This window comes from Somniosus microcephalus, unplaced genomic scaffold (genome assembly GCF_052327205.1).
Source record: "Somniosus microcephalus isolate GS21.2 unplaced genomic scaffold, FLI_Smic_1.0 scaffold13, whole genome shotgun sequence".
In the NCBI taxonomy this organism is placed as follows: Eukaryota; Metazoa; Chordata; class Chondrichthyes; order Squaliformes; family Somniosidae; genus Somniosus; species Somniosus microcephalus.
The window spans coordinates 1,391,264-1,463,352 of record NW_028225200.1 but is presented as its reverse complement, the minus strand read 5'-3'; the positions used below and the strand labels follow the sequence as shown (position 1 = coordinate 1,463,352).

The window sequence follows — 72,089 nt, the reverse complement described above, 5'->3', positions numbered from 1 at the left end:
GGTGGATGCTGGGAGAATGTTTCCCTTGGCTGGGGAGTCTAGAACCAGGGGCCACAGCCTCAGGATAAAAGGTAGGCCATTCAGGACTGAGATGGGAAGAAATTTCTTCACACAGAGGGTGGTGAATCTTTGGAATTCTCTACCCCAGAGGGCTGTGGAGGCTCAGTCATTGGGTATATTCAAAACAGAAGTCGATAGATTTCTGACTAGTAAGGGCATCAAGGGATATGGCGATAGGGCCGGTGAATGGAGTTGAGGCAGAAGATCAGCCATGATCTCATTGAATGGCGGAGCAGGCTCGAAGGGCTGAATGGCCGACTCCTGCTCCTATTTCTTATGTTCTTATAAATACAAGTCTTTCTTTCTTTCTTATTGTGTCCAATTCTGGGCACCGCACTTTAGGAAGAATGTGAAGGCCTTAGAGAGGCTGCAGAAAAGATTTACCAGAATGGTTCCAGGAATGAGGTACTTCAGTTATGTGGAGAGACTGGAGAAGCTGGGGTTGTTCTCCTTAGAGCAGAGAAGGTTAAGGGGAGATTGACCAGAATGGTACCAGGAATGAGGGACTTCAGTTATCTCATTGAATGGTGGAGCAGGCTCGAGGGGCCGAATGGCCTACTCCTGCTCCTATCTTCTATGTTATGTGGAGAGACTGGAGAAGCTGGGGTTGTTCTCCTTGGAGCAGAGAAGGTTGAGAGGAGATTTGATGGAGGTGTTCAAAATCGTGACGGGGTCTGGACAGAGCAGATAGAGGGAAACTGTTCCCATTGGCGGAAGGCTCGAGAACCAGAGGACACAGATTTAAGGTGATTGTCAGAAGGTCCAAAGGCTCCTCACAGCTTACTGTCCCACCTAGCTTTGTATCATCAGCAAACTTGGATACATTACACTCGGTCCCTTCATCTAGGTCATTAATATAGATTGTAAATAGCTGAGGGCCCAACACTGATCCACGCGGCACCCCACTAGATACAGCCTGCCAACCTGAAAAAGATCTGTTTATCCCTACTCTCTGTTTTCAGTCCATTAACCAATCCTCTATCCATGCTACTATATTACCCCCAACCCCATGAGTCCTAATCTTGTGTAATAACCTTTTATGTGGCACCTTATCGAATGCCTTTTGGAAATCCAAATATACGACATCCACTGGTTCTCCTCTATCTACGCTGATAGTTACATCCTCAAAAAACTCTAATAAATTTGTCAAACACGATTTCCTTTTCATAAAACCATGTTGACTCTGCCTAATCATGTTATGATTTTCTAAGTGACTTGATACCACTTCCTTAACAATGGATTCCAGCATTTTCCCGATGACTGATGTAGCTTTCAAAAGCTCTTATAATAATGTGTCCGTGACTACACAAACCACTCTGGGTCCAGGTATATTGTGTATCAGTAAAACAGTCCGTGACTACACAAACCACTCTGGGTCCAGGTATATTGTGTATCAGTAAAACAGTCCGTGACTACACAAACCACTCTGGGGCCACGTATATTGTGTATCAGTAAAACAGTCCGTGACTACACAAACCACTCTGGGTACAGGTATATTGTGTATCAGTAAAACAGTCCGTGACTACACAAACCACTCTGGGTCCAGGTATATTGTGTATCAGTAAAACAGTCCGTGACTACACAAACCACTCTGGGTACAGGTATATTGTGTATCAGTAAAACAGTCCGTGACTGCACAAACCACTCTGGGTCCAGGTATATTGTGTATCAGTAAAACAGTCCGTGACGACACAAACCACTCTGGGTACAGGTATATTGTGTATCGGTAAAACAGTCCGTGACTACACAAACCACTCTGGGTCCAGGTATATTGTGTATCAGTAAAACAGTCCGTGACTACACAAACCACTCTGGGTACAGGTATATTGTGTATCAGTAAAACAGTCCGTGACTACACAAACCACTCTGGGTACAGGTATATTGTGTATCAGTAAAACAGTCCGTGACTACACAAACCACTCTGGGTACAGGTATATTGTGTATCAGTAAAACAGTCCGTGACTACACAAACCACTCTGGGTACAGGTATATTGTGTATCGGTAAAACAGTCCGTGACTACACAAACCACTCTGGGTACAGATATATTGTGTATCGGTAAAACAGTCCGTGACTACACAAACCACTCTGGGTCCAGGTATATTGTGTATCGGTAAAACAGTCCGTGACTACACAAACCACTCTGGGTCCAGGTATATTGTGTATCAGTAAAACAGTCCGTGACTACACAAACCACTCTGGGTACAGGTATATTGTGTATCAGTAAAACAGTCCGTGACTACACAAACCACTCTGGGTACAGGTATATTGTGTATCAGTAAAACAGTCCGTGACTACACAAACCACTCTGGGTACAGGTATATTGTGTATCAGTAAAACAGTCCGTGACTACACAAACCACTCTGGGTACAGGTATATTGTGTATCAGTAAAACAGTCCGTGACTACACAAACCACTCTGGGTACAGGTATATTGTGTAGCAGTAAAACAGTCCGTGACTACACAAACCACTCTGGGTCCAGGTATATTGTGTATCAGTAAAACAGTCCGTGACTACACAAACCACTCTGGGTCCAGGTATATTGTGTATCAGTAAAACAGTCCGTGACTACACAAACCACTCTGGGTACAGATATATTGTGTATCAGTAAAACAGTCCGTGACTACACAAACCACTCTGGGTACAGGTATATTGTGTATCAGTAAAACAGTCCGTGACTACACAAACCACTCTGGGTCCAGGTATATTGTGTATCAGTAAAACAGTCCGTGACTACACAAACCACTCTGGGTACAGGTATATTGTGTATCAATAAAACAGTCCGTGACTACACAAACCACTCTGGGTACAGGTATATTGTGTATCAGTAAAACAGTCCGTGACTACACAAACCACTCTGGGTCCAGGTATATTGTGTATCAGTAAAACAGTCCGTGACTACACAAACCACTCTGGGTACAGGTATATTGTGTATCAGTAAAACAGGTTTATTAAGCATCAAACATCCGGTACAAAGAAGTAGTACTTAACAAGAAGATAGTCACGGTCTGTTCGTTCAAACCCCGGCGTTCCTTCCGAGTGTCCGCGGCGCAAGTCTCCTGATGTACCTTGCTGTGTTTCGTTGACCCATGCGCGCTTCCTTGGGATCTTGCTGTGTTCTGTTGACCGAAGCTCCTATCAATCTCTGGTTACATGGTGCGCTGCTTTCGATGTTCAAAACCTGTATCTTTATACCCCTTTTCCCCCTCGTTTTGCCTACGTGGCAATAATTAACCCTCTAACACCTGGTAAAAAGTCTTGCTCGTTCGTTACCCATCTTATGACCTTGTTTGATCCTTCTGACTTTTTCTCCATGCATTACAAAGTACCCTTATCTCAGATCTTCACTTTTCACAGGACACTTCCTAGAATGTTGACAAAACAGTCTGTCCATCCGATAGCTGGACCAATGAAGGACGTCTCCAACTCTTATCTATCTCTCTAGTTTTTATCTCTTTAAGCATAATATTGCTGAATTCCTCGTCTCCATAAACTTAGCACAACATTCCATTACTTCAGTAATTTTAAACAGAGATTTTTAGTCAGGTTGGCATAATCCCATCCTGCTTTGCTCTCAGCCATTCTCCATTTTATACAGGCTTTTAGGATCTTAACATACAATTTCACATATTATAGTTATATTAGAATGGTTATCAAATCTTAATAATGTTTACTAAATCCTACAGGTACACCCTATCCTACATATCCCTACCCTGAGGGCGAGGCATTTGCCGACCCCTCAAAACTAAAATCTTACGTATGGATTATTTTTCTTCCGTTTATGTAACTCTAACATGTTCTGGGCTGTGATCATATTTAAATGTGATTGGACATTGGACTTTAGGTGTTTCAGGTAGCAGGTGTAGAATAGTAAGCACATCATTACTACAAGTTGGGATATGACCAGTACATGGGAAATTATCCCAATCCAATGAGGAATTTCCATGTTTGTCCCTATGTTGTCTTATTAGTCCTAACAATTTTTGACTCCCTACCTTGTGACATTTGTGTTTAACTGGGTAGATCTTAAACAAACTTCTGATCTTACATAGTTCAAAGTTTTACTACATGGGTTACATATCTCAAATACAAAATCATTACAAGTTGGAGAACAACCAGAGCGTGTGAAATAATACGAGCCTAAGGGCATGCTGATGTATTAAGCCCAATATCCCACCAGTGTGTGTTGTCCCTTCTGCTTTCAATTTCAATATCTATTCTCCAGTTGTCTTGCTCCAAAACATAAAAAATGCTTTAGGGAGGAGTTCAGTCGCATCATGAGCTCACTGAAACCCTCAAACAATAGGGGAATGTCGGGTCTGAATTGTGCCACATAACTGTGCAGCTCGTACTTAAAAACGTGTTGGTTGATGGGACAGGTCCTGTTAGACCCGTAAAGCATGGTAGTTGTGGTGGTAGTGACACAGGAGGCACCACAAAATCACCTCATACTGGATTCGTACTGGTTTTTCCCCACGCTCTGTTACCTACAAAACACAATTATTACAGTCACAGTTAAATTCAGTCTTACAATCATTTCAAGCGACATTACAGTTTCACATCTACTTCCTGATCTTCCAAGTCGAGATCCTTTCGCCCTACCGTTTTTCAAAATAGCGGCCACGGGATCTTTTACACCCACCTGAGAGGGCAGACGGGGCAGTGGTTTAACGTCACATCCGAAAGATGGCACCTCTGACAGGGCAGCTCTCCCTCAGTACTGCCCTGGAGTGTCAGCCAAGATTACGTGCTCAAGTCTCCAGAGTGGGACTCAAACCCACGACCTTCTGACTCGAGAGGTGGGAGTGTCACCCACTGAGCCGAGGCTGACCCCTCTTAAACTCCAGCCTAGTTACTGGGGTTATTATCAGCGTTTTCAAACCGCCCCCCCCCCCCCGACAACCCCGTAATTGCCATTATTAACACAGAACAGTCCTTCATGTGATTGACAGCAGAATGGGACCAGTGCGCTCAGGTGTGAACTCGCTGGTGTCTCAGCAGGTGAGTTGAAGTGGTGAATCCCTTTTCACACACTGAGCAGGGGAACGGCCTCTCCCCAGTGTGAGTGCGCTGGTGTATCCGAAGAGTGGATGAGTGCGTAAACCTCTTCCCGCAGTGAGAGCAGCTGAATGGCCTCTCCCCAGTGTGAGTGCGCTGGTGTGTCAGCAGGTGAGATGGACTGGTGAATCCCTTTTCACACACTGAGCAGGGGAACGGACTCTTCCCGGTGTGCGTGAACTGGTGTTTCCGAAGACTGGATGAGTGCGTAAACCTCTTCCCGCAGTGAGAGCAGCTGAACGGCCTCTCCCCGGTGTGGATGCGTCGATGCTTCTCCAGGATCTTGGAGCATTTGAAACTCTTGTCGCATTCGGAACATTTAAACGGCCTCTCATCAGTGTGAACCAGCTGGTGTTCCCGCAGAGTGGAGGGATGAGTGAATCCTTTCCCACACACGGAGCAGGTGAACGGCCATTTCACAGAGTGACTGCGTTGATGAGTCTCCAGCTTGGAGAGGCAACTGAATCCCTTCCCGCATTCCCGACATTTGCACAGATTCTCCTCGCTTTGGTTACACTTGTGCCTCCCCAGGCTGCACCTTTGGTTGAATCCACGTCCACACACAAGACACGTGTGCAGTTTGTCCGCACTCTGCTGCTTTCCGCTTCCATATGTCGATGATATTCAGGTCCTGATGAATCGAGTGACTCTGTCAGATCTTCGTGTGAAGTTTGCGTTAAGCTGCCCGTCTGCAATTCCTCCCCTTGCAAGAGACAGTAAAACAGGTTTATATAAATAATTAATGTAAATACAGCAGAGAAAATAAAGACTTCCAAAAGGCATTTGACAAGGTGCCACAGAAAAGATTACTGCACAAGATAAAAAACCACGGGATTGGGGGTAATATACTGGCATGGGTGGAAGATTGGCTATCTAACAGAAAACAGAGAGCTGGGATAAACGGTTCATTCTCGGGTTGGCAATCAGTAACTAGTGGTGTTCGGCAGGGGTCAGTGCTGAGACCCCAACTCTTTACAATCTATATTAATGATTTGGAGGAAGGGACCGAGTGCAACATATCCAAGTTTGCCGACGATACAAAGATGGGAGGGAAAGCAGTGAGTGAGGAGGACATAAAAAACCTGCAAAAGGACATAGACAGGCTAAGTGAGTGGGCAGAGATTTGGCAGATGCAATATAATGTTGGCAAGTGTGAGGTTATGTACTTTGGCAGAAAAAATCAAAGAGCAAGTTATTATCTAAATGGAGAGAAACTGCAAAGTGCTACAGTACAAAGGGATCTGGGGGTCCTGGTGCATGAAACACAGAAGGTTAGTATGCAGGTACAGCAGGTGATCAGGAAGGCCAATGGAATCTTGGCTGTTATTGCAAGGGGGATGGAGTATAAAAGCAGGGAAGTCTTGCTTCAGTTATACAGGGTATTGGTGAGGCCACACCTGGAATATTGCGTACAGTTTTGCTTTCCATATTTAAGAAAAGATATACTTGCTCTCGAGGCGGTTCAGAGAAGGTTCACTCGGTTGATTCCAGGGATGAGGGGGTTGACGTATGAGGAAAGGTTGAGTAGGTTGGGCCTCTACTCATTGGAGTTCAGAAGAATGAGAGGCGATCTTATCGAAACATATACGATTGTGAGGGGGCTTGATCGGGTGGATGCGGGGAGGATGTTTCCACTGATGGGTGAGAGTAGAACTAGGGGGCATAATTTAAGAATAAGGGGCTGCCCTTTCAAAACTGAGATGAGGAGAAACTTCTTCACTCAGAGGGTGGTAAATCTATGGAATTTGCTACCCCAGAGAGCTGTGGAAGCTGCGACATTAAATAAATTTAAAATGGAGATAGACAGTTTCCTAGCAGATAAGGGAATTAGGGGTTACAGGGCGAGGGCAGGGAAGTGGACGTGAGTCGAGATTCAGATCAGCCATGATCTTATTGAATGGCAGAGCAGGCCCGAGGGGCCGTATGGCCTACTCCTGCTCCTACTTCTTATGTTCTTATGAAAGACTGGCCTTTATACAGCGTCTTTCACGACCAACGGTTTTACAGCCAATGAATTACTTTTTGAAGAGTAGTCGCTGTTGTAATGTGGGAAACACTGCAGCCAATTTGCATGATAAATAATGGCCAGGACACCGGGGATAACTCTCCTGCCCTTCTTCGAAATAATGGGATCTTTTATGTCCACCTGAACGTCTCTTCCGAAAGACGGCCCTCCGACAGTGCGGCGCTCCCTCAGTACTGCCCCTCCGACAGTGCGGGGCTCCCTCAGTACTGCCCCTCCGACAGTGCGGGGCTCCCTCAGTACTGCCCCTCCGACAGTGCGGGGCTCCCTCAGTACTGCCCCTCTGACAGTGCGGCACTCCCTCAGTACTGCCCTTCCGACAGGGCGGCGCTCCTTCGGCACTGCCCCGGAGCGTCAGCCTAGGTTTATGTGCTCGAGTCCCTGGAGTGGGGACCTTCAACCCACAACTTTCTGACTGAGAGATGAGGGTGCTCTCAACTGAGCCACTAGCTGGCTCTCAAGGTCTTTCACATCCTTGCTAAAGTGCGGTGGTGGGGGGAATTGTCACAGACCCTTTAATCAGAAGAACACACGAGAGGGGGGAGGGAGTCCCTTTAAATATGGAGGGGGTGGGTGACCCTGTAAATGTGGAGGGGGTTGGTGTCCCTTTAAATGTGGAGGGGGTGGGTGTCCCTTTAAATGTGGAGAGGGTGGGTGTCCCTTTAAATGTTGAGGGGGTGGGTGTCCCTTTAAATGTGGAGAGGCGGGGCCGCGCATGCTCATTCGGGCCCACCACAAAACCAGACTGCCAGTGCGCCTGCGCGGGGCCTCCGGGGAGCAGACGGAAGGCCGGGCCCGGGGAAGAGGCGGAATCAGCGGTCGGGGTAAAGTCAAGAAACGATAGCAAAATACTGCAAATGTTGGAAATCCGAAATAACAACAGAAAATGCTGGAAAAACTCAGCAGGTCAGGCAACATCCGTGGAGAGAAATTTGAGTTGACGCTTTAAATCGAGGTGAGGTGAGGGAGCGGAGCGCGAGATTATAAAGTAAAATACGAGAAAAACCAAACCTGAGAGTCGGGCGGGCGGGACCTCCGCGGACGCCGAACGGAGCGGATTGAACCGCAGCAATGTGATTTTGACTGACTGGAGCGCTGACCAATAGGAAGAGAGCTGAACTGGGCGGCCTGGTCCTCCAACCAATGGCGGCGTGGCTAGGGGGCGGGACCTTCCCTCCCTCCCCGGCGATGGTGGGCGGGGGCCCGATTCTGACGTCCTCAACGGAAGAGGCCAATTCAGGTGGATGTAGGCCGGCCCGGGCCTCTGACTGACAGGAGCTCTGACCAATAGGAAGAGGGCTGAGGTGGGAGGACTGAACTGGGCGGCCTGGTCCTCCAACCAATGGCGGCGCGGCAAGGGGGCGGAGCCTCCTCTCCAGCTCAGGTGCGCTGGGGCCGATTGTGACGCGCTGTCCCCAGGTGAGAGCAGCTCAGTCAGCACAGAGCTGGGGCTGGAATCTGGGAGAGGGGCCGCAGGCAGCGGGCCTGGCAAAGGGGCACAAGCTTCACAATACAAGCTGCTTTCAAATGTACAATTGTTTCCTGCAGACAGCCTTGGTCACTCTGCAAAATAAAACTGTTTAACAATTCATCATAACGCCCCTGCTTTAGGAGAGGCGTAGAGTGCAAAAGCAAGAAAGTTATGATGAAACTGTGTAAAAGACTGGAGTCAGCTGTGGCTCAGTGGATAGCAGAGTCAGAAGGTTGTGGGTTCAAGATAGACTTGCACTTATAAGAACATAAGAAATAGGAGCAGGAGTAGGCCATTCGGCCCCTCGAGCCTGCTCCGCCATTCAATGAGATCATGGCTGATCATCCAAATTCAGTACCCTGTCCCTGCCTTCTCCCCATATCCCTTGATCCCTTTAGCCTTAAGAAATATATCCAACTCTTTCCTGAATATATTTAATGAATTGGCCTCAACTGCCCAGTGTGGCAGAGAATTCCACAGGTTCACCACTCTCTGGGTGAAGTAATTCCTCCTCATCTCTGTCCTAAATGGCTTACCCCTTATCCTTAGACAGTGACCCCTGGTTCTGGACTCCCCGACCATCGGGAACATCCTTCCTGCATCTAGTCTGTCCAGTCCTGTTAGAATTTTATAAGTTTCAATGAGATCCCCTCTCATTCTTCTAAACTCCAGCGAGTATAAGCCCAATCGACCCAATCGAAGTGTGAGGTGATGCATTTTGGCAGAAGGAACAGGGAGAGGCAATATACACTGAATGGCACAGTTTTAAACAGTGTGCAGGGACAGAGGGACCTGGGAGTTAATGGGCATCGGTCACATACGAATTAGGAGCAGGAGTCGGCCACTCGGCCCCTCGAGCCTGCTCCACCATTCAATAAGATCATGGCTGATCTGATTACTCCACATTCCCACCTACCCCCGATAACCTTTCACCTCCTTGCTTACCAAGAATCTATCTACCTCTGCCTTAAAAATATTCAAAGACTCTGCTTCCACCGCCCTCTGAGGAAGAGAGTTCTAAAGACTCACGACCCTGTGTGAGAAAAAAATTCTCATCTCTGTCTTAAATGGGCGACCCCTTATTTTTAAACAGTGACCCCTAGTTCTAGATTCTCCCACAAGAGGAAACATCCTCTCCACATCCACCCTGTCCAGACCCCTCAGGATCTTATATGTTTCAATCAAGTCACCTCTTACTCTTCTAAACTCCAGCGGATACAAGCCTAGCCTGTCCAACCTTTCCTCATAAGACAACCCGCCCTCTGAAATGGCCGAGCAAGCCACTCAGTTGTAAACAACCGCTACGAAAAACAATAAGAATTAAACCAGACAGACCAACCGGCATCGACCTCGGAACCGGAAACGACAACGGCAAACCCAGCCCTGTCGACCCTGCAAAGTCCTCCTTACCAACATCTGGGGGCTTGTGCCAGAATTGGGAGAGCTGTCCCACAGACTAGTCAAGCAACAGCCTGACATCGTCATAATTACCGAATCATACCTTACAACCAATGTCCCAGACACCACCATCACCATCCCTGGGTATGTCCTGTCCCACCGGCAGGACAGACCCACCAGAGGTGGTGGCACCGTGGTATACAGTCGGGAGGGAGTAGCCCTGGGAGTCCTCAACATTGACTCAGGACCCCATGAGGTCTCATGGCATCAAATTAAACATGGGCAAGGAAACCTCCTACTAATTACCACCTCCCTCAGCTGATGGATCAGTACTCCTTCATGTTGAACACCAATTGGAAGAAGCACTGAGAGTAGCAAGGGCACAAAATGTCCTCTGGGTGGAGGACTTCAATGTCCATCACCAAGAGTGGCTCGGTAGCACCACAACTGACCGAGCTGGCCGAGTCCTAAAGGACATAGCTGCCAGACTGGGTCTGCGACAGGTGGTGAGGGAACCAACAAGAGGGAAAAACCTACTTGATCTCGTCCTCACCAATCTACCTGTTGCAGATGCATCTGTCCATGACAGCATTGGTGGAAGTGACCACCGCACAGTCCTTGTGGAGACGAAGTCCCGTCTTCATGTTGAGGATACCCTCCACCATGTTGTGTGGCACTACCACCGTGCTAAATGGGACAGATTTTGAACAGATCTGGCAACTCAAAACTGGGCATCCATGAGGCGCTGTGGGCCATCAGCAGCAGCAGAATTGTATTCAACCACAATCTGTAACCTCATGGCCCGGCATATCCCTCACTTTACCATTACCATCAAGCTGGGAGATCAACCCTGGTTTAACGAAGAGTGCAGGAGAGTATGCCGGGAACAGCACCAGGCATACCGAAAAATGAGGTGTCAACCTGGTGAGGCTACAACACAGGACTACTTGCATGCCAAACAACGGAAGCAACATGCGATAGACAGAGCTAAGCGATCTCACAACCATCGGATCAAATCAAAGCTCTGCAGTCCTGCTACATCCAGTCGTGAGTGGTGGTGGACAATTAAACAGTTAACAGGAGGAGGAGGCTCCAAAAATATCCCCATCCTCAATGGTGGTGGAGCCCAGCACGTGAGTGCAAAAGACAAGGCTGAAGCATTTGCAACTATCTTCAGCCAGAAGTGCCGAGTGGATGATCCATCTCGGCCTCCTCCTGAGGTCCCCAGCATCACAGATGCCAGTCTTCAGCCCATTCAATTCACTCCACGTGATGTCAAGAAACGGCTGAAGACACTGGATACTGCAAAGGCTATGGGCCCTGACAACATTCCGGCAATAGTACTGAAGACTTGTGCTCCAGAACTAGCTGCGCCCCTAGCCAAGCTGTTCCAGTACAGCTACAACACTGGCATCTACCCGGCAATGTGGAAAATTGCCCAAGTATGCCCTGTCTACAAAAAGCAGGACAAGTCCGACCCAGACAATTACCGTCCCATCAGTCTACTCTCAATCATCAGCAAAGTGATGGAAGGTGTCGTCGACAGTGCTATCAAGCGGCACTTACTCAGCAATAACCTGCTAACTGACGCCCAGTTTGGGTTCCGCCAGGGCCACTCAGCTCCTGACCTCATTACAGCCTTGGTCCAAACATGGACAAAAGAGCTGAACTCAAGAGGTGAGGTGAGAGTGACTGCCCTTGACATCAAGGCAGCATTTGATCGAGTGTGGCATCAAGGAGCCCTAGCAAAACTGAAGTCAATGGGAATCCAGGGGAAAACTCTCCATTGGTTGGAATCATACCTAGCACAAAGGAAGTTGGCTGTGGTTGTTGGAGGTCATTCATCTCAATCACATGACATCACTGCAGGAGTTCCTCAGGGCAGTGTCCTAGGCCCAACCATCTTCAGCTGTTTCATCAATGACCTTCCCTCCATCATAAGGTCAGAAGTGGGGATGTTCGCTGATGATTGCACACTGTTCAGCACCATTCGAGACTCGTCAGATACTGACGCAGTCCGTGTCCATATGCAGCAAGACCTGGACAACATTCAGACTTGGGCTGACAAGTGGCAAGTAACATTCGCACCACACAAGTGCCAGGCAATGACCATCTCCAACAAGCGAGACTCTAACCATCTCCCCTTGACATTCAATGGCATTACCATCGCTGAATCCCCCACTATCAACATCCTGGGGGTTACCATTGATCAGAAACTGAACTGGACCAGCCATATAAATACTGTGGCTACAAGAGCAGGCCAGAGGCTGGGAATTCTGCGGCGAGTGTCTCACCTCCTGACTCCCCAAAGCCTTTCCACCATCTACAAGGCACAAGTCAGGAGTGTGATGGAATACTCTCCACTTGCCTGGATGAGTGCAGCTCCAACAACACTCAAGAAGCTCGACACCATTCAGGATAAAGCAGCCCGCTTGATTGGCACTCCATCCACCTTCAACATTCACTCCCTCCACCACCAGCGCACTGTGGCTGCAGTGTGTACCATCTACAAGATGCACTGCAGCAACTCGCCAAAGCTCCTTCAACAGCACCTTCCAAACTCGTAACATCTACCACTTAGAAGGACAAGGGCAGCAGACACATGGGAACATCACCACCTACAAGTTCCCCTCCAAGCCACACACCATCCTGACTTGGACCTGTATCGCCGTTCCTTCACTGTCGCTGGGCCAAAATCCTGGAACTCCCTTCCTAACAGCATTGTGGGTGTACCTACATCATATGGACTGCAGCGGTTCAAGAAGGCGGCTCACCACCACCTTCTCTAGGGCAATTAGGGATGGGCACTAAATGCAGGCCTAGCCAGCGATGCCCACATCCCATCAATGAATAAAAAAAAAGTTATGGAAAGGGACAAAATAAAATCAACGGTGAAAATACCCAGCTGGAAGAGAGACAGTTTCAGTGATTTGAGAAGGGATCGAGCACAGGTGGACTGGAAACAAAGATTGTCCAGGAAAACAGTGAATAACCAATGGCAGGCCTTCAAGGCTGAGATAGTTCTGGTACAAACCAAGCATATTCCCATAAGGAGGAAAGATGGGCCATCCAAAGCAAGAGCTCCCGATGACAAAGGATATAGAGGTTAGAATAAAACAGAAAAAGGAGGTTTACGACAAATGTCAGGTACAGAATACAGTCAAAAACCAGGCAGAATACAGAGAGTGCGGGGGAAATTGAAACAGGATATAAGAAGGGCAAAGAGAATATGAGAAAAAATTAGGGGGTAATATAAAAGGGTACCCAAAAATTTTCAATAAACATATGAAAAGTAAAAGGATAGTTAAAGGAATGGTGGGACCGATTAGCGACCAAATAGGGGCTCATCATAAGAACATAAGAAATAGGAGCAGGAGTCGGCCATTTGGCCCCTCGAGTCTGCTCCGCCATTTAATGAGATCATGGCTGATCTGATCTTGGGCTCAGCTCCATTTCCCTGCCCACTTCCCATAACCCTTCACTCCCTTATCGTTCAAATATCTGTCGATCTCCACCTTAAATGTATTCAATGACCCAGCCTCCACAGCTCTCTGGGGCAGAGAATCCCACAGATTTACGACCCTCGGAGAGAAGAAATTCCTCCTCATCTCAGTTCTAAAAGGGCGACCCTTTATTCTGAGACTGTGCCCCCGAGTTCTAGATTTCCCCACGAGGGGAAACATCCTCTCTGCATCCACCCTGTCGAGCCCCCTCAGTATCTTATATGTTTCAATAAGATCACCTCTCAGTCTTCTAAACTCCAGTGAGTATCGGCCCAGCCTGCTCAACCTTTCCTCATAAGACAACCCCCTCATCTCAGGAATTAATCTCGTGAACCGTCTCTGAACTGCCTCCAATGCAAGTATATCCTTCCTTAAATAAGGAGACCAAAACTGTACGCAGTACTCCAGGTGTGGTCTCACCAATACCCTGTACAGTTGTAGCAGGATTTCCCTGCTTTTATACTCCAGCCCCCTTGCAATAAAGACCAACATTTCATTTGCCTTCCTGATTACTTGCTGTACCTGCATGCTAACTTTTTCTGTTTCATGAACAAGGACCCCCAGGTCACTCTCTACTGCAGAATTTTGTAATCTCCATTTAAATAATAATTTGCTTTTTTACTTTTCTTACAGTTTGCCAACCTGAAAATACATAGAAACATAGAAGATAGGAGCAGGAGTAGGCCATTCGGCCCCTCGAGCCTGTTCTGCCATTCAATGAGATCATGGCTGATCATCCAAATTCAGTACCCTGTCCCTGCCTTCTCCCCATATCCCTTGATCCCTTTAGCCTTAAGAAATATATCCAACTCCTTCTTGAATATATTTAATGAATTGGCCTCCACTGCCTTCTGTGGTAGAGAATTCCACAGGTTCACCACTCTCTGGGTGAAGATATTCCTCCTCATCTCTGTCCCAAATGGCTTACCCCCTATCCTTAGACTATGACCCCTGGTTCTGGACTCCCCCGCCATCGGGAACATCCGTCCTGCATTTGACCCATTTATCCTGACTCTCTGTTTTCTGTTAGTTAGCCAATCCTCTATCCATGCTAATATATTACCCTCAACCCCATGAGCTCTTATCGTGTGCAGTAACCTTTTATGTGGCACCTTATCGAATGCCCTCTGGAAATCCAAATGCACCACATCTGCTGGTTCCCCTTTATCTACCCTGCTCGTTACATCCTCAAAGAACTCCAGCAAATTTGTCAACATGATTTCCGTTTCATAAAACCATGCTGACTGTGCTTGACTGTATTATGATCATACGGAGGCCTGCTCCACCATTCAATAAGATCATGGCTGATCTGATCCTAACCTCAAATCTTCTATCACTCTGCATCCACCCGAACCCATGTGATCTCCCAGGAGAGGCGAAAAACCAGATAAAGACCCAATGGCCAATTAGGGAGAAAAAAATCTGGGAAATTCCTCTCCGACCCATCTAGGCGATCGAAATTCTTCCAGGAGATCACTCTGTCCCTATATTTTCTACAGTACTTACCTTCTGTAAAGGCGATCTCCACCCCAGCCAGGGGCAGGAATAAAACCATCTCCTGAAATCTAACACAGAATTAGAACACAGTAGGAGCAGAACCAGGCTACGCGGCCCCTGGGCCCACTCCACTACCCACAGGGCCATGACCATTCCGAACCTAGACTCATGTCCAATTTCCTGCCCGCTCCCCGTAACCCTTAATTCCCTTTACTTCTAGGAAACTAACTATTTCTGTTTTAAATTTATTTAATGATGTAGCTTCCACAGCTTTCTGGGGCAGAAAATTCCACAAACCTACCACCCTCTGAGTGAAGAAGTTTCTCCTCATCTCAGTTTTGAAAGAGCAGCCCCTTATTTTAAGATTATGCCCCCTAGTTCTAGTTTCACCCTTCGTTGGGAACATCCTCACTGCAACCACCCGATCAAGCCCCTTCACAATCTTATATGTTTCAATAAGATCGCCTCTCATTCTTCTGAACTCCAATGAGTGGAGTCCCAATCTACTCAACCTCTCCTCATATGACCATCCCCTCATCCCCGGGATTAACCGAGTGAACCTTCTTTGTACTGACTTGAGAGCAAGTATGTCTTTTCTTAAGTATGGACACCAAAACTGTATGCAGTATTCCAGGTGCGGTCTCACCAATACCTTGTACAACTGCAGCAATACCTGCTTGTTTTTATATTCCATCCCCCTAGCAATAAAAGCCAACATTCCATTGGCCTTCTTGATCACTTGCTGCACCTGCATACTAACTTTTTGAGTTTCGTGCACCAGGACCCCCAGATCCCTTTGTACTAAAGTACTTTCCAGTTTCTTGCCATTAAGATAATAACTTGCTCTATGATTTTTCCTGCCAAAGTGCATAACCTCACACTTTCCAGTATTGTATTCCATCTGCCAAATCTCTGCCCACTTACTTAGTCTGTCTATGTTCCTTTGCAGGTTTTTTATGTCCTCCTCACTCACTACTTTCCGTCCCATCTTTGTATCATCTGCAAACTTTGATATGTTACACTCGGTCCCCTCCTCCAAATCGTTAATATAGATTGTAAAGAGTTGGGGACCCAGCACTGACCCCTGCGGAACACCACTAGTTACTGGTTGCCAATCTGAGAATGAACCATTTATCCCAACTCTCTGCTTTCTGTTAGAGAGCCAATCCTCCACCCACGCCAGAATATTACCCCCAATCCCGTGATTTTTTGTCTTGAGCAATAATCTTTTGTGTGGCACCTTGTCAAATGCCTTTTGGAAGTCTAAATACACTACGTCCACTGGTTCCCCTTTATCCACCCTGTATGTTACTTCCTCAAAAAACTCAAGCAAATTTGTCAAACATGACTTCCCCTTCATGAAACCATGCTGAGTTTGTCCTATTAAATTATGTTTATCCAAATGTCCCGTTACTGTCTCCTTAATAATGGACTCTAACATTTTACCAACCACAGATGTTAGGCTAACAGGTCTATAGTTTCCAGCCTTCTGCCTACTACCCTTTTTAAATAAGGGTGTTACATTAGCAGTTTTCCAATCTGCCGGGACCTTTGCTGAGTCCAGTGAGTTTTGGAAAATTATTACCAATGCATCCACAATCCCTACCGCCACTTCCCTCAAGACCCTAGGATGCAAGCCATCGGGTCCAGGGGATTTATCCGCCTTGAGTCCCATTATTTTACCAAGTGATGAAGGTAGTGCAGTAGATGTTATACATATGGACTTTCAAAAGACATTTGATAAAGTACCACATAAAAGACTTATATGGAGAATAGAAGCACATGGTATTAAAGGGCTGATGGTAATTTGGGTATATAATTGGCTGAGGGATAGGAGACAGTGAGCAGCGCTGAGGGATGTTTTTCTGACTGGAGGGAAGTATGCAGTGGGTTCCCCAGGGGTCGGGATTAGGACCATTGCTTTTCTTGTTATATATAACTGACCTGGACTTGGGTATAGGTGAACAAGTTTGAAGTTAGATGATACAAAACTTGGCAACGTAGTAAATAGTGAGCATAGTAGTAGCAGACTTCAGGAGGACAGAGACAGACTGTGAAATGAGCAGACACAAGGCAGATGAAATTAAATGAGGATAAGTGTGAAGTGATGCACTTTGGGAGAAACAACAGGGAGAGGCCGTATAATCTAAATGGGACTATTTTGAGGGGGTGCAAGAGCAGAGGGACCTGGGGGTCCATATTCACAAGTCTTTGAAAGTGCCGCGGCAAGTTGGTGAGGCGGTTCAGAAAGTGTGTGGGATACTTGGCTTTGTAAATAGTGCCATTGAATACAAAAACAAGGAAGTTTCACTAAACCTTTACAAATCACTAGTGAGAAACATAGGACAGGAGGAGGCCATTCAGCCCCTCGAGCCTGTTCTGCCATTCAATGAGATCATGGCTGATCTGCGATCTAACTCCATACACCCGCCTTTGGCCCATATCCCTTAATACCTTTGGGTAACAAAAACCTATCAATCTCAGATTTAAAATTAACAATTGATCGAGCATCAATTTCCATTTGCGGAAGGGAGTTCCAAACTTCTACCACCCTTTGTGTGTAGAAGTGTTTCCTAATTTCATTCCTGAAAGGTCTGGCTCTAATTTTTAGACTATGCCCCCAGTCCTAGAATCCCCAACCAGCGGAAACAGTTTCTCTCTATCTACCCTATCTGTTCCCCTTAATATCCTGAAAACTTCGATCAGATGACCCCTTAACTTTCTAAATTCTAGGGACCACAACTCTAATTTGTACAATCTCTCCTTGTAACTTAACCCTTGGAGTCCGGGTATCATTCTGGTAAACCTACGCTGCACTCCCTCCAAGGCCAATATATCCTTCCTAAGGTGTGATGCCCAGAACTGCTCACAGTGCTCCAGGTGTGGTCTAACCAGGGTTTTGTACAGCTGCAGGGTTTTGGCCTCAGCTGGAGTCTTGTGTACAGTTCTGGGCACCACACTTTAGGAAGGATGTCAAGGCCTTGGAGAGGGTGCAGAGGCGGTTGACCAGGATGGTACCAGGGATGAGGGACTTCAGTTATGTGGAGAGATTGGAGAAGCTGGGATTGTTCCCCTTAGAGCAGAGAAGGTTAAGAGGAGACCTAATAGAGGTGTTCAAAATAATGAGGGGCTTTTGATCGAGCAAGTAGGGAGAAACTGTTCACTCTGGCAAGTGGGTCGGTAACCAAAGGTCACAGATTTAAAATAGTTGCTAAAAGAACTAGAGGGAAATGAGGAGAATTGTTTTCACACAGAGGGTTGTTAAGATCTGGGACGCACCATCTGAAAGGATGCTGGAATCAGGTTCCACAGGAACTTTCAAACAGTAATTGGACATGTACTTGAAGAGGACTAGTTTGCAGAGTTCTGGGGATAAAGCTGGGGTTTGGGACTAAATTGGACAGCTCTTTCAAAGAGCCGGCACAGACAGGATGGGCCGAATCACCACCTCCTGTGCTGTTAGATTTGATGATCAGTGTGAACACGCTGGTGTCCCTTAAGGCTCTTAGAGCTTTTAAAGCTCTTCCCACAGTCAGAACATTTAAAGGGTCACTCGTCAGTGTGAACAAGCTGGTGTGCTAAGAGGGTGGAGGACCGAGTGAATCCCTTCCCACATTCAGAGCAGGTGGTTTCTCTCCAGTGTGTAGGTGTTGGTGTCTCTTCAGCTCCCTGGAGCTTTTAAAGATCTTCCCAGTCAGAACATTTAAAGGGTCTCTCTCCAGTGTGAACAAGCTGGTGTGCCAGCAGGTGGGATGACTCAGTGAATCCCTTCTCACACACGAAGCAGGTGAAAGGCCTCTCACCAGTGTGAACTCGCTGGTGTTTCTTCAGATCCCTGGATCTTTTAAAGCTCTTCCCACAGTCAGAACATTTAAATGGCCTCTCATCAGTGTGAGCTCGCTGGTGTTGCTTCAGATGCTGGGGGCTTTTAAAGCTCTTCCCACAGTTAGGACACTGAAATGGTCTCTCATCTTTGTGAACAAACTGGTGTTCCTTCAGTTCCCTGGCGCTTTTAAAGCTCTTCCCACAGTCAGAGCATTGAAATGGTCTCTCATCAGTGTGAACAAGCTGGTGTCGCTTCAGATCCCCAGTGCTTTTAAAGCTCTTCCCACAGTCAGAACACTGAAATGGTCTCTCCCCAGTGTGAACTCGCTGGTGTGTTTGCAGGGGGGATGAACAAACAAATCCCTTTCCACACACGGAGCAGGTGAACGGACTGTCCCTGGTGTGACTGCGCCGTTGAACTTCCAACGTAGACGGGGAACTGAATCCCTTCCCACCGTCCCCACCTTTACCCGGTTTCTCCCCGGTGTGATGGTGTATGTGTCGCGCCAGGTCAGGCGATCGGCTGAATCCGCGTCCACACACCGAACACATGTGCGGTTTGTCATCGCTGCGATCGCTGCTTTCTCCTTCCATGTGCAAAGGCCGATGATATTCAGGTCCTGATGAATCCAGCGACTCTGTCAGATGTTGACGTAATGTTTGGTCTGAGCTTCCCGCCTGTAACTGCTCCACTTCTATAACCCTGTAAATTGAGATCAGAAAAGGATCAGAGGCAAACTGTTGTTTAATTTTCCCCTTTCCGAGCCTAGGGGCAGTGAAGCTGATTTTCAGGCTCCAGCTGCTGCACAGGTTGGTTGAAAGGATCAGCAGTGATGGTGGCTGTAATACCCACAAGCCCCCACGCTCCAGAAAACACTCTGTTGACTCCGAGTCCCGCGCATGTGCTCATGGCCCCCACGCTCTCCCTCCTGCTCCACAATCGCCCGTCCCGATCGGTCCACAACGCGCATGCTCAGCGCACAAAACCCCGCGGTTGGAACATCGGGCGCACATGCGGAGCCGCAACATCTGGTACGCGTGAGCGGCTCAGGTGGGGGCGAGTCGGTGTTTCGCCTCAGCCGCCAAGGAGGTGCGCATGTGCAGGACGACCCAACATTCCTCCTGTCAGCAATCACTCCCTCGTTTCTTTAATAAAAACAGAAAATGCTGGAAATACTCAGCAGGTCAGGCAGCATCTGTGGAGAGAGAAACAGAGTTAACGTTTCAGGTCAATGACCTTTCGTCAGAACTGCTTGTTCTTTAGTGTCAGCCAGTGACTCAGTGGGTAGCACTCTCGCCTCTGAGGCACAAAGTTGTGGGTTCAAGTCCCACTCCAGAAACTTGAACATTGAATGGCGGAGCAGGCTCGAGGGGCCAAATGGCCTACTCCTGCTCCTATCTTCTATGTTTCTATGTAAGTTTAGGGACCCTCCATGTTGACTTTGTCCGATCCTGTCACTGTTTTCCAAGTGCTCTGCTATTACATCCTTTAAAATGGACTCTAGCATTTTCCCCACTACCGATGTCAGGCTTACCGGTCTGTAATTCCCCATTTTCTCTCTCCCACCCTTTTTGAACAGTGGGGTAACATTAGCTACCCTCCAATCCATGGGTACTGTTCCAGAGTCTATCGAATTTTGGAAGAGGACCAGCAATGCATCTACTATTTCTAGGGCCACTTCCTTAAGTACCCTAGGATGTAGATTATCAGGCCCTGGGGATTTATCAGCCTTCAATCCCATCAATTTTCCTAACACCATTTCCCTACAGATACTGACTTCATTCAGTTCCTCCCTTTCATTAGACCCTATGTTCCCCCGACATCTCTGGGATGTTATTTGTGTCCTCCTTTGTGAAGACAGAACTAAAGTATGTATTTAGGACCAGGACCAGTACAAGATAGATTAAGGCGATACTTAGTACAACTAAATCAGGAGGTACAAGCACTAAATAAAGAAGTGAGGAACCAACAACAGATTAAAGATCTAGAAAGGCAGAATGCTGGACTTAAACCAGACGAGTTGCCCAGAATAGGTCAACAAGTAATGACGCAAGTTATCGGAAGAAAGGGAATGGGGCCCGTTGGATTGTGAAGCTTGTGCCCCTTTGCCAGGCCCGCTGCCTGCGGCCCCTCTCCCAGATTCCAGCCCCAGCTCTGTGCTGACTGAGCTGCTCTCACCTGGGGACAGCGCGTCACAATCGGCCCCAGCGCACCTGAGCTGGAGAGGAGGCCCCGCCCCCTAGCCGCGCTGCCATTGGTCGGAGGACCAGGCCGCCCAGTTCAGTCCTCCCACCTCCGCCCTCGTCCTATTGGTCAGAGCTCCCGTCAGTCAGAATCACATTGCTCCGGCTCACTCCGCCACCCCGCGCGGAACAATCCGCTCCGTTCGGCGTCCGCGGAGGTCCCGCCCGCCTCTCAGGTTTGGGTTTTCTCGTATTTTACTTTATAATCTCGCTCTCCGCTCCCCCCTCACCTCGATTTAAATCGATTCCCCAACAGATGACTTTACCCCGGCCGCTGATTCCGTCTGCTCCCCGGAGGCCCCGCGCAGGCGCACTGGCAGCCTCGCACCGTTGAGAAGCTTTTCAAAAATGTTTTTTTCCGAAACAAATTGAAAACACTCATTAATTCCCCCAACCTCCTCCCCTCTAAAGTGTGATTATTATTATTCTTGTTTTTCCTCATTTGTGTGGGGTGTCTTTTTTTTACCTTGCGGTGGCGTGCGCCGATCCAACCGACCCCTGGGCGTTGCGTGCTGGCGTCAACGCGTAATCGGAGGGGGTGTGATTGACGCGAGGCGCCCGCCAATCAGGAGCGCGGAAAACGCTGGGAGGACCGGGCGGGCTGACGGTCCTCCAACCAATGGCGGCGCGGGAGGGAGAAGGGCGGGACCTCGGTGGGCTGCAGGCCGCTTTCCTGCTTTCATTGTCTGCAGGAGCTGTTAAAGGGAAGGGGAGGAGGGGGTGGAAAAAACCTAGCTTGTGAGTGTTTATTCCTTTGCATTACCTTTACTGCAAGGCTGTTCATCAACTGCATTCATTTAAAAATAAGTGAACCTTTTCTCTCTTTGACTTTTATCCAGAACAAAGAGCCCTGGTGCTGTGAACATTTTGGTGGGCAGCCACTTTTAAAGGGACAAAGACCAGCATTCTTCCTCCTCTCTCTCTCTCTCTCTCTTGTGAGTATTTGTGGTGGGTGAGAGGGTGGGGGCTGAGTCAAAGGAGACTGCGGCCCTTTTCAACAAAAACAATTGCTTGGCCATTTAAAGGGGAATGGGTGCCCCCCAGGTATTTAAAGGGGCAGTGCCTCTCTCTGTATCATGTAAGAGCAGGGAGGTTCTGCTTGAACTGTACAAAACACCAGTTAGGCCACCGGCTAGAGTGCAGTTCTGCTCGCCCCATTGCAGGAAAGATGTGACTGCTCGAGACGTGAGATTTACGAGGATGTTGCTAGGACTAGAGAATTTCAGCTACAAGGAAAGATTGAATACATAGAAACATAGAAGATAATCTACATCCTAGGGTACTTAAGGAAGTGGCCCTAGAAATAGTAGATGCATTGCTGGTCATCTTCCAAAATTCGATAGACTCTGGAACAGTACCCATGGATTGGCGGGTAGCTAATGTTACCCCACTGTTCACAAAAGCTGGTAGAGAGTGGGGAAAATGCTCGAGTCCATTATAAAAGACGTAATAGCAGAGCACTTGGAAAAAAGTGACCGGATCGGACAAAGTCAACATGGATTTACAAAAGGTAAATCGTGCTTGACTAATCTACTGAAACTTTTTGAGGATGTAACTGGTAAAATAGATAAGGGAGAACCAGTGGATGTAGTGTATTTGGACTTTCAAAAGGCTTTTGATAAGGTCCCGCATAAGAGATAGAAACATAGAAACATAGAAGATAGGAGCAGGAGTAGGCCATTCAGCCCCTCGAGCCTGCTCCGCCATTCAATGCGATCATGGCTGATCATCCAAGTTCAGTACTCGGTCCGTGCTTTCTCCCCATACCCCTTGATCCCTTTAGCCTTAAGAAATATATCCAACTCCTTCTTGAATATATTTAATGAATTGGCCTCTACTGCCTTCTGTGGTAGAGAATTCCACAGGTTCACCACTCTCTGGGTGAAGAAATTCCTCCTCATTTCTGTCCTAAAAGGCCTCCCCCTTATCCTTAGACTGTGACCCCTGGTTCTGGATTCCCCGACCACCGGGAACATCCTCCCTGCATCTAGTGTGTCCAGTCCTGCCAGAATTTTATAAGTTTCAATGAGATCCCCTCTCATTCTTCTAAACTCCAGCGAGAACAAGTCAAATCGACCCAATCTCTCCTCATACGTCATTTCTGCCATCCCAGGTATCAGCCTGGTGAATCTTCGCTGGACACCTTCCATGGCAAGAACATCCTTCCTCAGATAAGGCGACCAAAACTGCACACAATACTCAAGGTGTGGTCTCACCAAGACCCTGTATAACTGCAGCAAGACATCCTTGTTCCTGTACTCAAACCCTCTCACTACGAAGGCCAACATACCATTTGCCTTCTTAACCGCCTGCTGCACCTGCATGCTTACCTTCAGTGACTGGTGCACAAGGACACCCAGGTCTCGTTGCACTTCCCCTTCGCCCAATCTATTGCCATTCAGATAATAATCTGCCTTCCTGTTTTTGACACCAAAGTGAATAACCTCACATTTATCCACATTGGGCAGAAGCATGGCAGATGCAATATAATCACCCAACCTGTCCAAATCATCCTGGAGTTTCTCAGCATCCTCCTCACAGCACACACACCCACCCAGCTTTGTGTCGTCTGCAAATTTGGAGATATTACATCTAGTTCCCTTGTCTAGATCATTAATATATATTGTGAATAAATGTAAGAAGTCGCACAACACCAGGTTATAGTCCAACAGCTTTATTTGAAATCACAAGCTTTCGGAGCGCTGCTCCTTCATCAGGTGAAGTGAAGAGATGCATAACGACACAGCTTATATAGTCAGAGAATAATGTCAGATGTTTACAGGTAATCTTTCTAACTGCCATTTATCACACCTCGGCAGAGAGATAATCACAGCAATCAAAGGTGTGAATGGTGTCCAAACAGGTCAGTCAGGAAAACCTTACATCAAAGAACAATGAGGTGGGGTCACAAGGGGTCAAATGTTGCAGATGCTGGGGTCTGTGAGAAAAACAAAAAAACAGACAAAAAACATTTTTTTTGCTGGAAATCACAGCAGGTCCGGCCGCATCTGTGTAGAGAGAACAAGCCAACGACGACTCAAGTCTGGATGACCCTACGTCAGGTGGGGTTACATGTAGCATGACATGAACCCAAGATCCCGGTTCAGGCCGTCCGCATGGGTGCGGAACTTGGCTATCAGTTTCTGCTCGATGATTTTGCGTTGTCGTGTATCTCGAAGGCCGCCTTGGAGAATGCTTACCCGAAGATCGGAGGCTGAATGTCCTTGACTGCTGAAGTGTTCCCCGACTGGGAGGGAACACTCCTGCCTGGCGATTGTTGCACGGTGTCCTTTCATCCGTTGTCGCAGTGTCTGCATGGTCTCGCCGATGTACCATGCTCCGGGGCATCCTTTCCTGCAACGTATGAGGTAGACAACGTTGGCCGAGTCACATGAGTATGTACCATGTACCTGGTGGGTGGTGTCCTCACGTGTGATGATGGTATCTGTTGATGATCTGGCATGTCTTGCAGAGGTTGCTGTGGCAGGGTTGTGTGGTGTCGTGGTCGCTGTTCTCCTGAAAGCTGGGTAATTTGCTGCGAACGATGGTCTGTTTGAGGTTAGGCGGCTGTTTGAACGCGAGTAGTGGCGGCGTGGGGATGGCCTTAGTGAGGTGTTCGTCGTCATCGATGACATGTTGAAGGCTGCGAAGAACATGGCGTAGTTTCTCTGCTCCGGGGAAGTAGTGGACGACGAAGGGTACTCTGTTGGTTGTGTCCCGTGTTTGTCTTCTGAGGAGGTCTATACGATTAGAAAGTTAGAAAGATTACCTGTAAACATCTGACATTATTCTCTGACTATATAAGCTGTGTCTTTATGCATCTCTCCACTTCACCTGACGAAGGAGCAGCGCTCCGAAAGCTTGTGACTTCAAATAAAGCTGTTGGACTATAACCTGGTGTTGTGTGACTTCTTATATTTGTCCACCCCAGTCCAACTCCGGCATCTCCATACCATATATTGTGAACAGCTGGGGTCCAAGGACCGATCCCTGCGGTACCCCACTAGTCACTGCCTGCCACTCGGAAAAAGACCCGTTTATTCCAACTCTTTGCTTTCTATCTGCCAACCAGTTCTCTATCCAAGTCAATACCTTACCCCCCAATCCCATGTTGCTTAACTTTACATGCTAATCTCTTATGTGGGACCTTATTGAAAGCCTTCTGAAAGTCCAAATACACCACATCCACTGGTTCGCCCTTATCTATTTTACTAGTTACATCCTCAAAAAATTACAGTAGATTAGTCAAGCACGATATACCTTTTGTAAATCCATGTTGACTTTGTCCGATCCTGTCACTGTTTTCCAAGTGCTCTGCTATTACATCTTTTATAATGGACTCTAGCATTTTCCCCACTACCGATGTCAGGCTTACCGGTCTATAATTTCCCATTTTCTCTCTACCACCTTTTTTGAATAATGGGGTAACATTAGCTACCCTCCAATCCATGGGTACTGTTCCAGATTCCATCAAAAACCCAGCAGCTTCTCCTCCATCTCCACTCCAGCTCCAACTGCTGCAACAAAAAGACCTACACAGGCGACCAGGGACCGACTTCCGTCACCTGCAATAAAACTCTTACCGACAACCGCTGACTAATGGCGGCCGCAGCACCCACAATTCCCCGCGCCCCAGAAACCGCTCTATCTAACCACCTGATTTCCCCGCTGAGAGTGCGCATGCTGCCCAGGGCCGCGGGCCATTCTGGGAGCCTGGCTCCTGTCCTTTGTCCCGAGTCGGACTCGGTGGAGCCAGCTGAAGAAACTGGGAAGCGGCGGCTCGGATGGGGGAGGCACTGCACCCTGGGTTTCCTGGTGCCGGGGCTCTGGCCGCACGTCCGCTGGGCCTGGCCCCTCTGATTCTGATTGAGCTTTTTGATGAGGTAACAGAGAGGGTTGATGAGGGCAATGCGGTTAACGTGGTGTACATGGATTTCCAAAAGGCATTCGACAGCGTGTAAAGTTAAGGCACATGGGATTGGGGGCAAGCTATTGACTTGGATAGAGAACTGGTTGGCAGACAGAAAGCCAAGAGTTGGAATAAACGGGTCTTTTTCCGAGTGGCAGGCAGTGACTAGTGGGGTACCGCAGGGATCGGTCCTTGGACCCCAGCTATTCACAATATATATTAATGATCTGGACGAGGGAACTAAATGTAATATCTCCAAGTTTGCAGACGACACAAAGCTGGGTGGGCGTGTGTGCTGTGAGGAGGATGCCGAGAAACTCCAGTATGATTTGGACAGGTTGGGTGATTGGGCAGAAGTATGGCAGATGCAATATAACGTGGATAAATGCGAGGTTATCCACTTTGGTGTCAAAAACAGGAAGGCAGATTATTATCTGAATGGCAATAGATTGGGAGATGGGGAAGTGCAACGAAACCTGGGTGTCCTTGTGCACCAGTCGCTGAAGGTAAGCATGCAGGTGCAGCAGGCGGTTCAGAAGGCAAATGGTATGTTGGCCTTCGTTGCGAGAGGGTTTGAGTACAGGAACAAGGATGTTTTGCTGCAGTTGTACAGGGCCTTGGTGAGACCACATCTTGAGTATTGTGTGCAGTTTTGGTCGCCTTATCTGAGGAAGGATGTTCTTGCCATGAAAGGAGTGCAGCGATGATTCACCAGGCTGATACCTGGGATGGCAGGAATGATGTATGAGGAGAGATTGGGTCGATTTGGCTTGTACTTGCTGGAGTTTAGAAGAATGAGAGGGGATCTCACTGAAACTTATAAAATTCTGACAGGACTGGACAGACTAGATGCAGGAAGGATGTTCCCGATGGCCGGGGAGTCCAGAACCAGGGGTCACAGTCTAAGGATAAGGGGTAAGCCATTTAGGACAGAGATGAGGAGGAATTTCTTCACCGAGAGAGTGGTGAACCTGTGGAATTCTCTACCACAGAGGGCAGTGGAGGCCAATTCATTAAATATATTCAAGAAGGAGTTAGATATATTTCTTAAGGTTAAAGGGATCAAGGGATATGGGGAGAAGGCAGGGACAGGGTACTGAATTTGGATGATCAGCCATGATCTCATTGAATGGCGGAGCAGGCTCGAGGGGCCGAATGCTCCTATCTTCTATGTTTCTATGTTCAGCCTCAGACAAATGTTAGGGAGAGGGATGGAGTCAGTGGCTAGGGAACAGAGTTTGTGGGGTGTCTGTCCCTTTAACTACAATTCATAGAATTATAGAAATTTATACAGCACAGGAGGAGGCCATTCGGCCCATCTTGTCCGTGCCGGCCGACAAAGAGCTCTCCTCCCTAATCCCACTTTCCAGCACTTGGTCCGTAGCCTTGTAGGTTACGGCATTTCAAGCGCATATCCAAGTACTTTTTAAATGTGATGAGAGTTTCTGCCTCTACCACCCTTTCAGGCAGTGAGTTCCAGACCCCCACCACCCTCTGGGTGAAAGAATTTCTCCTCAAATCCCCTCTAAACCTCCGACCAATTACTTTAAATCTGTGCCCCCTGGTTATTGATCTGTCTGCTGAGGGAAATAGGTCCTCCCTATCCACTCTCTCTCTGCCCCTCATAATGTTATACACCTCAATCAGGTCTCCCCTCAGCCTCCTCTGTTCCAAAGAAAACAACCCCAGCCTCTCCAATCTTTCCTTGTAGCTAAAATTCCCCAGTCCTGGCAACATACTCGTAAATCTCCCGTCTCGAGCAGTCACATCTTTCCTGCAATGGGGTGACCAGAACTGCACGCAGCACTCTAGCGGTGACCTAACTGGTGTTTTGTACAGTTCAAGCAGGGGGGCACGGTGGCATAGTGGTTAGCACTGTTGCCTCACAGCGCCAGGGACCCGGGTTCAAATCTGGCCTCGGGCGACTGTCTGTGTGGAGTTTGCACATTCGCCCTGTGTCTGCGTGGGTTTCCTCCGGGTGCTCCGGTTTCCTCCCACAGTCCAAAGATGTGCAGGTTAGGTTGATTGGCTATGATAAATTGACCCTTAGTGTTAGGGGATTAAATACGTGGGGTTACGGGGATAGGGTGGGATATGTGTCGGTGCAGGCTCGATGGGCCGAAATGGACTCTATCTGCACTGTAGATTCTGTGATTCTGTGAACCTCCCTGCTCTTACACGATACAGAAATAGAGAGGCACTGACGTATGAGGAGAGATTGGGTCGATTGGCCTTATACTCGCTGGAGTTCAGAAGAATGAGAGGGGATCTCATTGAAACTTATAAAATTCTAACAGGACTAGACAGACGAGATGCAGGAAGGATGTTCCCGATGGCCTGGGAGTCCAGAACCAGGGGTCACAGTCTAAGGATAAGGGGTAAGCCATTTAGGACAGAGATGAGGAGGAATTTCTTCACCCAGAGAGTGGTGAACCTGTGGAATTCTCTACCACAGAAGGCAGTAGAGGCCAATTCATTAAATATATTCAAGAAGGAGTTGGATATATTTCTTAAGGCTAAAGGGATATGGGGAGAAAGCAGGGACAGGTTACTGAATTTGGATGATCAGCCATGATCGCATTGAATGGCGGAGCAGGCTCGAGGGGCCGAATGACCTACTCCTGCTCCTATCTTCTATGTTTCCCTCACTGATCGTGGCTCTTCACCAACACCGACTTTACAAAGAAAGCCCCGTGCGGCAGCCTGGAGCTCGGGCCCAGCGCGCAGGCACGGGGGAGGATGATTGACAGGGGCCCAGGGTGTGTGCTGAGGATGCGCAGAGCGGGCCGGGCGCCTGTGGAGCAGGAGAGGGTGGGGCCATGGGGCGCTGCGTGGTGTCAGCCACAACTCAGCGCGGCGGCTGGAGCGTAGGGATTGCAGCCGCCATTACTGTTGATACTTTCAACCAACCTGTGCAGCAGCTGGGGCCTGAAAATCAGCTTCACTGCCCCAAGGCTGGGAAAGGGGGACATGAGACAACATTCTCCCTCTTACCACTTTCTAAACTCCTTTTACAGGGTTTTAGAAATGGAGCATTTACAGACAGGAAGCTCAGACCAAACATCACGTCAGGATCTGACAGAGTCGCTCAATTCATCAGGACCTGAATATCATCGGCCTTTGCACATGGAAGGAGAGAGCAGCGATCGCAGCGCAGACAAACCGCACACGTGTTCCATGTGTGGACTCGGATTCAGCCGATCGCCTGACCTGGTGAGACACGTGCACCGTCACACCGGGGAGAAACCGGGTAAAGGTGGGGACAGCGGGAAGGGATTCAGTTCCCCGTCTACATCAGAAGTTCATCCGCACAGTCACCCTGGGGACAGTCCGTTCACCTGCTCCGTGTGTGGGAAGGGATTCACTTGCACATCCCACCTGCTGAGACACCAGAGAGTTCACACTGATGAGAGACCGTTTCAATGTTCCGAGTGTGGGAAGAGCTTCAAATTCTCCAGGGATCTGCAGGAACACCAGCTTGTCCACACTGATGAAAGACCGTTTACATGTTCCAACTGTGGGAAGAGTTTTAAAAGCTCCAGGGTTCTGACCAGTCACCAGCGAGTTCACACCGGGGAGAGGCCATTTCCCTGCTCTGTGTGTGGGAAGGGATTCGCTAATTCATCTACCCTGCTGACACACCAGCTGGTTCACACTGATGAGAAACCATTTACATGTTCTGACTGTGGGAAGAGCTTTAAAAGCTCCAGGGTTCTGACCAGTCACCAGCGAGTTCACACTGGGGAGAGGCCATTTCCCTGCTCTGTGTGTGGGAAGGGATTCACTGATTCATCTAACTTGCTGACACACCAGCTTGTTCACACTGATGAGAGGCCGTTTACATGTTCTGACTATGGGAAGAGCTTTAAATACTCCCGGGACATGAAGCAACACCAGCTTGTTCACACAGATCAGAGACCGTTTACATGTTCTGACTGGTAAGAGTTTTAAAAGCTCCAGGGCTCTGACCAGACACCAGCAAGTTCACACTGGGGAGAGGCCATTTCCCTGCTCTGTGTGTGGGAAGGGATTCTTGCAGTCCACCAACCTGCTGGCACACCAGCTTGTTCACACTGATGAGAGCGTTTACATGTTCTGACTGTGGGAAGAGCTTTAAAAGCTCCAATGACCTGCTGAGACACCAGCGAGTTCACACTGTTCTGTAGTGCAGGGCCCTGTAGACAGCTGGGGTGACATGAACGTGGAATGGATGAATGTTTTATAAATTCTTGTACTATTGTTTAATCTTTCAATCTGTTGTGCTGATGATTCCCTTGATTTAACTGTTAATGTTATTTTTGTTTTTCTCCTTATCACAGGCAATTGCCTATTAAAAGTCAACCATCACAACCAATAAAACCTGTAACATAACCAAAAAAAGTTTAAAGGAAACTTAAATTAAATTAAAATTCTATTTTCGGTGGTGATGATACACACCAGTCCCTCCGGTACCCACCGGTCACGGAAGGCCTCGAGCGCGCCGGTGGACTGTTCATGTTATTACATCGAATGTACAGCACAGAAACAGGCCATTCGGCCCAACTGGTCCATGCCGGGGTTTATGCTCCACACGAGCCTCCTCCGACATATTCTCCTATGTTTATCTGGCTTCTCCTTAAATACATCTATACCATTGGCCTCAACTACTCCTTGTGGGAGTGAGTTCCACATTCTCATCACTCTCTGGGTAAAGAAGTTTCTCCTGAATTCCCTCCTGGATTTATTGGTGACTTTTATATTTATGGCCCCATAAATATGATGAGATTCTGTTAAGCTGACCAGTATGTTGTTGTACTTTGTCTTTTTCTGATGAATGAAACATTACTGAGCCCCTGTACCCATGTTATGGGATGAAGTGCCAGACAAGTGAAGGCACAACGTCTGGGTGTGAATCTGATAATAACCTCATGGACCATATAGGTGTGATAACCAGACGGCTTGTGGTCATAGTCTGGTCACAGATGGACTAAATTCCCTGAATTAGCAGGAGTTCAGGAGGCGGTCAACAGACGGGTCCAAACAATCCCATTTCCTGAGCGGTAACCAAGCTTGTGCACAAGAACAGGCCACTTAAGCCGTTGTCAGTTGGAACAGACTCGAGAAGATCGCGCGCGAATCCACTGTACTTCTATTCTCCAGATTGAGGGAATTATCACCCGATCTATGTTATGCAGCGCTCTTAATGAAGTCTGGAGAGACAGTTTGTGTTCTTGTGAGCTTGATTATCTGGTATCCGAAACCCTAGGACTCCCGATCATTAGAGTCAACCTCAGTGTGTGGAAAGGGATTCCCTGGTGTATCCCACCCGCTGACACACCAGAGTGTCCACAGTGTGACTGCGGTGGGTCGATTCCACTGTTTCCGATGCCTTTAATCACATCCAGGACTGAACCATGTTAATTCAGGCAACTGGGGCTTGTTAATGTTCAGAGCCCCCAATAACTGGGCTGGATTTAAAGATTATTCCCTGTTCTCTCAGTACTAGTGAGCAGAGTGAAGCTGATGTTATAGAATCATAGAGCACAGTAGGATGCCTTTCGGCCCATCGTGCTGGTGCTGGCTCTCTGAAAGAGCGATGCAATTAGTCCCACTGCCCTGCTCTTTCCCCACAGCCCTGCAAATTTCTGCTTTTAGTATATATCCAATTCCCTTTTGAAAGTTACTATTGAATCTGCTTCCACCTCCCATTCAGGCAGTGCATTCCAGATCATCACAATTCGCTGTGTAAAAAAAGTCTCCTCATTTCCTCTCTCGATTCTTTTGCCAATGATCTGAAATCTGTGTCCTCTCGTTACCGACCCTCCTGCCAGTGACAACAGCTTCTCCTTGTTTGCTCAATCAAATCCCCTCATAATTTTGAGCACCTCGATCACAGCTCCACTTAACCATCTCTGCTCCAAGTTATATTGCCATTGTTTTGTGAATTGTTGCTGTGATCGAGGTGCTGGATGTCCGTGCCTGGTGAATGGGACATTCTATCCTCGTGAGCACCGAGTGTCAGCATCCAGCAATCTCTGGTCAGGGACTGTCTTTTTAAACTGCCTCACCTCAGCTTTTTGACGCCCTGATTTCATTATTAAACATTTCAGAGTTTTTGCAGAGTGACCAAGGCTGAACAGATAAATGTGAGGTATTACATTTTGGTAGGAAGAATGGGGAGGTCACTTATCACTTGGAGGGTGCGAGTCTAGGTGGGGTAGAGGAGCAAAGGGATCTCGGAGTACAAATACACAAATCACTAAAAGTTGCGACACAGGTTAGCAAGGCCATAAAAAAAGCAAACCAAGCACTAGGGTTTATTTCTAGAGGGATAGAATTGAAAAGTAGTGAAGTTATGCTAAACCTGTATCGAACCTTGGTTAGACCACACTTAGAGTACTGCGTACAGTTCTGGTCGCCATATTATAAAAAGGATATAGAGGCACTGGAGAGGGTGCAGAGAAGATTTACAAGGATGATACCAGAAATGCGAGGGTATACATATCACAAAGGATGAACAGGCTGGGTCTCTTTTCTCTTGAAAACAGAAGGCTGAGGGGTGACCTAATAGAGGTCTTTAAAATTATGAAAAATGTTGATAGAGTGGATACAGAGAGAATGTTTCCACTTGTGGGGAAGAGCATAACTAGAGGCCTCAATATAAGATAGTCACCAAGAAATCCAATAGGGAATTGAGAAGAAACTTCTTTACCCAGAGAGTGGTGAGAATGTGGAACTCGCTGCCACAGGGAGTGGTTGAAGCGAATAGTATCGATGCATTTAAGGGGAGGCTAGACAAGCATATGAGGGAGAAGGGAATCGAGGGTTATGCTGATAGATTTAGATGAGGAAAGACGGGAGGAGGCTCGAGTGGAGCATAAACACCGGCATGGACTGGTTGGGCCGAATGGCCTGTTTCTGTGCCGTATATCCGATGTAATCCTATGTCAAGTATCCCAGCTGGCTTAGCTCCAGGCACTTTAGCTCAGTGGGCAGCACTCTCACCTCTGAGTCAGAAGGTCGTGGGTTCAAGTCCCAGTCCAGAGACTTGAGCATAAAAATCTAGGCTGACACTCCAGTACTGAGAGAGTGCTGCGCTGTCAGAGGTGCCGTCTTTCGGATGAGATGTTAAACCGAGGCCCCCGTCTGCTCTTTCAGGTGGATGTAAAAGATCCCATGGCACTACATTGAAGAAGAGCAGGGGAGTTCTCCCCGGTGTCCTGGGGCCAATATTTATCCCTCAATCAACATCACTGAAATAGATTATCTGGTCATTGTCACATTGCTGTTTGTGGGAGCTTGCTGTGCGCCAATTGGCTGCTGTGTTTCCTACATTACAACAGTGACTACACTTCAGAAGTACTTCATTGGCTGTAAAGCACTCTGGGATGTCCTGAGGTTGTGAAAGGCGCTATATAAATGCAAGTCTTTCTTTCTCAGCAAGAGGGTGAGTGTCAGTGGTTGGAGGGAGGAGCTCAGTGTTGTCAGTGCATGGACACAGACAGATTGAAGCTAAAAGACAGAGAATGCTGAAGTTTGGAATGAGATGAGCCGTTTGCCTCGATAAGGGAGGTGGTTGCTAAGAGACCTACAGCGCTAATAACACTGCAAACTGCTCAGGCAGCAGACTTGTTGCAACATGTGAGGTCACGAGTGAGTTGGTGGACAGACAACAGAGACTTCTGCATTCCTGAGAGACAAACTGGTTCTGTAACCGGGAGAACAGGTTGAGGGAGTCACCCTATGTGGGACGGCTCGCCTGAGGTGTTAACACAGAGTCAGCTTGGGAATGGGATGATCAATGAATCATAGAATCAAAGAAATTTACAGCACACAAGGAGGCCATTCGGCCCATCTTGTCCGTGCCGGCTGACAAAGAGCTATCCACCCTAATCCCACTTTCCAGCACTTGGCCCGTAGCCTTGTAGGTTACGGCACTTCAAGTGCATAGCCAAGTACTTTTTAAATGTGATGAGGGTCTCTGCCTCTACCACCCTTTCAGGCAGTGAGTTCCAGACCCCCACCACCCCCTGGGTGAAAACATTTCTCCTCAAATCCCCTCTAAACTTCCGACCAATTACCTTAAATCTGTGCCCCCTGGTTATTGACCCTTCTGCTAAGGGAAATAGGTCCTTCCTATCCACTCTATCTAGGCCCCACATAATTTTATACACCTTAATTAGGTCTCCCCTCAGCCTCCTCTGTTGCAAAGAAAACAACCCCAGCCTATCCAATCTTTCCTCATAGCTAAAATTCCCCAGCCTAGGCAACATCCTGCTAAATCTCCTTTGCACCCACTCTAGTGCAATCACATCCTTCCTGTAATGTGGTGACCAGAACTGCACGCAGTGTTCTAGCTGCAGCCTAACTAGTGTTTTATACAGTTCAAGCATAACCTCCCTGCTCTTATATTCTATGCCTCGGCTAATAAAGGCAAGTATCCCGTGTGCCTTCTTAACCACCTTATCTACCTGTCCTGCTACCTTCAGGGATCTGTGGACATGCACTCCAAGGTCCCTCTGATCCTCTGCACTTCTCAGTGTCCGACCATTGATAGTGTATTCCCTTGCCTAGTTAGCCCTCCCCAAATGCATTACCTCACAGTTCTCCAGATTCAATTCCATTTGCCATGGTGTGGAGATGCCGATGTTGGACTGGGGTGGACAAATGTAAGAAGTTACACAACACCAGGTTATAGTCCAACAGCTTTATTTGAAATCACAAGCTTTCGGAGCGCTGCTCCTTCGTCAGGTGAAGTGAAGAGATGCATATAGACCCAGCTTATATAGTCAGAGAATAATCCCAGATGATTACAGGTAATCTTTCTAACTGCCATTTATCACAACTCGGCAGCCATGATCTCATTGAATGGCGGAGCAGGCTCGAAGGGCCGAATGGCCTACTCCTGCTCCTATCTTCTATGAATCAAAGGTGTGAATGGTGTCCAAACAGGTCCGTCAGGAAAACATTACATCAAAGAACAATGAGGTGGGGTCACAAGGGGTCAAATGTTGCAGATGCTGGGGTCTGTATGGAAAACAAAAAACAGACAAAAAACATTTTTTTTGCTGGAAATCACATCAGGTCCAGTCGCATCTGTGTAGAGAGAACAAGCCAACGACGACTCGAGTCTGGATGACCTGCATCAGGTGGGGTTACATGTAGCGTGACATGAACCCAAGATCCCGGTTGAGGCCGTCCTCATGAGTGCGGAACTTGGCTATCAGTTTCTGCTCGATGATTTGGCGTTGTCGTGTGTCTCGAAGGCCGCCTTGGAGAATGCTTACCCGAAGATCGGAGGCTGAATGTCCTTGACTGCTGAAGTGTGCCCCGACTGGGAGGGAACACTCCTGCCTGGCGATTGTTGCGCAGTGTCCGTTCATCCGTTGTCGCAGTGTCTGCATGGTCTCGCCGATGTACCATGCTCCGGGGCATCCTTTCCTGCAACGTATGAGGTAGACAACGTTGGCCGAGTCACATGAGTATGTACCATGTACCTGGTGGGTGGTGTCCTCACGTGTGATGATGGTATCTGTGTTGATGATCTGGCATATCTTGCAGAGGTTGCCGTGGCAGGGTTGTGTGTTGTCGTGGTCGCTGTTCTCCTGAAAGCTGAGTAATTTGCTGCGAAAGATCGTCTGTTTGAGGTTAGGCGGCTGTTTGAGTGCGAGCAGTGGAGGCTTGGGGATGGCCTTAGTGAGGTGTTCATCGTCATCAATGATATGTTGAAGGCTGCGAAGAACGTGGCATAGTTTAACATCCCTGTAGCCTTAAGAAATATATCTAACTCCTTCTTGAATATATTTAATGAATTGGCCTCTACTGCCTTCTGTGGTAGAGAATTCCACAGGTTCAACACTCTCTGGGTGAAGAAATTCCTCCTCATCTGAGTCCTAAATGGCTTACCCCTTATCTTTAGACTGTGACCCCTGGTTCTGGACTCCCCCACCATCGGGAACATCCTTCCTACATCTAGTCTGTCTAGTCCTGTTAGAATTTTATAAGTTTCAGTGAGATCCCCTCTCATTCTTCTAAACTCCAGCGAATATAAGCCCAATTGACCCAATCTCTCCTCATACGTCATTCCTGCCATCCCAGGTATCAGTCTGGTGAATCTTCACTGCACTCCCTCCATGGCAAGAACATCCTTCCTCAGATAAGGTGACCAAAACTGCACACAATACTCAAGGTGTGGTCTCACCAAGGCCCTGTACAACTGCAGCAAGACGTCCTTGCTCCTGTACTCGAATCCTCTCGCTATGAAGGCCAACATACCATTTGCCTTCTTAACCGCCTGCTGCACCTGCATGCTTACCTTCAGCGACTGGTGCACAAGGACACCCAGGTCTCATTGCACTTCCCCTTTTCCCAATCTATTGTCATTCAGATAATAATCTGCCTTCCCGTCTTTGCCACCAAAGTGGATAAACTCGCATTTATCCACGTTATATTGCATCTGCCATGCATCTGCCCAATCACCCAACCTGTCCCAAATCATACTGGAGTTTCTCTGCATCCTCCTCACAGCACACACACCCACCCACCTTTGTGTCATCTGCAAACTTGGAGCTATTACATCTAGTTCCCTCGTCTAGATCATTAATATATATTGTGAATAGCTGGGGTCCTAGGACTGATCCCTGCGGTACCCCACAAGTCACTGCCTGCCACTTGGAAAAAGTCGCGTTTATAGATAGGGCATTCTGGGTAACAACCACCGCCATTGTCTCAGTCGGCTGAGTAGCGCGGAGATACATTTGGAGCAAGCAATAGGAGGAGGATGAGAAGATCAATGAAAGTTGATTCCTGTGATTTCAGATACCGGGATGAGCCACGCGGCATCCATTGGAGCAATGCTCGGATACACTCAGCGCATGGGCAACTAGCACAATTTTAGAAAGGGTTAGAAGATGAGATTAAATTGTTATAGTTTATTATTCTATTAAAAAAATTAAGTGGATGATTAGCATGGGTTAGATACAGATTAAGACTCCCTCCGCACTGTCCCATTAAAAACTCCCAGGACAGGTACAGCAGGGATGAGATACAGAATACAGCTCCCTCTACATTCATGGGATGTGGGCATCGCTGGCAAGGCCAGCATTTATTGCCCATCCCTAATTGCCCTTGAGCAGATGGTGGTGAGCCGCCTTCTTGAGCCGCTGCAGTCCTTGTGGTGAAGGTCTCCCACAGTGCTGTTAGGGAGGAAGTTCCAGGATTTTGACCCAGTGACGACGAAGGATCGGCGATATATTTCCAAGTCAGGATGGTGTGCGATTTGGAGAGGAACTTCTAGGTGGTGGTGTTCCCATGCACCTGCTGCCTTCGTCCTTCTAAGTGGTAGAGGTCGCGGGTTTGGCAGGTGCTGCCGAAGAAGTATTGGTGAGTTGCCGCAGTGCATCTTGCAGATGGAACACACTGCAGCCACAGTGCGCTGGTGGTGGAGGGATTGAATATTTAAGGTGGTGGCTGGGGTGCCAATCAAGTGGGCTACTTTGTCCTGGATGGTGTCAAGCTTCTTGAGTGCTGTTGGAGCTGCATTCATCCAGGCAAGTGGAGAGTATTCTATCACACTCCTGACTTATGCCTTGTAAATGGTAGAAAGGCTTTGGGGAGTCAGGAGGTGAGACACTTGCCACAGGATACCCAGCCTCTGACCTTTGGAATTCTCTTCCCCAGAGAGCTGTGGAGGCTGGGTCATTGAGTGTGTTTAAAGTGGAGATAGACAGATTTTTGAACGATAAGGCAGTCAAGGGTTATGGGGAGCGGGCAGGGAAGTGGAGTTGAGGCCAAGATCAGATCAGCCATCATTTTATTGAATGGCGGAGCAGGCTCGAGGGGCCAAATGACCGACTCCTGCTCCTACATCTTATGTTCTTGTGTCTCTCATCAGCTCCGGCCACCGCGCTGAGTTGTGGCTGGCCCTGCACATGCGCCCCATGGCCCCGCCCTCTCCTGCTCCACAGGTGCCCGGCCCGCACCGCGCATGCTCAGCACACACCCTGGGCCCCTGTCAATCATCCTCCCCCGTGCCTGCCTGCTGGGCCCCTGAGCTCCAGGCTGCCGCACGGGGCTTTCTTTGTAAAGTTGGTGTTGAAGAGCCGCAATCAGTGAGGGACAGTGAGTTTTGCGAGGGGGGCGGAGTGAACCGCAGCACGTGATCGCTCGGCGCAGCCTGTGACTGATGGGAGCTCTGACCAATAGGAAGAGCACGGGCAGAGCCGACTGGTGGCGGGTCCTCCAACCAATGGCAGTGCGGCAAGGGGGCGGGACCTCCTCTCCAGCTCAGGTGCACTGGGGCCGATTGTGACGCGCTGTCCCCAGGTGAGAACAGCTCAGTCAGCACAGAGCTGGGGCTGGAATCTGGGAGAGGGGCCGCAGGCAGTGGGCCTGGCAAAGGGGCAATCACTGATTGAATAATAAACAGGGGTAAGGGGACACTAACCTCACATCCTATATATACACTAATGAATACTTTACATCTGTTTTCACAAAAGAGAGGGACGATGCTGACATCACAATCAGGGAGGAGGAGTGTGAAATATTAGATGAAATAAACATAGTGAGAGAGGAAGTATTAAGGGGTTTAGCATCTTGGAAAGTCGATAAATCCCCAGGCCCGGATGAAATGTATCCCAGACTGTTAAGAGAAGAGAGGAAATAGCAGAGGCTCTGACCATCATTTTCCAATCCTCTCTGGCTACAGGGGTGGTGCCGGAGGACTGCTAACGGGGTACCGTTGATTAAAAAGGGAGAAAGGGATAGACTGAGTAATTACAGGCCAGTCAGCCTAACCTCAGTGGTGGGAAAATTATTGGGAAAGATTCTGAGGGACAGGATAAATCTTCATTTAGAAAGATGCAGATTAATCAGGGACAGTCAGCATGGATTTGTTAAGGGAAGGTCGTGTCTGACTAACTTGGTTGCATTTTTGAGGAGGTAAGAAGGAGGGTCGATGAGGGTAGTGTGTTTGATGTAGTCTATATGGATTTTAGCAAGGCTTTTGATAAGGTCCCACATGGCAGACTGGTCACGACAGTAAAAGCCCATGGGATCCAAGGCAAAGTGACAAGTTGGATCCAAAATTGGCTCAAAGGCAGGAAACAAAGGGTAAAGGTCGAAGGGTGTTTCTGTGACTGGAAGGCTGTTTCCAGTGGGGTTCCGCAGGGCTCAGTACTGGGTCTTTTGCTTTTTGTGGTATAAATCAATGATTTGGACTTGAATGTAGGAAGTATGATTAAGAAGTTTGCAGATGATGCAAAAGTTGTCCGTGTGCTTGATAATGAAGAAGAAAGCTGCAGACTGCAGGAAGATATCAATGGACTGGTCAGGTGGGCAGAACAGTGGCAAATGGAATTCAATCTGGAGAAGTGTGAGGTAATGCATTTGGGGAGGGCTAACAAGGCAAGGGAATAGACTATAAATGGTAGGACACTGAGAAGTGCAGAGGATCAGAGGGACCTTGGAGTGCATGTCCACAGATCCCTGAAGGTAGCAGGACAGGTAGATAAGGTGGTTAAGAAGGCACACGGGATACTTGCCTTTATTAGCCAAGGCATAGAATATAAGAGCAGGGAGGTTATACTTGAACTGTATAAAACACGAGTTAGGCCACAGCTAGAATACTGCGTGCAGTTCTGGTCACCACATTACAGGAAGGATGTGATTGCACTAGAGGGGGTGCAGAGGAGATTTACGAGGATGTTGCCTGGGCTGGGGAATTTTAGCTACCAGGAAAGATTGGAGAGGCTCGGATTGTTTTCTTTGGAACAGAGGAGGCTGAGGGGAGACTTAATTGAGGTGTATAAAATTATGAGGGGCCTAGATAGAGTGGATAGGAAGGACCTATTTCCCTTAGCAGAAGGGTCAATAACCAGAGGGCACAGATTTAAAGTAATTGGTCGGAAGGTTAGAGGGGATTTGAGGAGAATTTTTTTCACCCAGAGGGTGGTGAGGGTCTGGAACTCACTGCCTGAAAGGGTGGTAGAGGCAGAAACCCTCATCACATTAAAAAGTACTTGGATATGCACTTGAAGTGCCGTAACCTACAAGGCTACGGACCAAGTGCTGGAAAGTGGGATTAGGGTGGATAGCTTGTCGGCCGGCACGGACAAGATGGGCTGAATGGCCTCCTTCTGTGCTGTAAATTTCTATGATACATTGATCATCCCATTCCCAAGCTGACTCTGTGTTAACACCTCAGATGAGCCGTCCCACGTAGGGTGACTCCCTCAACCTGTTCTCCTGGTTACAGAACCAGTTTGTGTCTCTCAGGAATGCCCAAGGCTCTGTTGTCTGGGCACCAACTCACTCGTGACCTCACATGTTGCAACAAGTCTGCTGCCTGAGCAGTTTGCAGTGTTATTAGGTCTGTGGGTCTCTTAGCAACCAGCTCCCTTATCTAGGACAAAGGGCTCATCTCCTGACTTTGGGTGTTATCATTCGAAACTTCAGCATTCTCTGTCTTTTAGCTTCAATCTGTCTGTGTCCACCCAGTGACAACACTGAGCTCCTCCCTCCAACCACTGACACTCGCCCTCTTGCTGAGAAAGAAAGACTTGCATTTATATAGCGCCTTTCACATGTAGGAAACGCAGCAGCCAATTGGTGCACAGCAAGCTCCCACAAACAGCAATGTGACAATGACCAGATAATCTATTTCAGTGATGTTGATTGAGGGATAAATATTGGCCTCAGGACACCGGGGAGAAACTCCCCTGTTCTTCTTCAATGTAGTGCCATGGGATCTTTTACATCCACCTGAAAGAGCAGACGGGGCCTCGGTTTAACATCTCATCCGAAAGACAGCACCTCTGACAGCGCAGCACTCTCTCAGTACTGGAGTGTCCGCCTAGATTTTTATGCTCAAGTCTCTGGACTGGGACTTGAACCCACGACCTTCTGACTCAGAGGTGAGAGTGCTGCCCACTGAGCTAAAGTGCCTGGAGCTAAGCCAGCTGGGATACTTGACATAGGATTACATCGGATATACGGCACAGAAACAGGCCATTCGGCCCAGCCAGTCCATGCCGGTGTTTATGCTCCACTCGAGCCTCCTCCCGTCTTTCCTCATCTAAATCTATCAGCATAACCCTCGATTCCCTTCTCCCTCATATGCTTGTCTAGCCTCCCCTTAAATGCATCGATACTATTCGCTTCAACCACTCCCTGTGGCAGCGAGTTCCACATTCTCACCACTCTCTGGGTAAAGAAGTTTCTTCTGAATTCCCTATTGGATTTCTTGGTGACTATCTTATATTGAGGCCTCTAGTTATGCTCTTCCCCACAAGTGGAAACATTCTCTCTGTATCCACTCTATCAACATTTTTCATAATTTTAAAGACATCTATTAGGTCACCCCTCAGCCTTCTGTTTTCAAGAGAAAAGAGACCCAGCCTGTTCATCCTTTCCTGATATGTATACCCTCGCATTTCTGGTGTCATCCTTGTAAATCTGCTCTGCACCCTCTCCAGTGCCTCTATATCCTTTTTATAATATGGCGACCAGAACTGTACGCAGTACTCTAAGTGTGGTCTAACCAAGGTTCGATACAGGTTTAGCATAACTTCACTACTTTTCAATTCTATCCCTCGAGAAATAAACCCTAGTGCTTGGTTTGCTTTTTTTATGGCCTTGCTAACCTGTGTCGCAACTTTTAGTGATTTGTGTATTTGTACTCCGAGATCCCTTTGTTCCTCTACCCCACCTCGAGTCGCACCCTCCAAGTGATAAGTGACCTCCCCATTCTTCCTACCAAAATATAATACCTCACATTTATCTGTTCAGCCTTGGTCACTCTGCAAAAACTCTGAAATGATTAATAATGAAATCAGGGAGTTAAAAAACTCAGGTGAGGCAGTTTAAAAAGACAGTCCCTGACCAGAGATTGCTGGATGCTGACACTCGGTGCTCACGAGGATAGAATGTCCCATTCCCCAGGCACGGACATCCAGCACCTCGATCACAGCAACAATTCACAAAACAACGGCAATATAACTTGGAGCAGAGATGGTTAAATGGAGCTGTGATCGAGGTGCGCCAATTTATGAGGGGTTTTGATCGAGCAAACAAGGAGAAGCTGTTGTCACTGGCAGGAGGGTCGGTAACGAGAGGACACAGATTTCAGATCATTGGCAAAAGAATCGAGAGAGGAAATGAGGAGACTTTTTTTACACAGCGAATTGTGATGATCTGGAATGCACTGCCTGAATGGGAGGTGGAAGCAGATTCAATAGTAACTTTCAAAAGGGAATTGGATATATACTAAAGGCAGAAATTTGCAGGGCTGTGGGGAAAGAGCAGGGCAGTGGGACTAATTGCATCGCTCTTTCAGAGAGCCGGCACCAGCACGATGGGCCGAAAGGCATCCTACTGTGCTCTATGATTTTATAACATCAGCTTCTCTCTGCTCACTAGTACTGAGAGAACAGGGAATAATCTTTAAATCCAGCCCAGTTATTGGGGGCTCTTAACATTAACAAGCCCCAGTTGCCTGAATTAACACGGTTCAGTCCTGGATGTGATTAAAGGCATCGGAAACAGTGGAATCGACCCACCGCAGTCACACTGTGGACACTCTGGTGTGTCAGCGGGTGGGATACACCAGGGAATCCCTTTCCACACACTGAGGTTGACTCTAATGATCGGGAGTCCTGGGGTTTCGGATACCAGATAATCAAGCTCACAAGAACACAAATTGTCTCTCCAGACTTTATTAAGAGCGCTGCATAACACAGGTCGGGTGATAATTCCCTCAATCTGGAGAATAGAAGTACAGTGGATTCGCGCACGATCTTCTCGAGTCTGTTCCAACTGACAACGGCTTAAGTGGCCTGTTCTTATACACAAGCTTGGTTACTGCTCAGGAAATGGGATTGTTTGGACCTGTCTGTTGACCGCCTCCTGAACTCCTGCTAATTCAGGGAATTTAGTCCATCTGTGACCAGACTATAACCACAAGCCCGTCTAGTTATCACACCTATACGGTCCGTGAGGTTATTATCCGATTCACACCCAGACGTTGTGCCTTCACTTGTCTGGCACTTCATCCCGTAACACGGGTACAGGGGCTCAGTAATGTTTCATTCATCAGAAAAAGACAAAGTACAACAACATACTGGTCAGCTTAACAGAATCTCATCATATTTATGTGGCTATAAATATAAAAGTCACTAATAAATCCAGGAGGGAATTCAGGAGAAACTTCTTTACCCAGAGAATGGTGAGACTGGGGAACTCGCTACCACAGGGAGCAGTTGAGGTGAACAGCACAGATGGATTTATGGGGAAGCCACACAAGGGAGAAAGGAATGGGAGGAGATGTTGATTGGGTTAATTGAAGTAGGGTGGGTGTGGGGCATAAACACCGGCATGGACCAGTTGGGCCGAATGGACTGTTTCTGTGCTGTACATTCTATGTAACACCATCAACAGTCAATCGAAGGGAATCATCAGCACAACAGTCTTAAAGATTAAACAGCAGTACAAGAATTTATAAAACATTCATCTGTTCCATGTTCATGTCACCCCAGCTTTCTGCAGGGCTCTGCGCCACAGACCAATGTGAATTTGCTGGTGTCTCAGTAGCTGGGATGACCGAGCGAATCCCTTGCCACACACGGAGCAGGTGAACGGTCTCTTTCCTTCTCTCTCCAGCTGGTGTCTCTTCAGGCTCGTCAAACATTTAAATGTCTTCCCACAGTCAGAACATTTAAAAGGTCTCTCATCAGTGTGAACTCGCTGGTGTGTCAGTAGGCTGGATGACTGAGTGAATCCCTTCCCACACACGGAGCAGGTGAACGGCCTCTCCCCAGTGTGAACTCGCTGGTGTATCAGCAGATACCTGGATCTTTTAAAGCTCATCCCACAGTCAGAACATGTAAACGGTCTCCGATCGGAGTGAACTCGCTGGTGTACCTTCAGATCCTCAGCGCTTTTAAAGCTCATCCCACAGACAGAACATGTAAATGGTCTCTCATCAGTGTGAATTCGCTGGTGTTTCTTCAGATTCAGAGAGGTTTTAAAGCTCTTCCCACAAACAGAACATGTAAACGGTCTCTCATCGGAGTGAACTCGCTGGTGTTTCTTCTGCTCCCCAGAGGTTTTAAAGCTCATCCCACAAACAGAACATGTAATTAGTCTCTCATCAGTGTGAACTCGCTGGTGTTGCTTCAGATCCGCAGAGGTTTTAAAGCTCTTCCCACAGACAGAACATGTAAATGGTCTCTGATCGGAGTGAACTCGCTGGTGTTGCTTCAGATCCGCAGAGGTTTTAAAGCTCTTCCCACAGGCAGAACATTTAAATGGTCTCTCATCAGTGTGATATTGCTGGTGTGTCAGCAGGTGGGATGACTGACTGAATCCCTTCCCACACATGGAGCAGGTGAATGGCCTCTTTCCTGCTCTCTCCAGCTGGTGTCCCTTCAGCTCCTGGGACCTTTTAAAGCTTTTCCCACAGTCGGAATGTTTCACCGGCCTCTCCCCAGTGTGAACTCGTTGGTGTGCCAGCAGATTCGAAGACCGAGTGAATCTCTTCCCACACACGGGGCAGGTGAACAGAATCTCTCCTGCTCTCTCCAGCTGGTGTCTCTTCAGATCCTGGGACCTTTTAAATCTCTTCCCACAGTCAGAACATTTAATGTGAGCAAGCTGGTGTCTCAGGAGGGTGGCAGAATGAGAGAATCGCTTCAAAAACACGGAGCAGGTCAAAGGTCTCTCATCGGTGTGGACAAACTGGTGTCTCAGCAGCACGGATGGTGCAATTAATCCCTGCCAACACACGGAGCGGGTTAAAGGTCCCTCCCTAGTGTGAACTTGCTGTTGTATCATTGGAGCGGATGGCTGAGTGAATCCCTTCCCACACACGGGGTCCGGGTTTCCCCCAGTGTGTGGCCACTGGTGTCGCTTCAGGTATTTGTAGATTTTGAAGCTCTTTCAGAACATTTAAAAGTTTTCTCCCCAGTGTGAACTCACGGGGGTGCCAGCAGATTGGAGGAGCGACTGAATCAGGTCCTGAGGAATCATGTAACTCTCAGATCTTGAGGTGATGTTTGGCTTGAGCTTCCTGTCTGTAAATGCTCCACTTCTAAAACCCTGTAAAAGGAGAGTAGAAAGGGTAAGGCGGGGGGAGCAGGAATTTTATTTGGGCTTAGAATTTTGCCTCAAAGAACAAACAGGGTAGAGCCGGTCCAACTGGTGTCCAGCCATGCCCACAATAACCAGCGGGCCAGAAACAGCCCAATCCACCTCACTGACTTGGCCCTGAAGTCTCATCAAAGTCTCATCAAATGACATCCTTTGTGACTGTGACAAAAGTAAACTATCCCTCCTCGTCCTTCCTGACTTGGCTGCAGCCTTTGACACGGTTGACCACTCCATCCTTCTCCCAACGCCTCTCCACCGTCGTCCAGCTGGGTGGGACTGCACTCGCCTGGTTCCTTTCTTATCTATCTAATCGTAGCCACAGAATCACCTGCAACGGTTTCTCTTCCCACTCCTGCATCGTTACCTCTGGTGTCCCCCAAGGATCTATCCTTGGGCCCCTCCTATTTCTCATCTAAATGCTGCCCCTTGGTGACATCATCTGAAAACACAGCCTCAGTTTCCACATGTACGCTGACGACACCCAGCTCTACCTCACCACCACTTCTCTCGACCCCTCCACAGTGTCTAAATTCTCAGACTGCTTGTCCAACATCCAGTTCTGGATGAGCAGAAATTTTCTCCAATTAAATATCGGGAAGACCCATTGGCTCCATCTCTATCCCTAACGTCTCTCTGAGGCTGAACCACACTGTTCACAACCTCGGTGTCATATTTGACCCTGAAATGAGCTTCCGAACACATATCCGCAGCATAACTAAGACCGCCTACTTCCACCTCGGTAACATGGCCCGTCTCCGCCCCTGCCTCAGCTCATCCGCTGCTGAAACCCTCACCCAGGCCTTTGTTACCTCGAGACTCGACTATTCCGCCCACATTCTACCCTATGTAAACTTGAGGTGATCCAAAACTACCCGTGTCGTAACTCAACGCCAAGTCCCGTTCACCCATCACCCCTGTGCTCACTGACCTACATTGGCTCCTGGTTAAGCAATGCTTCGATTTCAAAATTCTCATCCTTGTTTTCAAATCCCTCCATGGCCTTGCCCCTCCCTATCTTAGTTATTCCCTTCAGCCTCACAACCACCCGCCGCCCGCGATAGAATCACAAAAAAATTATGGCACAGAAGGAGGCCTTTCGGCCCATCTTGTCCGTGCCGGCCGATTAAGTGCTATCCACACTAATCCCACTTTCCAGCACTTGGTCCGTGGCCTTGTAGGTTACGGCACTTCAAGTGCATATCCAAGTACTTTTTAAAATGTGATGAGAGTTTCTGCCTCTACCACCCTGTCAGGCAGTGAGTTCCAGACCCCCACCACGCTCTGGGTGAAAACATTTCTCCTCAACTCCCCTCTAAAGCTCCAACCAATTACTTTAAATCTACGCCCCCCTGGTTGTGCACCCCTCTGCCAAGGGAAATAGGTCCTTCCTATCTAGGCCCCTCAGAATTTTATACACCTCAATCAGGTCTCCCCTCAGCCTCCTCGGTTCCAAAGAAAACAACCTCCTCCCCCCCCGGAGATATCTGCGTTCCTCCAATTCTGCCCTCTTGAGCATCAATGATTATAATCGCTCAACCATCAGTGGCCGTGTCTTCTGTTGCCTCGGCCCTAAGCTCTGGAATTCCCTCCCTGAACCTCTCCGCCTCGCTATCCTCCTTTAAGACATAGAAACATAGAAGATAGGAGCAGGAGTAGGCCATTCGGCCCCTCGAACCTGCTCCGCCATTCAATGAGATCATGGCTGATCATCCAAACTCAGTACCCTGTCCCTACCTTCTCCCCATATCCCTTGGCCCCTTTAGCCTTAAAAATATATATCTAACTCCTTCTTGAATATATTTAATGAATTGGCCTCCACTGCCCTCTGTGGTAGAGAATTCCACAGGTTCACCACTCTCTGGGTGAAGAAATTCCTCCTCATTTCTGTCCTAAATGGCTTACCCCTTATCCTTAGACTGTGACCCCTGGTTCTGGACTCCCCCGCCATCGGGAACATCCTTCCTGCATCTAGTCTGTCTAGTCCTGTTGGAATTTTATAAGTTTCAATGAGATCCCCTCTCATTCTTCTGAATTCAAGAGAATACAGGCCTAGTTTACTCAATCTCTTCTCATGTGACAGTCCCGCCATCCCAGGAATCAATCTCGTGAACCTTCATTGCACTCCCTCTATGGCAAGTATATCCTTCCTTAGGTAAGGAGACCAAAATTGTACACAGTACTCCAGGTGTGGTCTCACCAAGGCCCTATATAATTGGAGTACATAAGAACATAAGAAGTAGGAGCAGGAGTAGGCCATACGGCCCCTCGGGCCTGCTCCGCCATTCAATAGGATGATGGCTGATCCGAATCTAGACTCACGTCCACTTCACTGCCCTCTCCCCGTAACCCCTAATTCCCTTATCTGCTAGGAAACTGTCTATCTCCATTTTAAATTTATTTAATGTCGCAGCTTCCACAGCTCTCTGGGGTAGCAAATTCCATAGATTTACTACCCTCTGAGTGAAGAAGTTTCTCCTCATCTCAGTTTTGAAACGGCAGCCCCTTATTCTTAGATTATGCCCCCTAGTTCTAGTCTCACCCATCATTGGAAACATCCTCCCTGCATCCACCCGATCAAGCCCCGTCACAATCTTATATGTTTCGATAAGATCGCCTCTCATTCTTCTGAACTCCAATGAGTAGAGTCCCAACCTACTCAACCTTTCCTCATACGTCAACCCCCTCATCTCCGGAATCAACTGAGTGAACCTTCTCTGAACCGCCTCGAGAGCAAGTATATCTTTTCTTAAATATGGAAACCAAAACTGCACGCAGTATTCCAGGTGTGGCCTCACCAATACCCTGTATAACTGCAGCAAGACTTCCCTGTTTTTATACTCCATCCCCCTTGCAATAAAAGCCAAGAATCCATTGGCCTTCCTGATCACCTGCTGCACCTGCATACTAACCTTCTGTGTTTGATGCACCAGGACCCCCAGATCCCTTTGTACCGGAGCACTTTGCAGTTTCTCTCCATTTAGATAATAACTTGCTCTTTCATTTTTTCTGCCAAAGTGCATAACCTCACACTTTCCAACATTATATTGCATCTGCCAAATCTCTGCCCACTCACTTAGCCTGTCTATGTCCTTTTGCATGTTTTTTATGTCATCCTCACTCACTGCTTTCCCTCCCATCTTTGTATCATCGGTAAACTTGGATATGTTGCACTCGGTCCCTTCCTCCAAATCGTTAATATAGATTGTAAAGAGTTGGGGTCCCAGCAATGACCCCTGCGGAACACCACTAGTTACTGATTGCCAGCCCGAGAATGAACCATTTATCCCAACTCTTTGTTTTCTGTTAGATAGCCAATCTTCCACCCATGCCAGTATATTACCCCCAATCCTGTGATTTCTTATCTTGATCAGTAATCTTTTGTGTGGCACCTTGTCAAATGCCTTTTGGAAGTCCAAATACACCACATCCACTGGTTCCCCTTTATCCACCCTATATGTTACATCCTCAAAGAATTCGAGCAAATTTGTCAAAAATGACTTCCCCTTCATAAAACCATGCTGACTCTGTCCTATTAAATTAAGTTTATCCAAATGCTCTGTTACTATTTCCTTAATAATCGACTCCAACTTCTTTACTCCTGTACTTATATATTTCTTAAGGCTAAAGGGATCAAGGGATATGGGGAGAAGGCAGGGACAGAGTACTGAATTTGGATGATCAGCCATGATCTCATTGAATGGCGGAACAGGCTTGAGGGGCCGAAATTCTCTAGTCCTGGCAACATCCTCGAAAATCTCCCGTCTTGAGCACACAGTCACATCTTTCCTGCAATGGGGACGACCAGAACTGCACGCGGTGTCCTAACTGGTGTTTTGTACAGTTCAAGCAGAACCTCCCTGCTCTTACATGATACAGAAAGAGAGAGGCACTGCCCCTTTAAATACCTGGGGGGCACCCATTCCCCTTTAAATGGCCAAGCAATTTTTTTTTGTTGAAAAGGGGCCGCAGTCCCCTTTGACTCACACCCCCCCCCCACCCCCTCTCACCCACCACAAATACTCACAAGAGAGAGAGGAGGAAGAATGCTGGTCTTTGTCCCTTTAAAAGTGGCTGCCCACCAAAATGTTCACAGCACCAGGGCTCTTTGTTCTGGATAAAAGTCAAAAAGAGAAAAGGTTCACTTATTTTTAAATGAATGCAATTGATGAATAGCCTTGTAATAAAGGTAATGCAAAGGAATAAACACTCACAAGCTGGGTTTTTTCCACCCCCTCCTCCCCTTCCCTTTAACAGCTCCTGCAGACAATGAAAGCAGGAAAGCGGCCTGCAGCCCACCGAGGTCCCGCCCCCTCGCCGCCATTGGTTGGAGGACCGCCAGCCCGGCCGGTCCTCCCAGCGTTTTCCACGCTCCTGATTGGCGGGCGCCTCGCGTCAATCAACCCCCTCTCCGATTACGCGCTGACGCCAGCACGCAACGCCAAGGGGTCGGTTGGATCGGCGCACGCCACCGCAAGGTTAAAAAAAAGACACCCCACACAAATGAGGAAACACAAGAATAATAATAATCGCACTTTAGAGGGGAGGAGGTTGGGGGAATTAATTAGTGTTTTCAATTTGTTTCGCAAAAAAAAATATTTGAAAAGCTTCTCACGGTGCGAGGCGGGCTGCGCATGCGCTCCAGCCAGCCTTTGTCTCCCCCACGTGGGCCCGGGGGCCGGACACGCCCACTTGCCTTCCCCTGCACCAATCACAACGCGGGCAGGCGCAACACGAGGCTGCCAGTGCGCCTGCGCGGGGCCTCCGGGTAGCAAACGGAAGGCCGGGCCCGGGGAAGAAGCGGAATCAGCGGCCGGGGTAAAGTGTTGGGGAATCGATTTAAATCGAGGTGAGGGGGGAGCGGAGAGCGAGATTATAAAGTAAAATACGAGAGAAACCAAACCTGAGAGTCGGGCGGGCGGGACCTCCGCGGACGCCGAACGGAGCGGATTGAACCGCGCGGGGTGGCGGAGTGAGCCGGAGCAATGTGATTCTGACTGACGGTAGCGCTGACCAATAGGACGAGGGCTGAGCTGGGAGGACTGAACTGGGCGGCCTGGTCCTCCAACCAATAGCGGCGCGGCAAGGGGGCGGGGCCTCCTCTCCAGCTCAGGTGCGCTGGGGCCGATTGTGACGCGCTGTCCCCAGGTGATAGCAGCTCAGTCAGCACAGAGCTGGGGCTGGAATCTGGGAGAGGGGCCGCAGGCAGCGGGCCTGGCAAAGGGGCACAAGCTTCACAATACAAGCTGCTTTCAAATGCACAATTGTTTCCTACACACAGCCTGCGTCACTCTGCAAAAAAAAACTGTTTAACAATTCATCATAACTCGGTGGCATAGTGGTTAGCACTGTTGCCTCACAGCGCCAGGGACCCGGGTTCGAATCTGGCCTCGGGCGACTGTCTGTGTGGAGTTTGCACATTCTCCCTGTGTCTGCGTGGGTTTCCTCCGGGTGCTCCGGTTTCCTCCCACAGTCCAAAGATGTGCGGGTTAGGATGGTTTGGCTATGATAAATTGACCCTTAGTGTTAGAGGATTAAATACGTGGGGTTACGGGGATAGGGTGGGATATCTGTCGGTGCAGGCTCGATGGGCTGAAATGGCCTCTATCTGCACTGTGGGGATTCTGTGAACTCCCCTGCTTTAGGAGAGGCGCAGAGTGCAAAAAGCAAGGAAGTTATGATGAAACTGTGTTAAAGACGAGTCAGCTGTGGCTCAGTGGATAGCAGAGTCAGAAGGTTGTGGGTTCAAATCCTGCTCCAGGGACTTGAGCACATAAAGCGAGGCTGACACTCCAGTGCTGTGCGAAGGGGAAGTCATGTTTGACAAATTTGCTTGAAATCTTTGAAGATGTAACATACAGGGTGGATAAAGAGGAACCAGTGGATGTAGTGTATTTGGACTTCCAAAAGGCATTCGACAAGGTGCCATACAAAAGATTACTGCACAAGATTAAAAAATCACGGGATTGGGGTTAATATAAATGGCATGGGTGGAAGATTGGCTATTTAACAGAAAACAAAGAGTTGGGATAAATGGTTCGTTCTCGGGCTGGCAATCAGTAACTAGTGGTGTTCCGCAGGGGTCAGTGCTGGGACCCCAACTCTTTACAATCTATATTAACGATTTGGAGGAAGGGACCGAGTGCAACATATCCAAGTTTGCCGACGATACAAAGATGGGAGGGAAAGCAGTAAGTGAGGAGGACATAAAAAACCTGCAAAAGGACATAGACAGGCTAAGTGAGTGGGCAGAGATTTGGCAGATGCAATATAATGTTGGAAAGTGTGAGGTTATGCACTTCGGCAGAAAAAATCAAACAGCAAGTTATTATCTAAATGGAGAGAAACTGCAAAGTGCTACAGTACAAAGGGATCTGGGGGTCCTGGTGCATGAAACACAAAAAGTTAGTATGCAGGTGCAGCAGGTGATCAGGAAGGCCAATGGAATCTTGGCTTTTATTGCAAGGGGGATGGAGTATAAAAACAGGGAGGTCTTGCTGCAGTTATACAGGGTATTGGTGAGGCCACACCTGGAATACTGCGTGCAGTTTTGGTTTCCATATTTAAGAAAATATATACTTGCTTTCGAGGCGGTTCAGAGAAGGTTCACTCGGTTGATTCCGGAGATGAGGGGGTTGACGTATGAGGAAAGGTTGAGTAGGTTGGGACTCAACTCATTGGAGTTCAGAAGAATGAGAGGCGATCTTATCGAAACATATAAGATTGTGAGGGGGCTTGATCGGGTGGATGCGGTGAGGATGTTTCCACTGATGGGTGAGACTAGAACTAGGGGGCATAATCTTAGAATAAGGGGCTGCCCTTTCAAAACTGAGATGAGGAGAAACTTCTTCACTCAGAGGGTGGTAAATCTATGGAATTTGCTACCTCAGATAGCTGTGGAAGCTGCGACATTAAATAAATTTAAAATTGAGATAGACAGTTTCCTAGCAGATAAGGGAATTAGAGGTTACAGGGAGAGGGCAGGGAAGTGGACATGAGTCTAGATTCGGATCAGCCATGATCCTATTGAATGGCGGAGCAGGCCCGAGAGGCTGTATGGCCTACTCCTGCTCCTACTTCTTATGTTCTTATGTGCTGAGGGAGCGCCGCACTGTCGGAGGGGCAGTACTGAGGGAGCGCCACACTGTCGGAGGGCCAGTACTGAGGGAGCGCCGCACTGTCGGTGGGGCAGTACTGAGGGACCGCCACACTGTCGGAGGGGCAGTACTGAGGGAGCGCTGCACTGTCGGTGGGGCAGTACTGAGGGACCGCCACACTGTCGGAGGGCCAGTACTGAGGGAGCGCCGCACTGTCGGTGGGGCAGTACTGAGGGACCGCCACACTGTCGGAGGGGCAGTGCTGAGGGAGCGCCGCACTGTCGGAGGGGCAGTACTGAGGGACCGCCACACTGTCGGAGGGGCAGTACTGAGGGAGCGCCGCACTGTCGGTGGGGCAGTACTGAGGGAGCACCGCACTGTCGGAGGGGCAGTACTGAGGGAGGGCCACACTGTTGGAGGGGCAGTACTGAGGGAGCGCCGCACTGTCAGAGGGGCAGTACAGAGGGAGCACCGCACTGTCGGAGGGGCACTACTGAGGGAGCACCGCACTGTCGGAGGGGCAGTACTGAGGGAGCGCCACACTGTCGGAGGGCCAGTACTGAGGGAGCGCCACACTGTTGGAGGGGCAGTACTGAGGGAGCGGCGCACTGTCGGAGGGGCAGTACTGAGGGAGTGCCGCACTGTCGGAGGGGTAGTACTGAGGGAGCACCGCACTGTCGGAGGGGCAGTACTGAGGGAGAGCCACACTGTCGGAGCGCCAGTACTGAGGGAGCGCGACACTGTTGGAGGGGCAGTACTGAGGGAGCGCCGCACTGTCAGAGGGGCAGTACTGAGGGAGCGCCGCACTGTCGGAGGGGCAGTACTGAGGTTGCGCCACACTGTTGGAGGGCCAGTACTGAGGGAGCGCCACACTGTCGGAGGGGGAATACTGAGGGAGCACTGCACTGTTGGAGGGGGAATACTGAGGGAGTGCTGCATTAAACATAGAAACATAGAAGATAGGAGTAGGCCATTCAGCCCTTCGAGCCTGCTCCGCCATTCAATGAGATCATGGCTGATCATCCAAATTCAGTACCCTGTCCCTGCTTTCTCCCCATATCCCTTGATCCCTTTAGCCTCAAGAAATATATCCAACTCTTTCTTGAATATATTTAATGAACTGGCCTCCACCGCCCTCTGTGGCAGAGAATTCCACAGATTCACCACTCTCTGGGTGAAGAAATTCCTCCTCATTTCAGTCCTAAATTGCTTACCCCTTATCCTTAGACTATGACCCCTGGTTCTGGACTCCCCGGCCATCAGAAACATCCTTCCTGCATCTAGTCTGTCCAGGCCTGACAGAATTTTATAGGTTTCGATGAGTCCCCCTCTCAATCTTCTAAACTCCAGTGAGTACAAGCCCAATCGACACAATCTCTCCTCATACGTCATTCCTGCCATCCCAGGTATCAGCCTGGTGAATCTTCGCTGCACTCCTTCCATGGCAAGAACGTCCTTCCTCAGGTAAGGCGACCAAAACTGCACACAATACTTAAGGTGCGGCCCTGTACAACTGTAGCAAGACATCCTTGTTCCTGTACTCGAACACTCTTGCTACGAAGGCCAACATACCATTTGCTGCCTTAACCGCCTGCTGCACCTGCATGCTTACCTTCAGCGACTGGTGCACATTAACACCCAGGTCTCTTTGCACTTCCCCTTCTCCCAATCTATTGCCATTCAAATAATAATCTGCCTTGCTGTTTTTGCCACCAAAGTAGATAACCTCACATTTATCCACATTATAGTGCATCTGCCATGTTTCTGCCCAATCACCCAACCTGTCCAAATCGTACTGGAGTTTCACGACATCCTCCTCACAGCATACCCTCCCACCCAGCTTTGTGTCGTCTGCAAATTTGGAGATATTACATCCAATTCCCTCGTCCAGATCATTAATATATATTGTGAACAGCTGGGGTCCTAGGACCGATCCTTGCGGTACCCCACTAGTCACTGCCTGCCACTTGGAAAACGACCTGTTTATTCCAACTCTTTGCTTTCTGTCCGCCAACCAGTTCTCTATCCAAGTCAATACCTTGCCCCCAATCCCATGCGGCTTAATTTTGCACGCTAATCTCTTATGTGGGACCTTATCGAAAGCCTTCTGAAAGTCCAAATACACCACATCCACTGGTTCTCCCTTATCTATTTTACCAGTTACATCCTCAAAAAACTCCAGTAGATTAGTCAAGCATGACTTACCTTTTGTAAATCCAGGTTGACTTTGTCCGATCCTGTCACTGCTTTCCAAGTGCTCTGCTATTACATCTTTTATAATAGACTCTAGCATTTTCCCCACTACCGATGTCAGGCTTACCGGTCTATAATTCCCCACTTTTCCTCTGCCACCTTTTTTGAATAGTGGGGTAACATTAGCTACCCTCCAATCCATGGGTACCGTTCCTGAATCTATCGAGTTCTGGAAGATGACCAGCAATGCATCTACTATCTCTAGGGCCACTTCCTTAAGTACCCTGGGATGTAGACCATCAGGCCCTGGGGATTTATCGGCCTTCAGTCCCATCAATGTTCCTAACACCATTTCCCTACAAATACTGATTTCTTTCAGTTCCTCCCTTTCATCAGACCCTATGTTCCCCGGCATCTCTGGGAGGTTATTTGTGTCCTCCTTTGTGAAGACAGAACCAAAGTATGTATTTAGTTGGTCTGCCATTTCCTTATTTTCCATTATAAATTCCCCTGATTCTGACTGCAAGGGACCTGCACTTGACTTCACCAATCTTTTTCTCTTCACATATCTATAAAAGCTTTTACAGTCAGTTTTTATGTTCCCTGCTAGCTTACTCTCATATTCTATTTTCCCTTTCTTAATTAATCCCTTTGTCCTCCTTTGTTGACTCCTAAACTGCCCCCAATCCTCAGGATTATTGCTTTTTCTAGCCAATTTATATGTCCTCTCCTCGGATCTTATGCTATCCCTAATTTCCCTTGTTAGCCATGGTTGAGTCACCTTTTTTGTTTTATTTTTATGCCAAACTGGGATGAACAAATTCTGTAGCTCATCCATTCGGTCTTTGAATGTTTGCCATTGCCTATCCACCGTCAACCCTTTGAGTGCCATTCCCCAATCAATCCTACCCAACTCACTCCTCAGACCATCGTAGTTTCCTTTATTTAAATTGAGGACCCTTGTCTCTGAGTCAACTACTTCATTCTCCATCTTAATGAAGAATTCGATCATATTATGATCGCTCCGACCCAAGGGGCCTCGTACAACAAGATTGCTAATTAATCCTTTCTCGTTACATAATACCCAGTCTAAGATGGCCAGATCTCTGGTTGGTTCCTCGACATATTGGTCCAGGAAACCATCCCGTAAACACTCCAGGAATTCCTCCTCCACAGTATTGTTACTAATTTGGTTGGCCCAATCTATATGTAGATTAAAGTCACCCATGATGACTGCTGTGCCCTTATTGCACGCTTCTTTAATTTCCCTTTTAATGCCATCCCCAACCTCCGCCTTACTGTTTGGAGGTCTATATACCACTCCCACTAATGTTTTTTTCCCCTTAGTATTTCTCAATTCTACCCATACAGATTCACATCATCAGAGCTAATATCCTTCATTACAATTGTATTTATCCCTTCTTTAACCAGTAATGCTACCCCACCTCCCTTTCCTTTTTGCCTATCTTTCCTGAATATCGAATACCCCTGGATGTTGAGTTCCCAGTCCTGGCCATCCTTGAGCCACGTTTCCGTAATCCCAACCAAATCATATTAGTTTACCTCTATTTGCGCAGCCAATTCATCCACCTTATTACAAATGCTCCTCGCATTAAGACACAAAGCCTTCAGGCTTGTTTTTTTAATGCTCTTAGACCTATTAGAATTATTATTTACTGTGGCCATGTTTGATTTAAACCGTTGATTTCTCTGACTGACACTTTTGTTTTTCTCCTTCCTATCTTTTGCTTTTATCCCTGTTTCCCTTTCCTCTGTCTCCCTGCTCAGATTCCCAACCCCCTGCCATTGTCGGAGGGTCAGTGCTCAGGGAGCGCTGCTCCATCAGGAGGGGCAGTACTGTGGAAGAGCCGCATTGTCGGAGGGGCAGTACTGCGGAAGAGCCGCACTGTCAGAGGTGCCGTCCTACGGATGAGACGTTAAACCGAGGCCCCCGTCTGCCCCCTCAGGTGGACGTAAAAGATCCCGTGGTGCTATTTCGAAGAAGTTATCCCCGGTGTTTTGAGCCCAATATTTATCCCTCAATCAACATGATGAAAAAACAGATTATCTGGTCATTATCACATTGCTGTTTGTGGGAGCTTGCTGTGCGCAAATTGGCTGCCGCGTTTCCCACATTACAACAGTGACTACACTTCAAAAGTACTTCATTGGCTGTAAAGCGCTTTGGGACGTCCAGTGGTCGTGAAAGGCAGTTAAGAAGGCAAATGGTATGCTGGTCTTCATTACAAGAGGATTTGAGTACAGGAGTAAAGAAGTCTTACTCCAATTATATCTTCTTTCTTCTTAGGCAGTCCCTCGGAACCGAGGATGACTTGCTTCCACATTAAAAATGAGTTCTCGGGTGTAAGGGTAAGCCGGGAGAGCTTCTTCTCCCCGAGACGGACCCTCTGATATATAGGGTCGACTGGATCCATGTTTATCTGTAATTTAAACAGAGGTCAGGTCGTCTTCCGAGCTCTTTCCCCTAGAGGAGAGGGTAGAATGGGGGTCTTTAGTGTTAAATGGTTTCACCTGGGTCCATTGTTTCCATCGCATACCCATCAGTTCCTGTAGACAAACACACGTATCACTTGTCATTAATACAGTACATGGCCCCATCCAACGGGCCCCATTCCCTTTCTTCCGATAACTTGCGTCATTACTTGTTGACCTATTCTGGGCAACTCGTCTGGTTTAAGTCCAGCATTCTGCCATTCTAGATCTTTAATCTGTTGTTGGTTCCTTACTACTTTATTTAGCGCTTGTACCTCCTGATTTAGTTGTACTAAGTATCGCCTTAATCTATCTTGCACTGGTCTTGGTCCTAAATACATACTTTGGTTCTGTCTTCACAAAGGAGGACACAAATAACCTCCCAAAGATGTCGGGGAACATAGGGTCTAATGAAAGGGAGGAACTGATAGAAATCAGTATTTGTAGGGAAATGGTGTTAGGGAAATTGATGGGATTGAAGGCCGATAAATCCCCAGGGCCTGATAATCTATATCCTAGGACCGATCCCTGCGGTACCCCACTAGTCACTGCCTGCCACTCGGAAAAAGAGCCGTTTATTCCAACTCTTTGCTTCCTGTCTGCCAACCAGTTCTCTATCCAAGTCAGTGCCTTGCCCCCAATCCCATGTGCCTTAACTTTACACGCTAATCTCTTATGCGGGACCTTATCGAAAGCCTTCTGAAAGTCCAAATACACCACATCCACTGGTTCTCCCTTATCTATTTTCCCAGTTGCATCCTCAAAAAATTCCAGTAGATTAGTCAAGCATAATTTACCTTTTGTAAATCCATGTTGACTTTGTCCGATCCGGTCACTTTTTTCCAAGTGCTCTGCTATTACCTCCTTTATAATGGATTCTAGCATTTTCCCCACTACCGATGTCAGGCTTACCAGTCTGCAAGTCCCCGTTTTCTCTCTACCACCTTTTTTGAATAGTGGGGTTAAATTAGCTACCCTCCAATCCATGGGTACTGTTCCAGAGTCTATCGAATTTTGGAAGATGACCAGCAATGCATCTACTATTTCTAGGGCCACTTCCTTAAGTACCCTAGGATGTAGATGATCAGGCCCTGGGGATTTATCGGCCTTCAATCCCATCAATTTCCCCAACACCATTTCCCTACAAATACTGATTTCATTCAGTTCCTCCCTCTCATTAGACCCTATGATCCCCCGACACCTTGCAGCCTCGTGTTGTGGTGGAGCCGAATGAGCATGCGCAGCCCCGCCTCTCTACATTTAAAGGGACACCCAGCCCATCCACATTTAAAGGGACACCCACCCCCTCGACATTTATAGGGACACCCGCCCCTCCACATTTAAAGGGGCACCCACCCCCTCCATATTTAAAGGGACTCCCTCCCCCGTCTCGTGTGTTCTTCTGATTAAAGGGACTGTGACAATTCCCCCAGCCACCGCACTTTAGCAAGGATGTGAAAGACCTTGAGAGCCAGCCAGTGGCTCAGTTGGGAGCACCCTCGTCTCTGAGTCAGAAAGTTGTTGGTTCAAAGTCCCCACTCCAGGGACTCGAGCACATTAACCTAGGCTGACGCTCCGGGGCAGTGCCGAAGGAGCGCCGCACTGTCGGAGGGGCAGTGCCCTGTCAGAGGGGCAGTACTGAGGGAGCACCGCACTGTGGGAGGGTCAGTACTGAGGGAGCCCTGCACTGTCGGAGGGTCAGTACTAAGGGAGCGCAGCACTGTCGGAGGAGCAGTACTGAGGGAGCGCAGCACTGTCGGAGGAGCGGTACGGAGGGAGCGCCACACTGTCGGAGGGGCAGTACCGAGGGAGCGCCGCACTGTCAGACGGGCAGTACTGAGGGAGTGCCGCACTGTCGGAGGGGCAGTACCGAGGGAGTGCCGCACTGTCGGAGGGGCAGTACTGATGGAGCGCCGCACTGTCGGAGGGCCCTCTTTCGGAAGAGACGTTCAGGTGGACATAAATGATCCCATTATTTCGAAGAAGGGCAGGAGAGTTATCCCTGGTGTCCTGGCCATTATTTATCATGCAAATTGGCTGCAGTGCTTCCCACATTACAACAGCGACTACACTTCAAAAAGTACTTCATTGGCTGTAAAACCGTTGGTCGTGAACGGCGCTGTATAAAGGCCAGTCTTTATTTTCTCTCCTGTATTTACATTAATTAATTACTTATATAAATCTCTTTTACTGTCTCTTGCAAGGGGAGGAATTGCAGACGGGCAGCTTAACGCAAACTTCACACGAAGATCTGACAGAGTCACTCGATTCATCAGGACCTGAATATCATCGACATATGGAAGCGGAAAGCAGCAACCAGAATGGAGAGAAACTGCACACGTGTCTTGTGTGTGGACGTGGATTCAACCGAAGGTGCAGCCTGGGGAGGCACAAGTGTAACCAAAGCGAGGAGAGTCTGTGCAAATGTCGGGAATGCGGGAAGGGATTCAGTTGCCGTTCCGAGCTGAAGACTCATCAACGCAGTCACTCTGTGAAATGGCCGTTCACCTGCGCCGTGTGCGGGAAGGGATTCACTCAACAATCCGACCTGCGGAGACACCAGCGAGTACACACTGGGGAGAGGCCGTTCACCTGCTCAGTGTGCGGGAAGGGATTCACTGGACAATCCCACCTGCGGATACACCAGCGAGTACACACTGGGGAGAGGCCGTTCACCTGCTCCGAGTGCGGGAAGGGATTCACTCACTCAGTCAACATGCTGACACACCAGCGAGTTCACACCGGGGAGAGGCCGTTCACCTGCTCAGTGTGCGGGAAGGGATTCACTCAACAATCCGCCCTGCTGAGACACCAGGGAGTTCACACCGGGGAGAAGCCGTTCGCCTGCTCTCACTGTGAGAAGAGGTTTAACCAGTCTTGCAACCTGTTGATACACGAGCGTGTTCACACCGATGAGAGACCTTTTCCGTGCTCCGAGTGCGGGAAAGGATTCACTCATCCCTCCACTCTGCGGGAACACCAGCTGGTTCACACTGACGAGAGGCCGTTTAAATGTTCCGACTGTGACAAGAGTTTCAAATGCTCCAAGGGCCTGAAGAAGCATCGACGCATCCACACCGGGGAGAGGCCGTTCAGCTGCTCTCACTGCGGGAAGAGGTTTACGCAGTCATCTAATCTTCGGAAGCACCAGTTCACCCACACTGGGAAGAGGCCGTTCCCCTGCTCAGTGTGTGAAAAGGGATTCACCACTTCAACTCACCTGCTGAGACACCAGCGAGTTCACACCTGAGCGCACTGGTCCCATTCTGCTGTTAATCACATGAAGGACTGTTCTGTGTTAATAATGGCAATTACGGGGTTGTCGGTGGGGGCAGTTTGAAGACGCTGATAACCCCAGTAACTAGGCTGGAGTTTAAGAGGGGTCAGCCTCGGCTCAGTGGACGACACTCTCACCTCTAGAGTCAGAAGGTCGTGGGTTTGAGTCCCACTCTGGAGACTTGAGCACGTAATCTTGGCTGACACTCCAGGGCAGTACTGAGGGAGAGCTGCTCTGTCAGAGGTGCCATCTTTCGGATGCGACGTTAAACCGCTGCCCCGTCTGCCCTCTCAGTTGGGTGTAAAAGATCCCGTGGCCGCTATTTTGAAAAACGGAAGGGAGAAAGGATCTCGACTTGGAAGATCAGGAAGTAGATGTGAAACTGTAATGTCGCTTGAAATGATTGTAAGACTGAATTTAACTGTGACTGTAATAATTGTGTTTTGTAGGTAACAGAGCGTGGGAAAAACCAGTACGAATCCAGTATGAGGTGATTTTGGTGGTGCCTCCTGTGTCACTACCACCACAACTACCATGCTTTACGGGTCTAACAGGACCTGTCCCATCAACCAACACGTTTTTAAGTACGAGCTGCACAGTTATGTGGCACAATTCAGACCCGACATTCCCCTATTGGTTGAGGGTTTCAGTGAGCTCATGATACGACTGAACTCCTCCCTAAAGCATTTTTTATGTTTTGGAGCAAGACAACTGGAGAATAGATATTGAAATTGAAAGCATAAGGGACAACACACACTGGTGGGATATTGGGCTTAATACATCAGCATGCCCTTAGGCTCGTATTATTTCACACGCTCTGGTTGTTCTCCAACTTGTAATGATTTTGTATTTGAGATATGTAACCCATGTAGTAAAACTTTGAACTATGTAAGATCAGAAGTTTGTTTAAGATCTACCCAGTTAAACACAAATGTCACAAGGTAGGGAGTCAAAAACTGTTAGGACTAATAAGACAACATAGGGACAAACATGGAAATTCCTCATTGGATTAGGATAATTTCCCATGTACTGGTCATATCCCAACTTGTAGTAATGATGTGCTTACTATTCTACACCTGCTACCTGAAACACCTAAAGTCCAATGCCCAATCACATTTAAATATGATCACAGCCCAGAACATGTTAGAGTTACATAAACGGAAGAAAAATAATCCATATGTAAGATTTTAGTTTTGAGGGGTCGGCAAATGCCTCGCCCTCAAGGTCGGGATATGTAGGATAGGGTGTACCTGTAGGATTTAGTAAACATTATTAAGATTCGATAACCAATTTTATATAACTATAATAATGTGAAATTGTATGTTAAGATCCTAAAAGCCTGTATAAAATGGAGAATGGCTGAGCGCAAAGCAGGATGGGATTATGCCAACCTGACTAAAAACCTGTTTAAAATTACTGAAGTAATGGAATGTTGTGCTAAGTTTATGGAGACGAGGAATTCAGCAATATTATGTTTAAAGAGATAAAAACTAGAGAGATAGATAAGAGTTGGAGACGTCCTTCATTGGTCCAGCTATCGGATGGACCGACTGTGTCGTCACCATTCTAGGAAGTGTTCTGTGAAAAGTGAAGATCTGAGATAAGGGTACTTTGTTATGCAGAGCGAAAAAGTCAGAAGGATCAAACAAGGTCATAAGATGGGTAACGAGGGAGCAAGACTTTTTACCAGGTGTTAGAGGGTTAATTACTGCCACGTCGGCAAAACGAGAGGGAAAAGGGTAAAAAGATACAGGATTTGAACATCGAAAGCAGCGCACCGTGTAACCAGAGATTGATAGGAGCTTCGGTCAACAGAACACAGCAAGATCCCAAGGAAGCGCGCATGGGTCAACGGAGCACAGCAAGATACATCAGGAGACTTGCGCCGCGCTCACTCGGAAGGAATGCCGGGGTTTGAACGAACAGACTGTGACTCTCTTCTTGTTAAGTACTACTTCTTTGTACCGGATTTTTAATGCTTAATAAACCTCTTTTACTGATACACAATATACCTGGACCCAGAGTGGTTTGTGTAGTCACGGACTGTTTTACTGATACACAATATACCTGGACCCAGAGTGGTTTGTGTAGTCATGGACTGTTTTACTGATATACAATATACCTGTACCCAGAGTGGTTTGTGTAGTCACGGACTGTTTTACTGATACACAATATACCTGGACCCAGAGTGGTTTGTGTAGTCACGGACTGTTTTACTGATATACAATATACCTGGACCCAGAGTGGTTTGTGTAGTCACGGACTGTTTTACTGATACACAGTATACCTGGACCCAGAGTGGTTTGTGTAGTCACAGACTGTTTTACTGATACACAATATACCTGTACCCAGAGTGGTTTGTGCAGTCACAGACTGTTTTACTGATACACAGTATACCTGTACCCAGAGTGGTTTGTGCAGTCACGGACTGTTTTACTGATACACAATATACCTGTACCCAGAGTGGTTTGTGCAGTCACGGACTGTTTTACTGATACACAATATACCTGTACCCAGAGCGGTTTGTGTAGTCACGGACTGTTTTACTGATACACAATATACCTGTACCCAGAGTGGTTTGTGTAGTCACGGACTGTTTTACTGATACACAATATACCTGGACCCAGAGTGGTTTGTGTAGTCACGGACTGTTTTACTGATGCACAATATACCTGGACCCAGAGTGGTTTGTGTAGTCACGGACTGTTTTACTGATACACAATATACCTGGACCCAGAGTGGTTTGTGTAGTCACGGACACATTATTACAAGAGCTTTTGAAAGCCACATCAGTCATCGGGAAAATGCTGGAATCCATTGTTAAGGAAGTGGTATCAAGTCACTTAGAAAATCATAACATGATTAGGCAGAGTCAACATGGTTTTATCAAAAGGAAATCGTGTTTGACAAATTTATTAGAGTTTTTTGAGGATGTAAGTAGCAGGGTAGATAGAGGGGAACCAGTGGATGTAGTATATTTGGATTTCCAAAAGGCATTCGATAAGGTGCCACATAAAAGGTTATTACACAAGATTAGGGCACATGGGGTTGGGGGTAATATAATAGCATGGATAGAGGATTGGTTAACGGACTGAAAACAGAGAGCAGGGATAAACAGATCTTTCTCAGGTTGGCAGGCGGTATCTAGTGGGGTGCCGCGTGGATCAGTGTTGGGGCCTCAGCTATTTACAATCTATATTAATGACCTAGATGAAGGGACCGAGTGTAATGTATCCAAGTTTGCTGATGATACAAAGCTAGGTGGGACAGTAAGCTGTGAGGAGCCTTTGGACCTTCTGACAATCACCTTAAATCTGTGTCCTCTGGTTCTCGAGCCTTCCGCCAATGGGAACAGTTTCCCTCTATCTACTCTGTCCAGACCCCCTCACGATTTTGAACACCTCTATCAAATCTCCTGTCAACCTTCTCTGCTCTAAGGAGAACAACCCCAGCTTCTCCAGTCTCTCCACATAACTGAAGTCCCTCATCCCTGGTACCATTCTGGTCAATCTCCCCTTAACCTTCTCTGCTCTACATAGAAACATAGAAGATAGGAGCAGGAGTAGGCCATTCGGCCCCTCGAGCCTGCTCCGCCATTCAATGAGATCATGGCTGATCATCCAAATTCAGTACCCTGTCCCTGCCTTCTCCCCATATCCCTTGATCCCTTTAGCCTTAACAAATATATCCAACTCTTTCTTGAATATATTTAATGAACTGGCCTCCACCGCCCTCTAAGGAGAACAACCCCAGCTTCTCCAGTCTCTCCACGTAACTTAATCCCTCATCCCTGGTACCATTCTGGGCAATCTCCCCTTAACCTACTCTGCTCTGCTCGAAGGAGAACAACCCCAGCTTCTCCAGTCTCAACATAACTGAAGTCCCTCATCCCTGGTACCCTTCCGGTCAATCTCCACTTAACCTTCTCTGCTCTAAGGAGAACAACCCCAGCTTCTCCAGTCTCTCCACATAATTGAAGTCCCTCATCCCTGGTACCATTCTGGTCAATCTCCACTTAACCTTCTCTGCTCTAAGGAGAAAAATCCAAGTCTCTCCACGTAACTGAAGTTCCTCATCCCTGGTACCATTCTGGTCAATCTCCACTTAACCTTCTCTGCTCTAAGGAGAAAAATCCAAGTCTCTCCACGTAACTGAAGTCCCTCATCCCTGGTACCATTCTGGTCAATCTCCACTTAACCTTCTCTGCTCTAAGGAGAACAATCTCAGCTTCTCCAGTCTCTCCACATAATTGAAGTCCCTCATCCCTAGTACCATTCTGGTAATCTTTTCTGCAGCCTCTCTAAGGTCTTCACATTCTTCCTAAAGTGCGGTGGCCAGAATTGGACACAATAAGAAAGAAAGACTTGCATTTATAAGAACAGAAGAAATAGGAGCAGGAGTCGGCCATTCGGCCCTTCGAGCCTGCTCCGACATTCAATGAGATCATGGCTGATCTTCTGCCTCAACTCCATTCACCGGCCCTATCGCCATATCCCTTGATGCCCTTACTGGTCAGAAATCTATCGATCACTGTTTGGAATATACCCAATGACTGAACCTCCACAGCCCTCTGGGGTAGAGAATTCCAAAGATTCACCACCCTCTGTGTGAAGAAGTTTCTTCTCATCTCAGTCCTGAATGGCCTACCCTGTAAAAGAAAAGACAGCCATCCATGGCCAAGTAAAGAAATTAAGGATAGTATTCGAATAAAAACAAGGGCATATAAGGTAGCCAAATCTAGTGGGAGAATAGAGGATTGGGAAAACTTTAAAAGACAGCAAAAAATAACAAAAAGATTGATTAAGAAAGGGAAGATAGTTAGATGGAAAAAACATTAATGAATATTTTATATCAGTCTTTACAGGAAAAGACACTACGAATATTCCAACACTGGACTAACAGGGGGGCTAAAGGGGGGGAGGAGCTAAACATGATCAAAATCACTAAGGAAGTGGTACTCGGTAAAATAATGGGACTCAAGGCGGATAAATCACCTGGACCTGATGGCTTACATCCTAGGGTCTTGAGGGAAGTGGCAGTAGGGATTGTGGATGCATTGGTAATAATTTTCCAAACCTCCCTGGACTCAGCAAAGGTCCCGGCAGACTGGAAAACTGCTAATGTAACACCCTTATTTAAAAAGGGCAGTAGACAGAAGGCTGGAAACTATAGACCGGTTAGCCTAACATCTGTGGTAGGTAAAATTTTGGAGTCCATTATTAAGGAGACAGTAACAGGACATTTGGATAATCATAATTTAATAGGACAAAGTCAGCATAGTTTTATGAAGGGGAAGTCATGTTTGACAAATTTGCTGGAGTTCTTTGAGGAAGTAACATGTAGGGTGGATAAAGGGGAACCAGTGGACGTAGTGTATTTTGACTTCCAAAAGGCATTTGACAAGGTGCCACACAAAAGATTATTGCTTAAGATAAAAAATCACGGGATTGGGGGTAATATTCTGGCATGGATAGAGGATTGGCTATCTAACAGAAGGCAGAGAGTTGGGATAAATGGTTCATTCTCAGACTGGCAATCAGTAACTAGTGGTGTTCCGCAGGGGTCAGTGCTGGGTCCCCAACTCTTTACAATCTACATTAACGATTTGGAGGAGGGGACCGAGTGTAACATATCAAAGTTTGCAGATGATACTAAGATGGGAGGGAAAGTAGTGAGTGAGGAGGACATAAAAAACCTGCAAGGGGACATAGACAGGCTAAGTAAGTGGGCAGAGATTTGGCAGATGGAATACAATACTGGAAAGTGTGAGGTTATGCACTTTGGCAGGAAAAATCGTAGAGCAAGTTATTATCTTAATGGCAAGAAACTGGAAAGTACTGGAGTACAAAGGGATCTGGGGGTCCTGTGCACGAAACTCAAAAGGTTAGTATGCAGGTGCAGCAAGTGATTAAGAAGGCCAATGGAATGTTGGCTTTCATTGCTAGGGGGATAGAATATAAAAATAGGGAGGTATTGTTTCAGTTGTACAAGGTATTGGTGAGACCGCACCTGGAATACTGCGTACAGTTTTGGTGTCCATACTTAAGAAAGGACATACTTGCTCTCGAGTCAGTACAAAGAAGGTTCACTCGGTTAATCCCGGGGATGAGGGGATGGACATATGAGGAGAGGTTGAGTAAATTGGGACTCTACTCATTGGAGTTCAGAAGAATGAGAGGCGATCTTATTGAAACATATAAGATTGTGAAGGGGTTGGATCGGGTGGATGCGGGGAGGATGTTCCCGATGATGGGTGAAACTAGAACTAGGGGGCATAGTCTTAGAATAAGGGGCTGCTCTTTCAAAACTGAGATGTGGAGGAACTACTTCACTCAGAGGGTGGTAGGTCCATGGAATATGCTGCCCCAAAAAGCTGTAGAAGCTACATCATTACATAAATTTAAAACAGAAATAGACAGTTTCCTAGAAGTAAAGGGAATTAAGGGTTACGGGGAGCGGGCAGGAATTTGGACATGAGTCTAAGTTCGGATCGGTCATGGCCCTGTGGGTAGCGGAGCGGGCCCAGGGGCCGTGTAGCCTGATCCTGCTCCTATTTCGTGTGTCTAATTCTGTTAGATTCAGGAGAGGGTTCTGTTATAGTAGATTGGCGGTTAGGATCAGATCAGCCATGATCTTATTGAATGGCGGAGCAGGCTCGAGGGGCCGATTGGCCTACTCCTGCTCCTATTTCTTATGTTCTTATGTTACCCTTTATCCTGAGGCTGTGGCCCCTGGTACTAGACTCCCCAGCCAAGGGAAACATTCTCCCAGCATCCACCCTATCAAGCCCTGTAATAATTTTGTATGCTTCAATGAGATCCCCTCTCATTCTTCTGAATTCAAGAGAATACATGTCTAGTTTACTCAATTTCTTCTCATACGACAGTCCCGCCATCCCAGGAATCAATCTCGTGAACCTTCGTTGCACTCCCTCTATGGCAAATATATCCTTCCTTAGGTAAGGAGACCAAAATTGTACACAGTACTCCAGGTGTGGTCTCACCAAGGCCCTATATAATTGGAGGCAGCATTTGTGGTACCACTCCAGTGATTTGAGGTGCACTGGAGAGATACCACCAACGCTGCCTCCGCAAGATCCTGCAAATTCATTGGCAGGATAGACGCACCAACGTCAGTGTTCTCGCTCAGGCCGACATCCCCAGCATCGAAGCTTTGACCACACTCGATCAGCTCCGGTGGACGGGTCACATTGTCCGCATACCCGATACGAGACTCCCGAAACAAGCGCTCTACTCGGAGCTCTGACACGGCAAGAGAGCCCCAGGTGGGCAGAGGAAATGCTTCAAGGACACCCTCAAAGCCTCCTTGAAAAGGTGCAACATCCCCACCGACACCTGGGAATCCCTGGCCCAAGACCGCACAAAGTGGAGAAGCATCCGGGAAGGCGCCGAACACCTCGAGTCTCTCCGCCGGGAGCAAGGGGAAGCCAAACGCAAGGAACGCACATCAACCCAAGCACCCCACCCATCCGCCCCTTCAACCACCGTCTGCCCCACCTGTGACAGAGGCTGTCGGTCCCGCATTGGACTCACCAGTCACCTGAGAACTCATTTTTAATGTGTAAGCAAGTCATCCTCGGTTCCGAGGGACTGCCTAAGAAGATATAATTGGAGTAAGACTTCTTTACTCCTGTACTCAAATCCTCTTGTAATGAAGGCCAGCATAACATTTGCCTTCTTAACCGTCTTTCATGACCACTGGACATCGCAAAGCACTTTACAGCCAATGACGTACTTTTTGAAGTGTAGTCACTGTTGTAATGTGGGAAATGCGGCAGCCAATTTGCGCACAGCAAGCTCCCACAAACAGCAATGTGATAATGACCAGATAATCTGCTTTTTCGTCATGTTGATTGAGGGATAAATATTGGGCTCAAAACACCAGGGATAACTTATTCGAAATAGTACCACGGTATCTTTTACGTCCACCTGAGGGGGCAGACGGGGGCCTCGGTTTAACGTCTCATCCGTAGGACGGCACCTCCGACACTGCAGCGCTCCTTCGTTACTGCCCCTATGACAATGCGGCACTCCCACAGCATTGCTTCCCCCGAATGTGCGGCGCTCCCGCAGTACTGCCCCTCTGATGGAGCAGTGCTCCCTGAGCAATGCCCCTCCAACAGTGCGGTGCTCCCTCAGTACCGCCCCTCCGACAGTGCAGCGCTCCCTCAGTACTGCCCCTCCGACAGTGCGGCGCTCCCTCAGTACTGCCCCTCCGACAGTGCAGCGCTCCCTCAGTACTGCCCCTCCGACAGTGCGGCGCTCCCTCAGCACTGCCCCTCCGACAGTGCGGCGCTCCCTCAGCACTGCCCCTCCGACAGTGCGGTGCTCCCCAGTACTGCTCCTCCGACAGTGCGGCGCTCCCTCAGTACTGCCCCTCCGACAGTGCGGCGCTCCCTCAGTACTGGATAAGGGGTAAGCCATTTAGGACAGAGATGAGGAGGAATTTCTTCACCCAGAGAGTGGTGAACCTGTGGAATTCTCTACCACACAAGGCAGTTGAGGCCAATTCATTAAATTTATTCAAGAAGGAGTTAGATATATTTCTTAAGGCTAAAGGGATCAAGGGATATGGGGAGAAGGCAGGGATAGGGTACTGAATTTGGATGATCAGCCATGATCTCACTGAATGGCGGAGCAGGCTCGAGGGGCCGAATGCCCTACTCCTGCTCCTATCTACTATGTTCCTATTTATCTGTTCAGCCTTGGTCAGTCTGCAAAAGCAGATTCAATAGTAACTGTCAAAAGGGAATTGGATATATACTAAAAGCAGAAATTTGCAGGGCAGTGGGGAAAGAGCAGGGCAGTGGGACTAATTGCATCGCTCTTTCAGAGAGCCGGCACCAGCACGATGGGCCGAAAGGCATCCTACTGTGCTCTATGATTCTATAACATCAGCTTCTCTCTGCTCACTAGTACTGAGAGAACAGGGAATAATCTTTAAATCCAGCCCAGTTATTGGGGTTTTAACATTAACAAACCCCAGTTGCCTGAATTAACATGGTTCAGTCCTGGATGTGATTAAAGGCATCGGCAACAGTGGAATCGACCCACCGCAGTCACACTGTGGACACTCTGGTGTGTCAGCGGGTGGGATACACCAGGGAATCCCTTTCCACACACTGAGGTTGACTCTAATGATCGGGAGTCCCAGGGTTTCGGATACCAGATAATCAAGCTCACAAGAACACAAATTGTCTCTCCAGGCTTTATTAAGAGCGCTGCATAACACAGATCGGGTGATAATTCCCTCAATCTGGAGAATAGAAGTACAGTGGATTCACGCGCGATCTTCTCGAGTCTGTTCCAACTGACAATGGCTTAAGTGGCCTGTTATTATACACAAGCTTGGTTACCGCTCAGGAAATGGGATTGTTTGGACCCGTCTGTTGACCGCCTCCTGAACTCCTGCTAATTCAGGGAATTTAGTCCATCTGTGACCAGACTATAACCACAAGCCCATCTGGTTATCACACCTATACGGTCCGCGAGGTTATTATCAGATTCACACCCAGACGTTGTGCCTTCACTTGTCTGGCACTTCATCCCATAACATGGGTACAGGGGCTCAGTAATGTTTCATTCATCAGAAAAAGACAAAGTACAACAACATACTGGTCAGCTTAACAGAATCTAATCATTTTTATGGGGCCATCAATAAAATCGTCACTAATAAATCCAGGAGGGAATTCAGGAGAAACTTCTTTACCCAGAGAGTGATAAGAATGTGGAACTCGCTTCCACAAGGAGTAGTTGAGGCCAATGGCATAGATGTATTTAAGGAGAAGCCAGATAAACATAGGAGGATATGTCGGAGGAGGCTCGCGTGGAGCATAAACCCCAGCATGGACCAGTTGGGCCGAATGGCCTGTTTCTGTGCTGTACATTCAATGAAATAACATGAACAGTCAAATCAAGGGAATCATCAGCACAACAGATTGAAAGATTAAACAGCAGTACAACATTTATAAAACATTCATCCATTCCACGTTCATGTCACCCCAGCTGTCTGCAGGGCCCTGCGCTAAAGAACAGTGTGAACTCGCTGGTGCCTCAGCAGGTCATTGGAGCGTTTAAAGCTCTTCCCACAGTCAGAACATTTAAACGCTCTCTCATCAGTGCGAACTCGCTGGTGTTGCTTCAGGTCCCCGGATCTTTTAAAGCTCTTCCCACAGTCAGAACATTTAAATGATTTCTCATCAGTGTGAACAAGATGGTGTCGCTTCAGGTCCCTGGAGTATTTAAAGCTCTTCTGACAGACAGAACATTTAAATGGTTTCTCATCAGTGTGAACAAGCTGGTGTGTGGTCAGAGCTCCGGGTCTTTTAAAGCTCTTCCCACAGTCAGAACATTTAAAGGCTCTCTCATCAGTGTGAACAAGCTGGTGTGTCAACAGGGTGGATGAATCAGAGAATCCCTTCCCACACACAGAGCAGGGAAATGGCCTCTCCCCGGTGTGAACTCGCTGGTGTCTGGTCAGAACCCTGGAGCTTTTAAAACTCTTCCCACAGTCGGAACATGTAAACAGACTCTCATCGGTGTGAACAAGCTGGTGTTCCCTCAGATCCCCGGAGTGTTTGAAGCTCTTCCCACAGTCAGAACATTTAAATGGTTTCTCATCGGTGTGAACATGCTGGTGTTCCCTCAGATCCCCGGAGTGTTTGAAGCTCTTCCCACAGTCAGAACATTTAAATGGTTTCTCATCAGTGTGAACAAGCTGGTGTCTCAGCAGGTGGGATGAATAAACAAATCCCTTCCCACACACTGAGCAGGTGAATGGACTGTCCCCAGGGTGACTGCGCCGATGAACATCTGACGCAGATGGGGAACTGAATCTCTTCCCACTGTCCCCACCTTTACCCAGTTTCTCCCCGGTGTGACGGTGGATGTGTCTCGCCAAGGCAGGCAATCGGCTGAAGGCGAGTCCACACATGGAACACGTGTGCGGTTTGTCTGCGCTGCGATCATTGCTCTCTCCTTCCATGTGCAAAAGCCGATGATATTCAGGTCCTGATGAATCGAGTGACTCTGTCAGATCTTGACGTGATGTTTGGTCTGAGCTTACTGTCTGTAAATGCTCCACTTCTAAAATCCTGTAAAAGGAGTGTAGAAAGTGGTAAGAGGGAGAATGTTGTCTCATGTCGCTCTTTCCCAGCCCAGGGGCAGTGAAGCTGATTTTCAGGCCCCAGTTGCTGTCCCCAGGTGAGAGCAGCTCAGTCAGCACAGAGCTGGGGCTGGAATCTGGGAGAGGGGCCGCAGGCAGCACAGAGCTGGAGCTGGAATCTGGGAGAGGGGCCGCAAGCAGCGGGCCTGGCAAAGGGGCAATCACTGATTGAATAATAAACAGGGGTAAGGCGACACTAACCTAACATCAGATATATCTATAGCTTAAGTAGACAGATTTTAAGCCAAACGATGGGACTGATGGCTGCAATTCCTGTGCCATTCGTGAACTCCGGGACGCTTCACGTGTCCTGGTGAACCGCGTGTGCAGGAAGCGCCTCCCGTGGCTGGAACTCGAGCTCAGGGTCTCTGAGCTTGGGGAGCGGCTGGAGTCACTGCTGGGCAGACGGGAGGCTGAGAGTTTCCTGGAGCGCACGTTCCAGGAGGTGATCACCCCGCAGCCACAGAGAGTTCGTGGGAATTGGGATGGCAGGAATGACGTATGAGGAGAGATTGGGTCGATTGGGCTTATACTCGCTGGAGTTTAGAAGAATGAGAGGGGATCTTATTGAAACTTATAAAATTCTAACAGGACTGGACAGACTAGATGCAGGAAGAATGATACCGATGGCCGGGGAGTCCAGAACCAGGGGTCACAGTCTAAGGATAAGGGGTAAGCCATTTAGGACAGAGATGAGGAGGAATTTCTTCACCCAGAGAGTGGTGAACCTGTGGAATTC

At 48.1% G+C, this 72,089-nt stretch overlaps 1 protein-coding gene across 1 annotated transcript; it reads left to right on the top strand.

Annotated features, from left to right (window-relative positions):
• Window positions 1–29,014: 29,014 nt before the first annotated feature.
• Window positions 29,015–60,139, top strand: LOC147083955 (uncharacterized). Its single transcript, XM_085980020.1, is given in 3 exon segments — window positions 29,015–29,922; window positions 29,924–30,056; window positions 59,102–60,139. Coding segments are annotated over 3 exon segments (2,079 nt in total).
• The last annotated feature ends 11,950 nt before the right edge of the window (window positions 60,140–72,089 follow it).